This window comes from Phoenix dactylifera, chromosome 13 (genome assembly GCF_009389715.1).
Source record: "Phoenix dactylifera cultivar Barhee BC4 chromosome 13, palm_55x_up_171113_PBpolish2nd_filt_p, whole genome shotgun sequence".
Taxonomy (NCBI): domain Eukaryota; kingdom Viridiplantae; phylum Streptophyta; class Magnoliopsida; order Arecales; family Arecaceae; genus Phoenix; species Phoenix dactylifera.
The window spans coordinates 5,139,507-5,211,227 of NC_052404.1; the positions used below are offsets into that span (position 1 = coordinate 5,139,507).

Consider the following 71,721-nt stretch of genomic DNA (forward strand, 5'->3'; position numbering starts at 1 on the left):
GGGCCCAATTGAAGGGTATTTGGGACAGGTGGTTAGTGAGCCATACTGGGCCCATGGAGGGCTGCCACCTCCCGCCTGAGGGCTGAAATGACAGGGCCCCAGCTGGCCGTTATAGAGAAGGCCTTAACCATGCAAAACGGGAGCTCGCCACCTCTTCACCCTCGGTTAATGGAGGACTGAGCTGGCCTGAGGAGGGGGGCAGCTGGTGGTTCCCGGAGCAAGGGGAAGGAAAGGATGCCACCTCTCCAAGGGGTCAAATCTTAAGCCACACCATATAAGCCCTTAGCTTGCTAACCCACTGTTTACTATATCCTCTTAACTTCTAACCCTCTGAAATACTGCACTAGAGAAGCCGGATCTTGGAGCTGAAGGCTAAAGGAGCTCTGCAGCCCTAGGAGAGGAAGGAGGGACCTTGTGGAGGTGGTACTGCTCGGCTACAACCGGCCAAAGCAAGGTAAGAGCTACTGTGCTTAAGTAAACAGGGTTTAAACTAAGAAAAAAGGGGTGGAAACTCCTCTGTGGAGTGTTCTCCTCTTTGTCTCAATAGTAAAACAGAGGGGAGAAGACCGGCACAGAGGAGATAGGAACAGGGTCGCCGGACGTCACACGGGCCGGACCTACGGGCTACGGGCCGGCCTAAGAATGGCCCAGGCCTAGGCCCGATGTTCATCCGGGCCGAGCCCAATTGGACTCGGCCTGCGGGTGAACAGGCCACCGTAGCCTCGGCTGCGGCTGCTCTAGGGCACAGGGGCGGCCAGGGGCCACCGGGTCTGGCCGAGCCGGCAACAGATGCGGCCATAGGGCCGCCAGCCCCAGCCGAGCCCCCACCTCTTCTCCGGTGAAGAGGTGGTGGTGCCTTTTTTTTTTAAAAAAAAAAGAAGAGGGGAAACGAAAGCAGAAGAAGAACAAAAAAAAAGAAGGGCTTACCGGACCCTTGAGGCTTCATCCTTGGACGGCGGCGTTACCTTGCCGTGGTCGGAGCAGGTGAGGACCCCCCAGAGGAGATCGGGCCTCGAACCCACCTCCCGGCTCTCCTCCTCTTCTCCAGCATCACTTCAGAGAAGAGGAAGGGCCGGCTTTCCGTCCGCTGCTGCCCCGAGGTGGAAGCTCCGCCTCGGCCGGTGGATCGAGGGAGTCTCACCCCTGCCTTGGTTGCCAACGAGAGGAAGGGGAGGAGCTGTAGGGCGGCGAGGAAAGAGGAAGAGGTCGGAGGAGGAGAAGGCCGAGGGTTTCGACCGAAACAGCTAGGGTTTCGACCGAAACAGCTAGGGTTTCGGTGGAGACGAAGGAGAGAACGAGAGAGAGGGAGAGCGGGAGACGAAGAGGCGAAGCCTCTGGAAGAACCGAGAAGATCCTTAAACGGGTCTGCCTAACGGGTCGGATCTGGGTACGAGTCCGAAACCCGTTATGCCCAAATAAAGGAAAATGGGTTTGGTAAACCCAATAAAAATGGAACCGAACCCAATTGGATAAAATGGGTTAAATTCAAGCCCAAATAGCGTCGGGTCTGAACCTAACTGAGCTTGAACGAACCCAATTAAGTAAATTGGGTTAAATCCGAACCCAATTAAGCTCAATTGAGTTGGGTCTGAACCCCGTTCATGCTATGTTAATCTCAGCAGGCCCAATTAATTTTAAATCAGGCCCAGTTCAAGTCCAATTAAATTGGCAGAAGGCCAAATTGGCTAGAAAAGGCTGGACTTAATCATAAATAAGTCCCAACCCTTTTATTAAAAGCCTAGTTAACCCATGTGGACCCAAATTGGCTTTAATTGAACCCAAAGGCTTCAAATTGGGTAAATTAAATTGGGCTAAGATCCCTAGATGGGATCCAAGCAAGTCCATAGTAAGATGAATTAAATTCTATAGAGAATAATGTGATTCTTATAATGTGGTTTTAGGGATTTATAATCTGTCATCTAGACTTGAGAAATTCGGATAACAAACTACTATAAGTAACCTGTCCTAATCTTATTACATTTATGGATCATATATGTAAGTAGCATGTTCTTAATCTTCTATGGATCATGTAAGTAAGTAACTTGCCCCAATCTTTTATGGATCATGTTATGTTATATGAATTAGCAATGTATAAGTTATTTGTATGCAAATAGCCTTCTTTAATCTTAATATAGATCATGTGAGCATCATGTTTATTAAGATTTTCTAAATATTGTTCATATACATACTTCATGTATAGCATACTATGAAAAGTAAGTAACATACCTAATCTCATAAATTTATGGCTATGCATGTATCATGTTTATGCTGATTTTTAAAGTATCATGCATGCAAGTTAATATAGCAAATTGAATCTAGCTAAGTGTACTACTTGCAAGAGGTACTATGGGCTCTTGATGTTACGGGCCGAATGCAACTGAGCCAAGATTGCTTTTATTATTCAACTCTCTTTGCTCTTTTTTTTACTCTTGATGGAGGCTGCAATTGCAATTTCTAATTATTGTAATGAAGAGCAGCATACTACATCAATAAAATAATAGCATTATTTGATTACATTGTTCTTCAGAAATTAAAATACGGTTTTCACAATCATGACGGGATTTAATTTTGAAAATTGTCACACCAACCACTAATAGTTGCTATTCAATTATGGACCAAGTATCATAGTGGGATATTACTTGTACATAGTTGAGATCCCTTTCGAAGCATGCATTGTGTCGCAAAGAGATGTACAATTCTTGATCTTTGCCACATCTTGATCACGGAGATGGATGGCTATCTGGCATGCAAGAGCAACCCACTGTGCATGCAAAGTGACGTGATCTCTTGCGCCATAATTGGCAGTCTTAAACACATACGAATATATACAGCAAAAAAAGTTGCAGTTACAAAAGACTAGCCTCCACTCTTAACTTTCCGAGCCCCATCTTAATTCTATTTCAAGTTCATCACAATGTGCCAGTGAATTTTGGCTCTAGTCCGGTCATGCGTACTGGAATTGTCGCATATCAGCTGCAATAAGAGAGATTATAGATATGTCGCATATCAGCTGTTATAAAAAGAAGTACGGATCAGATATAGCTACAGCTGGCCTAGCAGCGTAAGGCCTATCTCCAAAAGGTCTCTAGGTGACCTACATCCACATAGCATCAATCGGTCATTCACGCAAACGAAGAAGGAAATATCGCAGAAGAACAAGCAGATATCGGAGATGATACTCCATCCATCTTTCAAAAATCTTTCAAACTGTTTCGTGAGTGAATCTCGTTCAATTGGCAATTTATCGATTTTCGTTGCCTACCATGTTCGCTTGAGATAGACATTTCCGATAACTCATCTGCGAAAACTGAATTGAATGCCCGGGGAAGGAGCGAAGGGTTCTGGATGCCCATGCAGAGTTGAAAGAAGAAAATGCTGTTCTCTGAGTGCGGGGACGCCGTCAGCTACGATGATGAGTTCCTGGACAATTAATTTTAAGCTTCTGTCTCTCAAGCTGTTGGCTGATTGCACTGTGATGAAGTTCAAGGTGGATCAAGCTAATCTTCAAGCTTCGGCTACTTGAAGAGGCTAAGTGGAGCATGAGCATGAGCATGAGCTGCTACACCGAGGAGCACTGGTCTATAACTGATGCAAGAGAGATAGAAGGGATACTCTTTACTATGACTAGCCAAGGGACGATGACTGAGGTGTGACACAATCCTATTCATACTTCCTTGGAAGATCAAGGTGCCGAGCATGGTGGTGGCCTAGCGTGAAGGGAAAGAGTATTATGAGCTGGGCATGATCAAAAGTAAGATTTGTTGCATCAGTTGGTATCTTGCCGTACTGGTAATTGGTACCATACCGTATTGGTACCAAACTAATATGCTCTCTCTTACCATACCAATATTCGGGATGCATCGCTTTCTCATGCTGTACCGCATATCCTGAATATAATAGAATGGTGCTAGTATGGGATTCGGTACTGAGATATAAACTTTAATTAAAAGTGCTCGATGATGTTGCATGAAATTTTTTTTAAGAATATGAAATTTCTATTGTTTTATGAGGTTTCGCTTCAAAGGGAAAGCGAATAAATATGAAAATAAAGAAAAAAACTTCTTGTAGAGACAGGAACCTTTAGAAAATATCAATGGAGATTTCATTTTTAATATTATTTAAGTTTTATTCCTTCTTTTAATGCTTTTGGTTCGTGTCTAGGGAAGGTTGGCCTGCAATAAACACATCATGTATGCTAGATGCCTTTTTTGAGAAAATAGGGAAAAAATATTCAACTTTTTTTTGTTTATTGCTAAGAAAAAAATAAAAAAAGGGCACTTTTTTTTTCTAGTATTATTGCTTTAAGGTTGGTATCTGTTTCTCCTATCAATCTAGCATATACAGGTGTAAGTTTTGATATTCTGCATTGTTAATGAATGGTTATTGCATCCTCTTTAAAAACAGGTAGCTCATTATAAATTATTATTTTTAATTTACTTAAGCTGAGAAAGTGCTAGAGGTAAATATTATTTCTATAATTTCTAATGTTATTGTTTCCCCCAAAATTTTACATGGGTCAACTAGGTATAAAGATTTGTGGATAATGACGTATTAACCAATATTCAATTTGGCATGATATCTCAAGAGTTTACATTTGGCGATCAATCATTTATTTAAGAGGACACTTAAGGTAGCCTATTACTAAAATTAATTTCCTAAATAAGATTATCAAGGTGAATTGAAGTTATTTATAAGAATAATCACTCGAAAAGAGTAAAACCACTACCTAAAGGAGTATCCTCATGGAGATATAAACCACATATTACCTTTACTATATTTTGGGTAGAAAGCTTCAAGATATCAACATAACCCTCATTCTTTCTAGTTCTCATACAAGATAGGATGTCGTAACGACCACCATGCGGCGAAACTTATTATTGAAAATAACTTCTGCTAAAAAGGCAAAAAAGGCTTCATTTTTAGATCTCTTACTCTTTTTTAAAGAAATCTTTTACTCTTGACAACAATAATAGTACCATATTGATCATGGAACTCAGCTATAACAACAAGGTAACTTAAACTTAGGACATATTTTTTAAAGAGAAGACCTGACCTACTCTAGAATTTCTTTTTTTCTTTCTTGGTACTCTCAATCATTTGTATGGATTTCTAAATTGTTTTATGAAGGTATTGCTTTGTAAATTTAATCTGACCAATGTCATCATGACTTTTAGGGTGTAATGCTCTTGAAAGGGTGAGAAACAAAGCCTTGATTCAAAAATTGTATATTCTTTAGACGTTGCTATCTAGGCATATCGATTTGGTGAACAAATGAGTTAGTAATTGATAATAATAGGTTAGAGGACCAGGTGAATCATGCCTCATAGGTCGATAGTTGGCAAAACTATAGGCATGACTTTGAGGGTGCTCTATTAGCTTATCATCAATGACAAGCTTCACTTGGATGATGCCCAAACACAATTGCCCACAGAAATGTAAATTCTGACCCATTCCTACTTAAATGGTTTGAATAAGGAGTGGTTGCAAAAAAAGAAAAAAGAAAAAAAGTAGTTGAAATACACTACTCTTGGCATTAGCCATTGCCGAATATAAAAGATCAGTAGAGAAATCAGTATCGTGGCTGTTGGGGATGAGAGGTTGTATGATATTATATTTATAATTAAAGTATAACATATATTTGATGATTGACTTTTTTTTCCCTTAAGTATAATATACTTGATTAGTAGGGAAATCATCATACCAGGAATGATGAGATGATATCAAAACTGAGGATCCGCTGATGGATTTCAAAAGAAATTGTCGACCTAGTGAGCACTAGGAGGAAGGGGCTTCTTGGAAGCAACGATATGTCGGGGCCAGGCAGCCGACTGCGAGGGAGGTGAAGGCTGTGTGAGAGAGTCAAGGAGGAAGTCGGATGGGAGTATGCGGCGGAGTGGAGGTGAAGGAGGAGGAAGTTGGTGAAGGAGAAGGCCAATAGAGAGGCAGAGGAGAAGGAAACTGGTAGAGAGGCAAAGGAGGAGATTGGTGGTAGTGTCTGATAAATAGTCGGTCCGGCTAGAAATTTACAAAAATATGTGGTACTCGACGACGTTTATTAGCATCATCTTCTTATTGGCCTTCGATATTGCTTTAGGCGTCATAACATAATGACGCTTACCAAAATGCATTGAAAAAATTCTGTTACCGATGCTTTTAAGCATCGTTATATTTCGACGCTAATAAGCTGTGTCAGCAAATTTTGGCGTGGTGCACAAGTTAACAATGCTTATTTCTAGTGCCAAAAAATTTGCGTCGGAATTCACTCTTTTTTTGTAGGGTGTTGTATTCTTTCATTCTTTTTTAATGGATGGATCATCACCTTGTTTTTATGATTACTTTTATTTAGATAATGATTACCGTTATGATGATGATTATTGTTACTATGATTGACACGATACCATTATGGTTATGATGAAGTTTATGTTTACTATGCTAAATAATATTTTAATTGTCAATCTGATTATTACTTTGACATAGATAATGATAATTCTAATGTGAGCGAAGCATTATATAATTTTTGAAAGCTTGTGGATGAACTATTTCAATGCATCTCTACTCCAGCAAAATATTCAGATCATGCAAATCCTTATTGTTAAGGCATGAAAAAGAACTAATCATTACTCTCACTGACTATGGCACGCTCAACATTAACCAACATAAAAAATTTTCTATGGAAAAATATTTTAGCTTGCCCCATGGAATTGAATTGGCTTGAAAAAAGTTAATCAATCAGAATAAGTATGCTCATGAAATATAATTCAAGTTGGCTACAAAAGTATTGTAAATCCCAAATGACCAATCAATTAAAAAAGGTTAGTTCTATTGGTCCTCTTGGACAAAAAATAATTGATAACACATTAAAGTTGAAAATAATATTCAATATATGTGGGCATAATTTTAGTTTGTAGGTAGTTTATAAAGCATATTGTTTTCTATGTATATCACAAGGATACAATTAATTACTGCTGATACTCTTTTGCTAATTTTTTAATGAAAAATCTTGAGTTTATAGGAACATATGTTAGTATATGTTGAAGAGAGTAAATTATTGGGTAAAAAGAGTGACACTAGGGATTCAATTATGATGAAACACTAGAAATGGACTCAACTTGCTCATTTCGTAAGGTTCAAGAGAAAATTACTCTTCAAAATTCCTACCTTCAACAATTGTAGGATGACTTATTTAGAATTTGGGACATTAAGAAGAGGTATCCTATTTGAATGTAGCTTATAGGTAGATTGGAGAATGGACAAAGTATACTAGGATAATCAATTGGTATGGGATATAGTTGTCACTATGTTACTATCTAGGACACAATTTTAGAATCTTCATTGTTAACATGAAACTAGTAAAAAGTACAAAATATATGATGCTGCTTCCTCATTATTAACATGAAGCTAGTAAAAAGTACTGAACATGGGATGTTGCTTCTTGATTGGCTTTTAATTTTAACAATTTGACAATGAGCATATGGTTAAAAAGCTAAGGAACAAATCGTGTCGGTGTTTTGTTTCGTTGACCTCCCTCCTTTATTTTTTTTTATTATTTTTTACAATGGCTGCTCATATCAATCTAGTATGAGTAGAGCTAGTAGAATCAAAAGAAAAAAAGATGAAGAAGCAGTGTAGGGATAGCCTCTTGAGAAGACCAACAGGCTTCTTTTGAATGTTGGGCGGCAGAGACAACGACTCAGTTTGCTGCTCTATTCGTCTATCGATACACATGTACAATCTAAAAGGCATCACAGTTATTTATGTTTTTTATTCATGATAGCTGGCATTTTAATTCATGTCCTTGACGGATTTTGAAAATTAGTTATTTTACACTTTAAATTCTTTTTTACATCATAATTTTGGTACCACTACAAGAACTTAATAAATATTTCTGCAAAACTCTTGGAAGTCCGAAATGTTGTTTAACTTGGAAGATTTCTCATTAAAGACAATAGCAAGTAAATATTACAAATTTTGTCCTTAGCATACACACCATAAAGTAATGCCAGCTAAAAGCGAAAGCATATCATCCATTAAATTATATAAATAACATAAAACTTAGAACTACATAGAAATCACAGCCATTGAAGCTTCCATGGACAAGCAGCACATGTGCAAGCAGCCCCCCATACTAATCAGGTGTCTGAATGAAGGCTTCAGCCGCAAGTAATTCCCCTCACAAGCCATAACGGTCGTCCATAATCCCTCAGAACTCTGTGGACCAATCAAGGCTTCCTGTTCCCAAATTCGAAAAAAGATGTCGTTCCCGTGGGCCCACTCTGTTCTCCAAGCGGCCAAAGTACCGGCACGCGCTCCCCCGATTCCGTCCTTGCTGCTGCTACCGCCTCTGCCTTTTATCGGAACCAGATGCGCCGCTCTGGGCCATTCTCCCCCCTCGAAGCGCCCCCCGGTGACCGTACCCCCGCTGCGGATCTCGTCGTCTTCCATTTCCCTTAGAAGCAAAAGCGAGGCGTGAGCTTTGGAGAAGGAAGAAGGGAGAGAAGGGAATGGGGTGCGCGCAGTCGCGGGTGGACAACGAGGAGGCGGTGACGCGATGCCGGGAGCGGAAGCAGTGGATGAAGGAGGCGGTGACCGCCCGCAACGCCTTCGCTGCAGCCCACTCCGCCTATGCTGTCTCCCTCAAGAACACCGGTGCCGCCCTTAGCGAGTTCGGCCAGGGAGAAGTCGCTGCCATCCATACCTCCACCGCCGCCGCCGGTACTGTCGGCCACCACTCTGCCGCTGCCTCTACCTCCGCCGCTGCCTCCGTCCAGCCCCCTGTGGACACCCTCCCTCCCCCTCCCCCTCCGTTACCGGATTTCTCCCCCTCCCCTCTCCAGCGCTCCATCAGCATGCCTGACATCCCCCCCTCCGAGAAGTTCCCTTCCAAGTTCCCCCCGGAGGCTTCCATCCGCGAGGAGGAGGAGGAGGAGGATGATGACGCCGGTGGCGATGGCGGAGACCTCGAGGACCACCGTCGCCACCGCCGCCCCGCCGCCGCGAGCCCCTCCCCCTCCCCCTCCCCCGCCCCGCCGCCGCCTCCTCATACGCCTCCACCGCCGCCAATGCCGGCGGAGTCCACCTGGGACTACTTCTTTGCCATGGACGAGAACATGCCCGGCCCGTCCCTGGGCCACCCTGAGGAGATCGGGCCGGAAAGAGCGGAGGCCCCGGAGGAAGGCTTAAAAAGATCAGCCCCATCACCCCCGCCCCCCGCCATCGATCACGAGGTGGCCGGTGCTGATGATGACTCTCCGATGACGCCTGAGAAGGTGGTCTTGGAACCCCCATTGCCGCCAAAGCTGGGTAAGAAGCAGAAGCCAGGCGGCACGGTGCACCACCAGCATGCGGCCTCGGCGCCTCCCGTAGATGCCAAGAGGGGAAAAATGGTGGCGTTCGCTGCCCCCAGCATCAATCTACTCCAGGTCCTGACTGACATTGATGACCATTTCCTCAAGGCATCGGAGAGTGCTCACGAGGTGTCGAAGATGCTTGAGGCCACTCGCTTGCATTATCACTCTAATTTCGCTGATAACAGAGGTACGTGTATCTTTTGTTAAATGCTGCTGCTTTCTGAGCTCATTGTATTTTACGTAGCCCATGAACCTTGAAGTTCCATGCCCTGAATCATTTTACTCTTAAAAATAACTTTAAGTAGGATTTTGCTTTACCTCAATCATTTTACTCTCTTCAAAAATTTCAGCCCTCTGTCTAAGCTTGTCTTCCATTAGCTAATGTTATCCAGTGCCATAATAAAAATCATTACTTCGAAAAGCCTACAGTCAGTATAATATTGGGTGCAATTTTTTTTGGGGAAGAGGGGATAAGAAATCAAAATGTAACGACAGTAAGCTTCTGCTGAGTGCCTTGGATTTGTCATTGTATTATAACGGGGTGATGAACAAATTCCCATAAAAGGAAAAGAAAAGTTTAAGAAAAGCTGTATTACACATATGAGAGATTTTCATCTGGTTTCCAAAGATTTGGAGGAGGGAGGGACACAGGAAGAAATTTTTTGAAAGTGGGATGCTCATAGAAGCCAGCAAAAGGAAGGTCTGGGATCAAAATTTTGATGGGACATTGATAAGTGTAGAAAAGTCTTGTTCATCAATGTGTTTTTTTAAGTTTGGAACTTGAGAGGCCCAGGCAATTTCCTAGAGTGGATAATGCTAAAAACAACTTAATGTGTTTAGTATGAGAATACTGAGTACAGTCCAAGCCAAGGAGTTATGGTTATGAGTTCTGTTGAAGTGTATTAATGCTTTTCAGATAACTGATGTTTATTGGAGATTAGTTTATTGGGTTAAGGGTCTAATGGAATTATTTAGATAGATTTTCACAATGGTTTATGGGCATACTACTAGAGTTTGAAAAGATTAGCTTACTTAACGAACCATCAAATTTCAATGACCCTTCTATTTTCTTGGTCTTGAATTTTGAATGTCCTAGAATAGGAGTGATTGGTTAATGAAGGCCACATACAACTAAAAATTGATGCTAAATGATTAAAATTTTGTGACCAGTAGCTGATCTTCTACTAAATATAATGCAAAAGAATTAGAGTGCAGCCACATGCCTCTGGATTTTAAATACTTCTGTGGTAATGTTCAACAATTAATACGAGCTGTCTTTCAGCTTATAGAGTAGACATGGGCATCGACAAGGCAGGGTCGGGTTTAGGTTGGGCATGACTTAGTATCAAGTTTTAAATGTTGGCTGGTTCTGGCCTGATCCATCCTTGGGCTAAGTTTCACTTTGCTGAGCTTGATGCATTTGTAAAGTTTTAAGCACAGGAGTGGCTTGGTCAAATCTAAAAAAACCCAAACTTGATGCAAATCATTTATAGCTAAGGCGCGCACACACACACACACACACACAGAGAGAGAGAGAGAGAGAGAGAGAGAGAGAGAGAGAGAGAGAGAGAGAGTGCAGGCAGCGGTGGCAAAGGTTCTTGCTTGGGTGGTGAGGGATTTGGATATGGTGGGGGCAAGGAAGGTGTTGATAGTGGTGGATTCTAGAAAGAGAGTGAGAAGGAGAGGGATAGAGGGGGCAGGGGAGAGGTTGTAAGAGTTGGAGACATACTCTGGCAATGGTGCTTTGGTGTAACCAGATGTGTTGTGCTCTGATGTTTAAATGCTCCATTATGTAGCAATGAAGCAGGGGTCTAGAGATAGGGGAGGAAAAGGCTTCAGGGGTGGAGAGGAGGAGGATAGGGGGAGATGCCTAGCAATGCTTTGGTGCAGTATAAGAGGAAGGTGATTAAGAGATGATTTCAAGTAGGAAAAGATGGGGGCAGGGAAGAGGTGGAATCAAGCATGTTAGATTTCGTGATTTCATTTAGTTATGTATAATAAAGTATGTAGATAAATTTTTATTGAGTGATAGTTTTGGTCAGGCTAGGTCGAGCCTAGCTAGACTTTTTGTCAGCTTGAACCTACCCCAAAAATTATTTGGGCTTTAGATTCTTTGCTGGGTCTATCCTGTTGGCCAGGAATTCTCTATCCAAGCCTAACCAAAATTAAATCGAGCATGCCGACCACATTTGCACAAGTCTGTAATAGAGTTCCAAATCCTAATGCACCTTTTAGTGGAAAAGCATCTCCAGTAAGATAGGACCTGCATGCTTCAGAGATCACAATCATCCATGCTCCTTCAAGGCCTTTGCTTAAGAGCTTTTATTATTTTATTACTATTGGAGTTACAATTCTTTCTCTTGGGGTGAAGTGCATTATTGGTCCATATGCATTTGTTTGTGATAAGCTTTTCTAATGCCAAGGGGCCCACTTTCTGGAGATAAAGCATGCGCAGTACATATTCTAAATACTAATTTCCATATACTGGAATTTAAACTGAACAACTAACTCATTTCCATGTTCCACGTATCCCTTTTATTTATTTAAACATGTTGTTCTTGCAACTTGCTCTCAAATAAATATTGTCTATATTGTGTTAATTGCTATTTGTGTTTTAATAATAGTTACATGCATCCTTGTTCATAGGACACATTGACCATTCAGCAATAGTCCTGCGAGTCATCACATGGAACAAGTCATTCAAAGGCATACCTCATGGCAATGATGGAAGAGACGATTTTGATAATGATGAATGGGAAACTCATGCCATTGTGTTGGATAAGATGTTAGCATGGGAGAAAAAACTATATGATGAAGTGAAGGTACATCATAGATTTTCATTTAGCTTCATTTATGATCTAATCTCTAACTACCTTTTTGTCATCACTCATTTTTTTTAGTTTAAATTGGCTTGCTGTGTACAGAGGGAAAAACTATATAACCAAAGTTTTAAATACTAATACCGAAACCTGTTTCTTTTTTCCATTGGAACTGCACAGCATTGGTACGAATAGTACACATTGGAATTGAAAACATCAAAAATATGAAAATTGTTGGTATCGACTGGTACGATCAGTGCAATACCGCAGTATGTATTTATATAGATCTAGATGATTGGTACAGCTAGTACATTCCAGTATAGAGGGTCTTGGCACCCCGACACCACCTGTGCCAAGTTTGCTTTGAAATGGTACGATATCAGTACTACCATCCAATTTTGACGGTTTTTGAAACCATGTATATAACTGTTTTGTTCCATCATTTATAAAAAATAAGTAGGCTATAAAGTTTTTAATAAGGCTGCTACTTTATTGGGTTTGGTCCTAACTAGTGTAACTTTCCAAACTGGTTGAAGACTGCCTAGGCCTGGACCAAGCCTTAATTGAATTGCATAACATGGGTTAGGTGTGACTTGGGACATGTTTACAAGGCTTGGATCAACCCCGGCCTATGCTCACCTAATAGAAGGTTCCCTTTTTGGGTTGGGGGGATTGGATAGAGAAAAAGGGACTATGAGGAGGATGGAAATCGGATAATAGGTTCCGATGGTTGGGATTTGTTTATTTGGCAACAGGTGTGGAGTCCATATTTTTAACAGGAGTAGGGGCCGTAAGTGTTGTTGCAAGATGTAGCTTTGTAATGGTTGATAGAGAATCCCTATCTAGGAAGCATAGATACTTCAAATTGCATGCCATGATTATATTTGATATGTATTGGATATGGACACTTGTCAGATACTTCTATGATACATGCCAAATACTTATGTAAGCATTCTCTTGTTCAAATTCTGCAAAGGTTTCATATAATTCTTAGACATGCTTGAGATACTTCTTCTATACCTCCAGAGATTAGGAAGAGCTTTACTTTCTCTATTTTTTGTTTGGGATAAATGTTGACCTTTCAATGAACATTTAATTTCAGAGCTTATGATGTTAGTCCTATTGAAAGCAGTATGGATTATAGTCTATTTATTTTGAATGACGGCTAAATTGAGTGTGTGGAAGTTAATGCTATTCTGTAAAGCATGGACTATGTATTTTGATAAACCATGATGCTTTATAGATGGTTTTTCACAATATATAAAAAAATATTTATTTGTTGATCATATCCTACTTTTTCAAGATTTGCCATATTAACATATTTATATCCCATTCTTATATCCATGCTTCATGGGGACTTAGAGCTCCTTGCCTCCCTGTTTTTCATATCTCTCGACTTTTAGATGCTTTCCAACTGCCTATACACTCCAACACAACACCCAACTAAAGGCTCAAAAAGAAAAAAAAATGAAAGATGGACAGAAGGCAAGCAGAGCAACATACACTTAAGAATAATGAAGCAATGAGAAAATCAGGGCGGACAGGACAGGAGGTAAGAGGAGAGTTGACTGAATAAAGATGAATGTTGCTGGAGAATTAATAGTCTGTTAACTTGCGTACAAATAGTAAGCTCAACGGAATCTTGGGACTGTGCAAAGATGAAGAATCAGAAACAGTAATGGGGGTGAGCAAGCGCTACTTCAGGGAGCTGGTGGATGGTCAATTAGTTTTTGTAACAGTGGATCATGAACATGGAGCTTTTGAGGATATAAAAAATATGTTGTTGTTGACTATTCATGTGTTTTAATGCTCCTGAATCAATAACCCATGTTGTAGACCCTTGACTAGTAAATCAATAGGTACTCGAGGGGGCCAGAGTGACAAAAGGAGATGGTGAAGAGAAGCTTTTACCAAGTTGTCTTCTAAACAATGGATGGAGTTTTCTATCAATGTCTCTTGACTGGAAGATAATGTCCTTTGATGATTCATAATTTTTAGGTCTGGAAATACTGGACATCTGCTGTTGAACTGCATATCAACAAGGCTTGCTGCTTGATTAACCATGCCAGGTTACATTGCAGGTCCCTGCAAATTTCCATCATGTGATTCAATGTCATTCTAGTTTTAGCATTGAGACCAAGTATCCTATGATTTTCCATCTAGAATTATTACTTTACATTACTTTTTCTTTAATTTTCATGTGAATTTGCTTGCTAAATTGCTTGCAATCTGCTTTTTCAAACTACATTAAGTTTGACTCACTTTAACAACAAACAATTACCTTGCAAAATTCTGTTTCACTTCTTTTGCTCCAGTCTTCACTTTTCCTTTCATCAATTTCTTGTCAAAAATGTTAGTTTCAAACCATCATTTGTCGATTAGTTTATGTTGATGAAGCCTCATATTGCCATCAAGGAGAGATTGTTGACAGCAATCATGGTATAAATTGTACATGCATATATTTTTATTTATATGATGGATTTAGCCCACTTGTATCTACCAACAGCCAAATATATAAGATACTTATTTCTATATGGCAACTGCTCTTGTAGGATTCGTTGTAGCATCCTCTCCTAGTTGAGGTTATCTTGGCCAAATATTTAAGGCTGGTTTTTGGAGGTTTCATTGATGTTGGTATGAAGTCACAGAATCAGTTATAAACATTCCTGCTTTGATGAATTATATCTTCACCCATAAAGCTTACAGCAGTTGCATGAAATGCTTGATGATCAATAGGGATATGCCACATTTGCATGCATTTTGCATGCACGTGTGATTTAGACAAATTGCCAAAGCGGCCGAGAAATGATGGGATTGACAGAAACTAGGCTGGGCTCGACAACAGATGGCCAAATAGAATTATAATTCAGTTTTTATGTCGGACATTACAAAAATACCACTAATAAGAAAGGATGTCCTTTAGGGTTATTGAAACCTTGTAATTCAACTCCACCATCATCTTAACCTACGTGCAATTTGAGTTGCAATTAAGATGAGCTGCATCTGGATGAGTTCGCTTGTTTTGGATGGTGAATAGGAGGAGAGAATTGTCGAGGAAGTAGGGTGGCAAGGTTAGGTTGATTCATAATACAACAAGATTGGGATGGGGACATTGGAATTTAGATGTACTAGGTAGATGACGACGTGGAGTTGGGGAAATCAGATTGGTGAGGTCTGGGTGGAGATATCAAAAAACAAAGGAGACAATGATGCGGGGTCATGGGGAAGTTGGCAAGGATTAGGACCTAGAAAGGTGAGGTGGGCGACAGTGACAGCGGAGGTCAGGCTGGGCAAAGAAGGCCAGATGGGTGAGGGTGATGTGGTGGAAGTTTGGATGGGGCGAGGAGCTGGCAAGGTATGGAAGGGGCGGTGATGAGGTGGAAGTTGCCTGGGGTAAGGAAGGCGAGGTGGGAGAGGGTGTTGTGGTGGAATGTCGAGTGAGGCCGGGTGAGAAGTTGGTGAGTTGGGCAATTGTGATGGGGCGGAGGTCGGGAAAGTCAAAGAAAGCAAGGTTTGAGAGGGTTTGATGGTGGAGATTGGACATGGTGGGGTGGTGAGGTGGGCAAGGGTGGTAGAGCTGAGATTGGGCAGGCTGGGGAAGGTGATGTGGGAGGGTGAGGGCAATGGCGATGCCAATGTAGGGGGATCGAGCAGCGGAGCATGCGATTAGGGCTGCAACTTGGGAGAAGAAAGGTGTAGGGTAGAGATATATGCCTGCTCAAGAGGTTACAACTTGTCCTATGTTTGATCAGGCTGCAAGTTGAGCTGCACTTTTTTTGGCCCGAGCTACAATTGGACGCCTGGACCACATCTTACTTGCAGCATACAGTTGAGCATGCAGTTCTAAAATATTTGAACTGGACTTTGCATGCTGCTCAACCTGCAGGTGGGTTGCAAGGGTCCAAACAGCCCCTTAGTTTTGAATCAGTTTAGTTTTTTTATTAGAGTTGGAGCACGCCTGTTATTTTGGTATTATTCAGCGACTTGAGGGGTGTAGGTTGTGTCCGAATTTGACTAGGACAAGAAAGTCCTCTAGTCTAATTGAATAGGACAAAAGATGCCATAGAGTCTTTTCCTTATATAATCAGGAATGGGTCTTGGGTGTAGGTTATACAAAGGTCCCAATACTGTACGCTAAACAAAATTTATCTTTATCAATAAAATATTTGTATTCTTTTGTTTTGTCTTGTCAGTCAAGAGACAAAAAGATCTCTTGGTCCATGAGCTTTGAGGAAATCAGGTTATCTCTTTGCATTTCTTTTCAAGAGAAGAGGATGCTGATTGTCCTCTATTCTTCCCCTGTATTGCTGTGTAAGTTTGTGTGCACGTGCATTTGTACTTTCACCAATATTGTTAGAAATCCTAGACTGAGGTATAACTGTCCATTGGTGCTTACATGGCCTATTTCATGTTTATTATTCTAGTATATGAAAAATTAGTTCATCAAATAGGATAATGCTCCTTGATTTCATTTACATTTTCTGTAATGTGTGGCAAGATTTTTAAATTATTAAAAAACTTTCCACAGCTTCAAAATACACTGCCTTGTAGGTGTTTGTGTGTAACTAAATACCCTTATAAATGATTGTAATTCTTGTTCATATAATTCTTTTTCATTTGTCAAATGGCTTATTTGAGCCTTAACTTACCTCGCACTGCACCTATAACATAGTTTGGAGCCATATTTCAACAAGCTCATATTAATGTAAGTGTACGCGTAATATAGAGAGTCACATGCTTTATGCCTTAATTTATATTTTTGATGCATTCACATCAGGCTTTGATGATGTCAGTAACTAATGGAAGTTACCAAATGGATCTTTTAGCTATCATTGTATACTGAGTGTGGACATGGGTTAGCCTGATATGTTGTTGTACACATCAATCTTGTTACAGATATTAGAACATGATGATATTGAACTAAACCTAGCTATTTTTTCATATAAATTTCCTTACAAACATTTGTATGAAAATCAAGTCCTAGAAAAGACACAGCTAAATCATTAGCCTTGCTTGTTTTCACATGTCTTTATTTTTTATTTTAGTTTTTTAAATATTGAAGAAAACTACATGAGGTATAGGCCTTATTAACATCTTGCCCTAGTGGGAGTCTCAGCATCTTGCCCTAATGGGAGTCTCAGCATCAGTTGTGCCCCACCTTTTTAAATATTTCCCCCTATTTGACAATTAAGGAGAAATGATGGTATTGTTAAGAATTTGTTCTAGTGAGTTATGAGTTTTACTTTCAATGTCTATTTTTTGAATGGTAAGTGATTTCCTCTTGGCACTTTATATAAGTGTTCAGTTCCTTTAACATTCCAGGTATTTGGTTCTTTATAAGATGCAACTCTACTAGACAATCATGGTGTCATCTTTCAATTTTGACATTTGAATTTATGGAAGGTTTCTTGCCTAACATCACCTCAATAAGGCTCAGGTGATTTCGTAAGTTATGAATGTGGTAACTAACATAGTTAAACAAAATGTCCATGCACGCATTGGTATGTAACTATTCACAGATAAGTGACATACAATTGTGTTGTTATTTCTGATTGGTTAAAGGTTGCTACAAAGAATGGTTTATGTCATGTTGACATGTCAGCAATATCATGACCCAAGGTAACATTACCGTTGGCAAATGGGATTTTACAGGCCTGACTAGTGTTGCTTCCTATTATTCAAAGTATGGTGCTTTTTAAAAAGGTGGATTGTCTCATAGACTTGCCATTTCGCCAGAGTGTAATATTAAATTTGTGAACAAGTACAGAAACATTGTAATGCTATATAACAATTGCTGCTGGGTATGACCTTGGTCTTATGATTGATACATGTAAATTAATAGTGGATCTCTATTTGAGCATGCCCTTGTAGTATATTCATTTGCATTTGTAGATGATCCACCTTTTGTGATGTATGTATGTATGTATGTATGAAACAGACTAGTTTGAGCGTGACATGATCCAAGGCCAACTTAAAAAGGAAATTTTGTTTGGTTTTGACACAAACCGACTGAAACTAATTGAAATGAGCTTTTGTTGCTGTTTGGGCTGGCAGATTAGTTTTAGCGTGAAATGATCCAAAGCCAACTAAAAAAGAAAATTTTGTTAGTTTCGACAGAAACTGACTGAAACTAATTGAAATGAGCTTTTGTTGCTGTTTGGGGGTTGATAGGGGACTTTTTCTTGTTCTACAGAATCTTGGAGACAACATGGGACCGTTAGTGACACCTCATATCCCCCCTTGTTTCCTTTTGAAAGCTGGGCCTGTTCCCACTCCAAAAGCAAGTCACTCAAGAGTTGACACCCCTTCTCTTGTGATGCCTCTCCCTGCGATGATCTAAAGGGGAAGTCAGCCAAAATACCACTGAATTTGACATGAATTGATGCTTAAAAAAAATCAAGATTTGAAGCGTTAAAGATATTTACTCTCTTTATCTTTTAGCAAACTTGCTAAATAAGTAAATTTGCTTAAAGCAAGCATGATCTGTGGGATCTTTCTTGCTTTCAATTTTTAATTAGTGTACACAAGAAATGTGATTTTAGCTGGATTGTTGCATTCCTGTAGTATGTTTGATGCACATGGTGTCAATAAGGTTTCACACCTAACTACATAATTATGATCTTGATTATCTCAAAATAAAAAAATTGCCACAATTTCTTCTATTTTTTGACTTAATATTCTTGTTTTTGGAGTTTCGTCGACTTTGGTGATTGAAATTCTGAAATTTGGGTTGAAAATTGCTGAAACAAACCTTTATCTAGGAGGACATAAATCATTCTTTGATAGTGCAAATATGTTTGTTAATTGGGTGGCAAGAAATTCTTATTTATGTCACTTGGCTTAGTTGGAAAGGGGTGGCCTAGTGCACGAGGTTCCCACTACTGCAAGATCTAGGGAGGGTCAGATGTTAACCATGCATGCAGATAGGTTGTTTTCATGTTTTGAATCTGTGACACCCAAGTCACAATGGAGAAAGTGTACCATTGTGCCAAGGTTGACCCTTTTTTTGTTAGTTGTAAAGCCAATCATAGATGCTACAGACTTGTTTCTACTAGCCTTCAGAATGTATATCTTTTATCTTATAATTGTTCCAACCATGTTAATGTGGAGTGCCATCTTCTTGGTCCCTATTTTTAACTATTATTACAACTTTCATCAAAATCTGAATCTAATGGTAAATTAATTCCTGAAAGGCAGGCAGGCGAGCTTATGAAAATTGAGTATCAGAGGAAGGTTGCTTTGCTTAATAGGCAAAAGAAACGTGGTGCTGGTACCGAAGCACTAGAAAGAACTAAAGCAGCTGTAAGCCATTTGCATACGAGATATATTGTTGACATGCAGTCAATGGATTCAACAGTCTCAGAAGTTGAACGTCTGCGAGATGAACAGCTGTACCCAAAATTAGTGGAACTTGCTGATGGGTAAGTCATGTTGAAGTTTAGGTCCAGAATTTGCTTATTTTTGCATTTTTTAAGCAGTTTTTTTTTTCAAAATTATGTTTTTAGTTTCTTTATTTAAGTGATTTTTTTAGCCTTTTAGTTAAACCTTTTGTCCTCATTTTGCTTTGTATAGTATAGTTAATCTTCTACATTTGTTTTCTCCAATTGCATCTCACGATCTCCTAAAGTCTATCCCTTTTTCAATAGCCACTTCTTCCCTAAATTGCTTCCATCTTGAACCTTACGGTTCAAATCCCAAATTAGTTCCTTTGACCTCTGATTTTTTTAATCATCATATCTAGTTTCGAGGAAGCCAACCAATAATCCATTTCCATCTTAAATGCGCTCCAGATCTGTGGAAATATATCTTTCTGTCAAACTAGTATTACATCTTTCTCACTTGGTTCAATGCTTAGCGCTTAAATCTTTCCTCTATGAATGATACTCCTGTATTTCATTTATCTCTAACTGCGTAATACATCTCATCTTATTTCTCGCTGTTTACTCCACCATGTGTTAGCACAATTTTATATCCATGTGCTTTTGCTTGCACTATAATCATTCTAGTTCGTTTGAATTCCATGATCTTGTGAGAAGCTTGAAAATTCAGCACAGTTTAATCGTGTCAACCCATGTCAAGTGAGCTGTTTGAAGTTGCAGCAAACAACCAACAAGCATGCATGGATAGGGAACATCGAACACCAACCTGCTAGTGGATCTGCTTAAATCTTCAACAAGATGAGTTGATTGACATAGAATGATGACCTCATCTGAACCCCACTTAACCTAGCACATTGTTCCTACTATAAGGAACTCATTTTCCAGTAAGACTTACATATGTCAAACTTGACAATTAACACATTTGATCAATCTTTGTTATACCAACAGTATGTATCCTGTCTCTATGCTGCCACAAGCCAGCATGGTACACTTTCCAGTTTCCATGTGTTACCTTAACAAGGCATAGACTTGCATGAAAAAATACACCTGCCAAAAGATCTACAATTGGCACAGATGGAAATAGTGTTGCTGATCTCTAGCCAACCGCAACTATAGCTGCCCCTGTTACTCTAAGATTTGCAATTCCAACCTCTCTGTTCCTTGCACATTTTATTTCATGAAAACAGATGCATATGACTGGACCTTTATCTTCTTTCTGAATGCCGTATATTCAAAGCAACTTGCAATCCAACTGCATAAATAATTGGCCCATCATATTATTTAGTTTGTAGGCATTCGCTTTAGATAAGATGCTTTTATTTACCTTGCAAGTGAGTATAATATCATACACTTATTATCTTTCTTTAACCAGGATGGCCAAAATGTGGGAAGCCATGTATGTGCATCATGACAACCAGCTGAAGATTGTACTAAACCTAAAAATCCTTGACATCACAAATGTTCCCAAAGAAACAAGTGAACATCATTATAAACGCACACTTCAGCTGTTCGAAATTGTGAAAGAGTGGCATTCACAGTTCGATAAACTTGTGAGTCATCAGAAAGATTACATCCGAGCTCTTAATAATTGGCTGAAATTAAACATTATCCCCATTGAAAGCAGCTTGAAGGAGAGAGTGTCATCTCCACCAAGGCCACGTCAACCCCCTATCCAGGCCCTCCTGCTTGCATGGCATGACCATCTTGAGAAGATTCCAGATGAGCTGGCTAAGAGCGCTATTCTTAGCTTTTCAGCGGTCATCAACACAATTGTGATACTTCAACAGGAGGAGTTGAAACAGAAAGAGAAATGCGATGAGACCCGTAAGGAATATCTGAAGAAGGCACGGGCATTTGAGGATTGGTACAGCAAGTATTCACAGAGGAGGGCAACAGCATTATCTGAGGAGGCTGTGCAAGAGGATAGTGAGGCAGCTTCTCAAAAGGACCCTGTTGCAGAAAGGAAGTTTGCAGTAGAGTCTGTAAAGAGTCGGCTGGATGAGGAGGAGGACAACCACAGGAAGTTGTGCAAACAGGTGAGGGAGAAATCATTCGGAAGTCTCAAGACACATCTGCCAGAGCTCTTCCGGGCTATGTCTGACTTTGCTTATGCTTCTTCTGACATGTATATGAAGTTGAAGTCGATCTCTCAAGGGCAGAATCCAGTCACTAACTAGCTCAAAGAACTCGCATGTATAGGTCTAATATGCACCTTGGTCTTTCCTTTTAGTTTTTGGTTTATTTGTTCTGTTGTTAAGTTTTCAAGTGTTGTACTTAGGCAAGAGGAAGTTCTGGCTTTTAAAATATCTTTTCTAATGTTAGATATTTATTTTCATATTTATTAAATTATGCAGGAATATGGCATCAAATCACCACTTTTCCTCTCAGCAATTTGCATGAGAAACCCACAGAAAACTGTGGTATCTGTTTAATGAGGAAGCGTTAGCCTTAGCATTTGTTTCTAGTCATTGATTGTAACAGATGGAAACTGAATGCATTTTTCTTTTACGATTGTACTTGGAAGAATGATGATAGACTGATATTGGCAGGTTTTCTGAATGCCAGTTTAGGTCCCTATTCTTTCAAAGACCAACATCAGTGCAAAGTTGTGGGGGATGGGAAATTTTATAGTTTGCAGGGAAAGTAAAATTGCCACAATCTGTACTCATGCCAGTAATTATTTTTTGGAGATCTGGATGTCCGAAGGGTGTAATGAATATGATGGAGCAACTGAAAAATCAAGGACATTCGTTTGGCAAGCTGAATGAAACTTGCAGTCAGACGAACGAAGTTGCCATGGAACTGCAGTAGGGTCAGACCTGTGTTCATCATGATTAGCTTCGGGCTTGACACCCAGGCATAATCCACTCAAGTGATCTAAGTCAGTTATGGCCTCCTTTTGGGGTCAAATCCAGGCAAGATATTTTGGATAAAGGTTTCCGCCTTAAGGTTTTTGAACATTCATTTGGTATACATGTATGAATCATGGGACTAAATTAAGAGCAAGGATAATTTGATCGATACGCATGATCCTGTAACTAAATAATTTCTGGAAATGTTAAAATCAGGTTTGGTTTGCAATAAAGCAATTATGGAGCCAGTTACTGTTTCTTGCTGAAGATATGATAGTACTAAGTGGCTAATAACAACCATATGGTATCAGGATGTTTCAGTTTACCAAGCTGGTAAAGTTCAGAGCTGCTATAAGTTTAATTCCCTTGCTCATTGCCTATTGACCTCTTCCATCAAAAGAACAAGAAATAAGGCAACCATGCAGTGGTCCAACAAAATAGAACATGTGGGTTTTTCTGGGTAGAAATTATTTAGTGGGAGCAAGAGGAGTGAAGGGAAGATATAGAAGGAAGAAATGAAAAAAAGTAGCATCTGTAAGAATTATTGACCTTTGGTAAGCTGGGCACGGTTGATTATAACTGATTACAACTAACAAAATTACAAAGCATAAGATGAAAAGATTAGAAGTAATAACAATAGAATTTATAGATATTACTAATAGGTGCTGAGTTGAGATAGCTTATCCCAACTAGTTGTAACCAACAAAACTAGAATATTTAGATCCTTACAGTGAAATGAAGGGCTCTCAGAGCAACTGACATACATCCAAACATGCATTGTATAAAAATCAAGTCTAAAATTTACAAAATAACCTTTTTGTTATCTTAAAAATGATAAATAACTAAAAGACATAAATAGAAAAGTTATATGGTTGTTATAGAGTTAAGGTGTGTAATCAGTGTCTTAGAACTGGAACTATTTTTCTAGATATAGATAATATAGCAATTCACGATCCCAAATACCACGAGCCTTTCACCAATGGTGTTTCTCTATATGTATATATCAAGAAATGAAGGATGAACCATTTACAGAAACAATAAAAAAGACTTGTGAGACCAATAGCTTTCAAATGCATCACTTAGAAAAAAAGCATTCAAATGCAACAAAATTGACATAAAAAAATAGAGTCTGAAAGTCCTTATGATACATGAATGCTCTTGTAAATTCTGATATTGTGATTATTAGTTTCTAGTTTGTTCCCTTTACATTGGGCTCGTTTGGTTCGCAGGAAAACGAGGGGGGAAAGTGTGGTCAACGGGAAAGTAATGAAATGCCTCTTGTTTGGTTGGAGTTTTCAAAGGAGAGAGATGGGAAAGTTGTATTCCCATGGGAATATGATTCCCACATTTCATGGGAAAGTCTTTCCCATGAGAAACATGGGAAAGTTACTTTCCCATGAGGTGGGAATCACTCCTTTTTTATTTTTTCCCAAAAAGACCCTTCAGCATTAAAGAAGCATTAAAGAGGCATTAAAGACCTAATTTTTATTAAGGGCATAATAGGAATTATACATAACTTTCCTAGGAAAGTGGATGGTCAACCAAACATAAGCACTTTGGAAATTAGTCACTTTCCCATGGTTAACCAAACATGTCAAAAGTACTTTCCTAGGTATCCTCTTCCTAGGAATCTGATTCCCAGGAATCATATTCCTAGGAGGGAAAATACTTCCCGCGAACCAAACGAGCCCACAGAGAAAGTGAGTATTAAGATATTTGCTTATAGATGTCTTAATGAATATCTCAACAGGAAAGCTGACCATGAGATACGTTGGTCGGAAAGAGATTTCTCTCACTAGATGCGATGGATAAGTTTTAAAACTTCTATTAAAGAATCAAGCACAAAAACCATATCATAATGCACTAAATAAACATTCAACATATTCATAAAACTCTTAATCATAACACTAATGTTTTTAATTATATGCATTAAAATTCATACATCTATATATTTGTGGAGGTTCCAGCCAACAAAATCAAGCAACTAATCTAACGGATCTAGCAGATGTATAGAGGAGTCTTAGGTTCCTTTGCCAACTTATCTAAACCATGCTAATTTATTGGTAATTAATAAGTTAGTTTACCAATTGCATTTAAAATATGAATAGCTGTTATTAGATAGGTGTTAAAGTAGGTTGGTCAAACAAAGATGAGAAAAGTTATAATAGCAATGCAATGAAACTAGATATGATTTAAATAAAAAATTAAAAATAACTATATATTGATTATTGTGACATAAAATAGTAATTATTTGTAACCTTTTACCTTTGATTCCATTAGGGCATCCTTAAGAGCGAATATTTCACAAGTCAATTATCCCATTTTGAAATCCCAAACTATGTAGTTAATAAATTATGATCACAAAAAAATAATATGTACATTAATTTTCAAACTATCTTCTTTGACATGATAATTTCATAGTTATTTATGAAGAGTATATTGCTTTATATTGCATATATTTTGTTTATATTATTATTCTAGTAGGTGTATACAATTATTTCATCCTTATTTATCCTCATAATGATCCCAAGCTGGAAGTTGGGGAGAAGCAAACTCCACAAAGATACAACCAGAAGGTCCAGAACAGATGATACAGCATTATGATGGCTATTACAATTGCTTCTAAGACATTTTCTTATAAAAAAACAGTTTATTTTTTTATAATATAATAACTGCATAAAATAATAAAGTTCAAATTCAATTATCTGCGTCCATGGGTTAAAATATAATTTTTATATTTTCTTGGTAAATCATTTAAAAAAATACTTTTATTTATGATTATTATTTTCTATTTTTTTTTGACCAAACAACTAATCAAGTTTTAATTCTCAACTTTACATGTTTTATAGTATAAAAAATTATATAAATCTAGATAGGGGTATACATAACCAGACAAAGGACCATATCTAGATTCGAGCGTGCATACCGGTGTGACTTCTATTTGGATATATATATAATTTTTTATTGCCTACATTGTATGCACTATATGGTCATGCACGCAGCCAATAACAACTTATATTTTTTGTTGGTCCCAGTTATCGGACATGTATTTCGGCGCATCATTATGGAAATCAGTGATTATGATTGGCTGTATATATGGCTACGCTGATTCATGGGGTGTAGGCAATGATTTCTCTATGAGGGGATGAGGTGGCATTTTGACCTTCTTGGATTGCAGGACTTGCCAATGTTTTCGCTAGATGCCAAAAACGAACGATGGATGGCGTGGCCGCGATCTAAAGACCGGTGAGGATCCGGGAGACATACTGTTCTCGGAAGATAAAACACGGTCTGTCGTTCGGGCGCAGACTCCGGCGACTATTTGTTCACCTCCGATTTCCCCCCGTCTAAATAACATGGATCGATCGCTTTAAGAACCGGCGACGGCGAGGGTTTAAAATATCACCAGATCCGGCGAGAGAGAGGACAGATGGGGACTTTCCAATCCAAAGCCTCTCCGGCAAATACTTCCATCCATGAATTCACGGTCAAAGTAGGGATGTTGCTCTGGGTTTCCTTCCATAATCTTTCTTCCCGTTCCTTGATGTTTTTATGAGATTCTTGTCGGCCAAGAATTTGTGAATAATTTGTTGTGGTTTGGGTGTAGGATGGCAGCGGCAAGGACGTCGATTTGGGGATTTACAAGGGGAAGGTGCTTCTCGTCGTCAATGTTGCTTCCAAATGGTATTTCTTCTTCTTATTGTTTTCTTTGTCTTTTGCTGACTGGGCTTGTCTAGAACTGGATAATTTAGCCTTTTGGGCTTCAAGTTCTATATAATGATGCATAAAAATCTCTCTTTTTTCTTTTGTTTCGTAAATTCTGGAGCAGCGGGTTCACGGATAGCAATTACACCCAGTTGACAGAGCTCTACAACAAGTATAAAAACAAAGGTCAGTGAGTTCTTCCTCGCCGTCTCTGTGTGAATTCTATTCGGGGGGTAGTGCTCCTAAATTTTTTTGTTACTATTGGTAATCGTTTGATATGCATAGATCAAGATTTGCTCTTTGTGATATGCTTTATTCCTTCATGCCCATTATGGATATCGATGGATTTTTTTTTTTGATTTTTATTTTTTTATTCATTTTTGAGATGTTGGGATGTTTTTATGGTTTAATCAGCTTTTCATGGGATTTATAATAAGACATCTTTGTTAAATTTGGAGATTAGCAGATTGTGCATTAAGCTAGTATTGCAATAACTTAGTGGGTTTGGAATTCAACGTATACATATCAATTAATGCAATTTGCTGGTGCATCTTCTTCGTTTATAGACTACAAGGTGAACAGAAAGTAGATCTTTTTTTTTTTCCCTTGGTTCTGGAAGAGAACTATGAGATGGTAATTGGTGATAACTCAGGAAGACCTGATTGAGCTTAGATATTTGCCTCTTTAAAGTGTGAATAACAACTCAGGTTAGCTTGCTTGTTCTCGCACATCTAGATGACCTCGTGTCATTAATTTAACTGCTCTGATGGACCAAAGCTTTCAGTCATATAGCCATCCTTTCAAAGTTCCTTTGCTTCAAAGATGGTTAAGTATTTCCTGTAATATAATTACATTTTGTAACCGTTTAATCATCCATTTTTTCACACAATTAAAAGGATTTATTTAAAATTGTATGTTCCTTTTTTTGAGTAACATAGTTCCTATCACAAACTTAGTTAATATCAGGCCTTAATTCAGTAATCTCTTGCTTGACATGTAGACTATTCATATAAATTTTCTTGTTTCCTAATTTGACGATGATGCTCGACAAACAATTTCAAAACCACTTTTATTAATATAAAAAGGAAAACAAATATTTTGATCTTAGTTTCATATTTTCATTAAAAGTGGAATATTGTTAACAAAAATTGAACATCTATTATTTGATGAAATGTGAGAATAGGATCTGAAATAGATTTTGGATATATCATATCATGAAATCTGAAAATTGATGACTGCATTTACATACTTGTCAAAGTGATCTTGGGACTTGGGAGGTCTTAAGTTATAACATGGTTGCACAAGGAACTTTAATGGTGGAGTGCAGATGTATAAAAGATACTCATGAGAATGGTTTATGCAATAAGAAATGCAAAACTTAGACATTCAAATGAACTTTCTAGCTTATGCTATGCTGATCCTTTGGTTCAGACTTAAGTACCTGCACCCAACACTTGGGCATAATTATTAGCATGAAACTGGTCCATAAGTGCAAGTTTTCAGATATTAGATGGATCTGTTACTTGCATCCGCACCTGCAGACACACACAACATAGGTACTTAAGTCCATTAATATAATTTAATTGTATTAAATAATTATGATTCATGATCCAGATCTTACGATCTGGTCTAAGATAGCCCTAGGCAATCTAGATTGTATCTTTGGATCGGGATCCGTCAGGAAGATAAGATCTACATCTGTACTATGAATTATATGGTTCCTTGGATCACCAAATCCAACTTGATTATGCTATATAGACATTAAATCACGTGTAACTCCATTTTCTATAATATATTTAATTGTATTGCTTTTAAATTACATATTGCTAATAAATGGAGTAGTGAAATTAGCAAGCTTATTATTGTTGTTTATGGAATTCGAAATCAAGGGCAAGTTTTTGTACTTTTATAACTATATGTTAAGATCTCAACCAAGGTTCGTCTTCTCAGTACCGGACTCCGTACCGGTGCCACACTTGCACAGTGTCGGTACGGTACGATACGAATTTTTTTGGCATACAGAATGTCGGTATTCCACTTGTATTGGGTACCGATACCGAACCGATACGGTATAGTACGCCCCGTATCATGAAGAACTGTTAGTTTAGCTTTCACTTGGGCGGGTTTGTGTTTTGAAGTGACATCCATGGCTTTCTATTTGGGGTTCTGTTGAAATACTAACTTTACTGTATTTGTAAAGTCTATGATTATCTTTTGTAAGAAAGGTGAGTAGTTTTATGATAGTGGAGTTTTTGGTTGTTTTGAGGTCCTATTTTGAGTCAAATTGTGTAGATTAGAGGCGTAGCTTTATTATAAGAAAAATTGGGAGCTTCTTTATGATTAAGAAACATTGTTTTAGGGTTTTTGGGGTTTCTACAGAAATGGGTCCATGGAGAGTGATAAGTTGTATTTTCTTATTTTGAATGAATTGGATTCCTCATGGAGGTTTTTTTTCTCTTTTTGTCTCCTCTCTCCCTATACTTCTGATCCTTTTTTACTCCAACCCTTGTTTTCTTGTTTTCCTTTCTTTTTCACTCTGTTTCCATTATTGATTACATAAAAGGAATACTCAGATTCGACCAGTTGTCAAATTCATTTTAGCTCAGGTGAAGTAAGTTTGCGTTCCTAAGGCCAAGGGGCTGCATTAGATGCCTCCTTTATTGCAGAATAAATCAAATAACTCTAGATTTACATGTTTGGAAAAATAAATTCCTAAGGGTTTTATCATAATGATTCTCTTAATGTTTATCCATATTTAAATGCATGTATATGCAAACATGTTTTTTCATGTCCAACTTATGTCGAAGAAAATAATTAGATTTAATATTTATTTCATAGTGAAATAAAAAATTTAGACCTAATCTTTGGAAAAAGAAACTCATTTTGAGGGTGTGATTATAAGTATACTCTTTATCAAGGTTAGTTGAACCGGTACTGGGACTCGTGCTGGTCGGCTACGTGTTCAGTACCGGGTGAACCGGATGGTTCACCCCGGTTCAATAGACTATGATTCAATCCTTTTAAAAAGGAGGTAGTGGTGGTGATGGTGTGTGTGGGGGGGCTCAAACTAGTTCAAATTTGCACTGGTTCTGCTCTGAACTATTCGGTTTGGGGTTGTTCGGAGAGGATTTTGAAATTTAGGATAGAACCTATCCAGTTCTCCATTGGTTTGGTTCGGTTCGGCATGGGCTGAATCGGATGGTTCGGTCTGGTTTGGCATACTTTGCTCTTTATGGTTTCTATATTTAATTGGCATGCATTTGTGAACTTATTCGCAAGTCCATTTTAATGATGTCGAGCTTCATTAGATTCTCAGAGTTTATAGAATTCTTTGAAATAGAGAGTAACAGTTTTTGCATTATTACAAAGTATATTTTCATTCACAATTCTTCACATTTTTTTTTCGGACTGAAGTTCGAAACTGACTTATTTGATATTGGGAATTTTCAGATTTTGAAATTTTAGCATTTCCATGCAATCAATTTTTGCGACAAGAACCCGGGACAAACCAGGACATAAAAAATTTTGCATGTACAAGATACAAGGCTGAGTATCCAATTTTCCGAAAGGTAAATGCTCTCTAGCTGTAGGGTTACTGAAGAGAGTGACATCGTTTGGAGCTCTCTCACACATGCATACAGCAATTGCAAATGCACATGCATACAGCAAATGCAAATGCACATGCATGCACGCATTTACTAATAAACCTTTTTTTGTTTTCATATAATTAAACAATATGTAAGTGAAAACAGATGGATTATGTTGGTGCTGTTTATATGCTTGTCTGATTCTGCTAATGTAAATGTAACCATAAAAGATTGGTTATGTCTTCAAGTCTTTTACACAGGAATGATATACATGCAGTATCCAACTTTTTTTGTATACCATTATAGTGGCAGATGACACTAGTCTTAAAATTTTTGAGACATTACATTAACATTTATCTGTCATTTTTTTTGCTGTAGCTTAACAGTATTCAATTGTTTATTGAAACCAATTGTAGTTGGTTAAGTTGACTTTTAAGGTCTGTAAATGGCATATCGCCATGTTTGCCTTTATCACTTTTTGTCTATAATATCATATACAATCCAATAGTTGGAAGTTCACAGTACTCTCCTTTAAAATTGTGTTAATGGATAATGTTAATTTTGTTTGTTGTTTTTTTATTGCATATTAACTTTTAGCCTGTGAGATGGATGCCTCAAGGATCATATGTAATGGTTGTTTCAGTGATTGAAATTTTTGATAATACATTCTATTAGAGAGAAAAATGGTTTTGATGAAGGTCTGAGGCACGGTATACCGTCTCGGTACCAGTGCGACGCTATCACTGTGTCAGTATGGGGCCAGTTCGGCATACCGCCCCCCATACTGTGTACTGGTACTGAACTAGTACGGTTCAATATATGCCCCATATTGTTTGGTTTAGTACGGTACCATGGTCTGAGGTCTCTGATAATTGCATGTTTAGTCTAAAATTTTATGATATAATCTAGTATTGAGCATGTGCAATGGATATGTGGAGGATCAGAGGTGATGCTTGTTTCAATTATCCAAGTTTGTGATGATACATGCTGTTTGAGAAAAAAAAAAGTTGGCTCCTGATGTCTCATGGAGGCTCATGATCTTTTATCAAGGGTTTGATGCAACCTTATGTGGTGGACACAAGTGATAGATGAGGGCGTATGTTGGACAATGGATGAGAAATCAAATCATCATGCAATTTAGCCCTGGTGGTGATTTTTTTTTTTATTCCATATATCTCCTTGCACCACTGACAGATTTTTCATATTTTTAATTGATTCCATTCCATTGTCTCTCTCTAGTCACGTGATTAGACACACAGACACAGATACACGCAGAGAGAGAGAGAGAGAGATCAAAGAGTCCATTTGAAAAGAGATGACATGTTTATTTTTAAGTATTCCTATCATATTTATTAATGCACTCCCATCGTTTCTTCTTAGATATGCTTTAGAGAGCGACAGACCAAAAAGAATGTAAACTCACACAAGAGGGTGTGTAATCATCAATTGCCTTGTTCATGTCACATGGGATCATGTGAATGTGACTCACGGGTAGGGTGCTTACTCCCTGGCCAGGGATTTTGTATTATATTTGGTAGGAATGGACATTCGTTTTTTAAAAGGATTTTGCTAGGGGTTTTTTGATGTATTAACGTATTGATCATTATTTCCCTGTCAAAGATTAGTGTATTTAGTTGTACTGTGAGTCTGTGATCAATATGTTAAGATGTCTTTGGAACTAGCCTTCTGGAATATTGAACAATATTATGCTTGAAGGTGGATTATAAAGCCTTCAGGGCTTGGGTCCAATCATTGACGCCTCTATCCTAATGGCTTGCTCTAGGAAGGGGTCCGGAGTTCAAACACTGGTGATGGCACTTTTGTATTGCATTGCTCAAGAAAATAAGGTGGATTATTAGATGGAATGTGCTTAAGTTCATCAAATTATTTACTGTCACTTATCGGTAATTATAAGAACAACAAACAACAAGACTGCAATGGAGCATGTATTTTACTGTTCATCCATTCATTTTTAATATCATGATTAAGGTTAGGTTCATGAAGATCAAGGATAATTAGACTTTTGAAAAGATTTGGAAAGACTGAAAGTTGATTTTTACAAGTTGCTGAATGTTTTCTTCATTAGATAAATCAAATTTAGAGCATTACAACCAGGACAACTGAAGTGGGGTTCTTTGGGAAGGGCTAAAAGTTGTAGTCAGACTTGATGAATGGCTAAGGGCGTGGAAATACCTGAACGAGAATATGTTAATTATGTTAATGAGCTTAGTGATACTGAATATAATGAATGCAAAATGCTCTATGCAGAAATTTTGCAGTACCATCTACAAGTAATGGTGGTGGACAAGAGTTTGCAAAGCATAAGGGGATAAGTCCACAATGTTGGGAATCACTAGATAATTTCAAGCTAAAGGAATTTGATTCATAATTTAACTCTGTTCTTGGATACAACCTGATAATGCACTGGACATGAAGCTTGGATAGCAAATGGTGTTAGTTGGTTAAACACCAAGAGGCATCTACTAGTATCATCTACTTAATAGTTAATACCTTGCAACTTTATCTAATTTATAATAATCATACTTATATCTTGCAGTCTTACAAGCTTTCCCTATATATAGATCATACAAGAAAGAAGAAACAATATCCAGAGTCTAAAACTTATCCATGTTAGGATGTGTACATATGTCGTGTATTGATCAAGTTTACCATGTATACATTCACTTTACACTTTTCTTTGACTGTATTGTTGGTTTGGAGTTTTGAGCTTTCACTTTGGTGCAATGTTTATTTGGACTATTGCCTTAAGCAAACTGTTGATGTTTGTTCTTCCAGTTATAGGATAACAGCTCCTGCCATTGCCTGTAATAATCACTTATTATTGGTGTCTTCATTGAATGATCTAGCTGTTTGATTTGATCCTTGCATCACTTTCTAATGCTAATATTGTTCAGTATTCTCGCTAGAATATCACCATATTTCAGTAAATAGTTGCCAGCTAGCTATTGCATCACTTTGACCAGTCCACCGATATCACAGTGTGGCTCATTGAGGTGGTTTTAGATCCAGTGTCTAATTAGCAAAAAGGTGCTGAAATCTGATGGTTTGGGAGTTAGTTTCTGCTAATAGTAGATTGCGACACTATCTACTGTTTTAGGCATTTCTCCCTCTTGCTATTTTTCAGCCTTGACTTTGGTCAGAAAGACAAGTTGTGGTGTTCAATATACTACTCTTAAAATTGTCTAGCAGGCCACTGGAGCTCTGGCTGCCCCAATAAGCCTGTTCTGTGTCTGTCCTTTGTTCATACGTGCAAACCCTATTCTGCTGCCTTATTCGATTCTCCTGTATTGTCCCTTGGTATCCACTCCATATTTGATTTTCTGAAAAGATTTCCTTACTATAATCAGTAGTAAATGTATTTATACTTGTTCTAGTCCTTTTTATGATGAGTTGGCTTTTCTTGCACATAGTCTTACTCTGCCCCTCCCTTGCTGCCTTAATCTCTTCCCTTCTTGGTACGTAGTCTGATGTTGCATTTTGCTTTCATCAGCTGCTTTTATGTTTAGAATATCATTATTTCATCATTTTTTCGGTGTTTCCTGGATTTTTGTTGCCTGTCTGGTGGGTCATTGTTATGAACTCATGTACAATCCTGTTTTCTTTTACTTTTTGGCTTCTCTAATTGACATATCTGTAGATGCATCAATCCTAAAGAACAATGAGATTACCATGCTTCCTCTGTTTTCATCAAACTTGTGGATTCATGACATGCAGATTCACATTCATATTTCATTCTAGTATCCCTCAAGAGAATGACTGAAATTTTTATAAATGACAATTGGTTTAAAATGACTCTTATCTCTTAATTACTTATTCCGCCTATTCAACTATGACATGACCAATTCACAACAATTCAGGTCTCAGGAGTTAGTTTAGCCATTTACCAGTGTGTTAGCTTACTGAAGATTTTTACTCTGCCTACTAGGAGAGAACAGTAGTCACAATTTCTATTTGGGGATGATGGGCTAATGGCATCAATCATCACTATGGAGTCAGACATTTGTATTTTATCTTTCCAAGCAGCGCATTGTCTAGAACCAAATGTTTTTCATCCTTTCTAATGCATTTTTTGACTGGTGTTCAAGTTGATCTGAAATCAGATTCTTTATTGTTTCACTCTTCATCTATAAACCATCTTTTGCCAAGTTTATTACTAGTTCCTTGTTGTTGCTTAGAGGCCTGCTTACCATGGCAGTTATGCTAAACCTACTGCTGACTTCTTAAAGGTGCTATTACAGAGCCACAAAACATATAATTGGTGCTTGTTTTAAGCTAGCCAAGAAAAAGGCTGTCCATAACTCTGTACAATTACTTCCCCATATGGCCTCCTAAGTGGATCAATCTTCTAGCACATTTAGTGCTTTTATTACTTAATAACTCGACAGCTTCCAAATTTGTTGATCTTACAATCCATTCCTGGGCCTCTTTTATTTCACATGGAGTGCTGCCTATTCTCTTGCTACCTCCCACTTTTGCTGTGTGTTGACTAGATGTAGGCCCTCAAAGTACAGATTGGTCATTGGAGGATTTTGAGTATAGGGCTTTTGATGCCTCTATGTTGGTTCACTTTAGTTTCTTATACTCTCCCTTCAAGATTTTTACTTCTAATGGCAATCGCCTTTTTGCTAAGCAATTGGGAATTTTTCATTTGATATTTTTTTTCATTTTCATACTTGATTTTTTTGCTTATGTCTTTGCTTGCTTCATAGTTTTGAAATTTGGAGATCTTGTCCATTTCGGCGAGTGGCTGAGAAAGATGGACTGAGATCTCAGTTTATCATGGTTATGGAAACTTGGGCTAAAAAAGGAAAGACGAAGATATTTCTGGATCTTGATAGGTATGTTAGGACCGCTAAAATGAAATCTTGGCAAACATAGTAAATTTGAGACTAATTAGCATTTAACAACATTAGTTTCAATTTTAATAACAAAAGTTATTTAAAATAGTGGACTGATTAGGAAATCTAGGGTTGTTATTTTGATATGATAGTGGTTTATGTACTAAAGGGGTCATTGGTTGGTACAGTGGTAAAATACTTGGGCTGACAAGCATAATGGTGCGGGTTCAAGTTCTAGGGTAGCCATTGTGTAAAAAAAATGCCAAAGATTAGGACCAAGGTTCACTGGACTGGTATTGTGGGTTGTACCAGCCAACAAGTGATTTGGTATGGTACCGGTATGTACCGTACTGATTCGAGGCATACTGAACTGGGGAGAGGGAGAGGGAGGAGAGGGAGGAAGAGCGAGAAGGGAGGGAGGGAGGGAGAGGTATAGGGTTTATGGAGAGAGGGAGAGAGAGAAGGATAGGAGGGAGAGAGGACTTACAGAGAGGAGGGAGGGAGAAGAGAGAAAGACCAGGACTTACCTCATCTACAATAGTAGTCAGAAGCCTCGAATCCTAATCCTAACCATCGACTGGGGCCTGACATGTCAGTGAGGGCCTCCATGGCATTGATTGAGGGTGGCGGTGTCGTCTTCAATGTCGATTGAGGATGATAGCATCATCTTCAGCGTCAGGACGACAAATCGTCTTCAACGTGGTTTGAAGCATGGTCTCAAATTTCGTTGGAACGTACTGTAGGACACTAGGTTGGGGTACCATCTTGAGTGTCAGGACAAGGCTGTCCCACTATTGTCCCAACATTTCGATCGGCACATCTTCGGCCATTGCTTGTCCTAAGTGTCGGGATGTTGGAATGGCGATTCATCCCATTCCATGGGCAAATTGAGACATCCCCATCCCACGAAATTTAGAACTTTGGTTCGAAGGCGACAATGTCGGTTGGTGTCGAAGAGGGGAGAAGAGGGTGGGAGCAATCAAGAAGGATTGGAAGGTTTTTATAAGTTGAGCCGATTCGAATAGACAACCATTCTGATTTTGTGTTGGTTCGGTTTAGTATAGGCCGAATTGCCCAATTTGCCTAGTTATGGTCTCCGCAATCCAGTATCCTAAGCGGGGTGAGCTAAGGGCAGTCCTAACCAGGGTTCGCCGAACCGGCCCGTACTGGCCGGTTCGGGCCATATCGGATCGGTCCGGCCAGCTACCGGTACGGCGGAGCCGTGAAAACCGGTACGGGCTGGTTTTGTGCCGGAGACGAAGAAGACGAAGAGAAGGAGAGAGAGAGCGTCGGAAAGAGGAGGGAGGAGACCTGTGGCCGTCATCGGAAAGCCGCGGTGGCGCGGCGGAGGGCGGAGGGGCAGCGGAGACCGCGGTAGCGCGGCGGAGGGCGGAGGCCGAGGCCGAGGCCGCTGCTTTTTAATTTGGGAATTTTAAGGGAAGTCGTTGCCGACTTCACTTAAAAATCTCCAAATTTTTTAATTCGGAGATTTTTAAGTGAAGTCGGCGCCTGATTTGCTGACTTCACTTAAAATTCTCAAATTAAAAAGCCGCGGCCGCGTCCCCTGTTTCGAATTTTTTTTTGGAGATTTTTAAGTGAAGTCGGCAACGAATTTGCCGACTTCACTTAAAATCCCTAAATTAAAAAGCAGCAGCCTCGGCCTTCACTGCGCCCCAGCGGGCTCCGCCGCCCCTCTGCGGCTCTCCAACGGTAGCCATAGATCTCCTACCTCCCTCTCTTCCCCTGCGCTCTCTCTCATTCTCTTCTTCCTCGGCTCCGACGGGGAAGAGCTGGCCAGTTCGTACCGGCCGGTTCCAGTACGAACGGAACCATACCAGTCTGGTAGGTGACTGGTACGCCTACCGATACCGGTACGGCGAACCTTGGTCCTAACCATCGCTTGCCGAACTGATCTGAGTCAGGCAAGCACCGAGGTCCTGAAAGAGGCACACTGAGGACCCTCTCCTAGGATTGTCCTCAGTTCGCTCTCCCAGGACCCCGATGCCCGTCCAATTCAGGTCGGTTCGACAAACGATGGCTAGGACTGCTCTCAATTCACCCCTCTCAGTAGATTGTTGGAATCATAACTAGGTAAGATCCTTTTTTATTGGCTTATGTTTCATGATATATCAATTTATTTTAGCTGAGATAATATGGGACAAGACATCAAATATATTGTATGAGTGAGTTCCTGATATGGATACAAACCTTCTTAGCCAACTTCCGGGCAGAAAACTTTTTAAAGTTAACCGACATACTGATCATAAGTCCATTTTCTCATTCGGCTTTTGCCCATGATTGGTGTATCAAGAGGCTAATTGCGAGGAGACAGAGACAATGAGGCCCCACATAGGTCATGAACATCTTGTTGTGCCACCTTCTCCATCCACTTGTATTAGTTTAGTTTCTTTTTCTATACATAACACTTTGGGTCTATCTGGATCTAGTTTTATATTTAATTAATAGAAATGTCATGCACATCTTATGTTTGGACACACTGCATGATCTGTAAGCTTGCCAAACAACTGAACAAGTACAATTTCTTATGATAGACTTGATAGATTTAAATGCAAGTGATCTTTGGCTGCTGAAGGAGGCTAAAGCAAGTGTTTATGAGCAAATCAACCTTTCGAATAGTGACCTCAACAACATAGAATTTCATGATTATGGGGTTAATTTTGGCTGGTCCTAAGTCAGCTTGCTAATTAATCACCTGACAATGTAGTAGACTAGAAGATGAGCTATATTATCAGCAAGTAGACCAGCAAGCAAGATATGTAGAAGTATAAATCCATTGCAGTAATTCTAGACATTTTAGACTAACTGGAGATGAGGATTAATGACGCTGCTCAGAAAGGAAGATAGTCACATCTCATGGTAGTCATTTTATATGATGCGACATCATTGAAGACAAAACTTGCATAAAGATTGATGCACAAATCATGATTGTCTTGAAGTTGTGAGGAGTAACGAGCTGATATTAGCAGCTGTTCCTTGATGCAATATGATCAGTGGAAATTGTGGATAAGCTAGAAATTTGAGACTGAAGGATTTGTTCTGTGACTCGTGCAAGGCTGATGGAAGTAGAGTCGCCAATGTTTAATTCCATTGTAGTAACAGTACACGGAAAAGGTGGGAGTTTTCAGTTGTTTTAGACACAAAAGGTCACACTCAATTGTTTCAAACACAAAAAAGGTCACAAATGAAAAGTCCACATAAATGACCAGAGAAAGAGAATTTCAAAGAAATCTTTGTTGCATCTCAATGGAAAATAATCATTACTACGAAATCTAGAAGGTCTAAGGCTACATACTGTCTAAAACAAATAAAAAAACAGATAAAGGCTGCACAGTGGATCATGCTAGTTGTCAGGTCAGTTGTAGGAATAGACCAGTTATAGTTTTATGAGTCAAAATCTGAAATCTATAGGTCAAGTGGTAAAAAGAGAAGCAATTAAACAAGCCATGAAGGCTAACAAAGCGACTGACTTGGGAAATGAAATGGTTTGCAAAATTTTGGTAGCGCATGGAACAATAAAAAATTGATCAACCCGAGGAATTGAAAAGATGGATTAAATTCACAAAGGCGGCTAGTATAAATTTTTGATCCCGTAAAATAAGATTTCTGGTCCACTATAATTCTAAAGGTTGAGAAAAGATGTAAGGAAAACAAGTTAATGAAATATGGGGTGAGTCGAACTCCCATAGGGCCAATTTTATTATAATTTTATACCATATCTTGTAAGGGGATCTGAGACCAAAATATAAATGGGACGATGGAAAGCATGTCTTTGTTGCTCTAATTGGACTGGACGAGAGGGTAGCAAAGGTTGAATGAAGTTCCTACAACACTGGAAGGGATATATTCAGCTACTGAAAAGACCATCAGGAGCAGTTCAAAGGAACTCATGGCCAAAAGAAACAAAATTTTTCACCTGGAAAAGCTTAAGACCTCAAAATAAACAATGCAACTCAAGAAATAATTTCAGAGAGAATTCATTCAGCTACTGAAAAGACCAACAAGGAGCAGCTCAAAGGCTTCAAGGCCAAAAGAGCACAAATTTGCACCTAGAAAAGCTTAGAACCTCAAAGTAAACAATGCAACTAAGGAAAAGGATATTGGTGTTAGGTATTTTGCATTATGTTCAATTGATGATAGGAATGTTGCATTATGTTCAACGGATGGTAGGAATGTTGCTTTATGCTTGGCGGATCTTGACGGATGATAGGAATGTTGCATTATGTTTTGATGGTCATAAGCAGTTCCAATGCTGGAAACTGAAGCGAACTGGATTGGAAACAAACCTAATCGGTTGAATAAGTAATGCTTCAAATTATGTGAATATATTTTAATAGGCTATCTAGAATCCAAATGACAGATGATAATCAATTAAAATGATCGACTTTAACATCTATTTCTGGTATTGTAACGAAGAATAATCCAAAACTCGGGCAGAGAGAAAAGTAAGTGAAACAACTCTGTAAAAAGCTGGTCCTAGCCCCTGAAACCTGCTGGGATGATGCGTTATGTGGCAATCCTAATATGAAATCAAAGCAATGAACATTGTAATGTGAATGGACAAAGCACCTTAGTGAAAATACAGAGTGCAAGGAAAAATATAATCCTTTTTGGCAATGTGGTGCATCCAACTATCAGTATGTCATCGGTATCTGATGGGCTCTGTACCAACATGTTGCCTTGACAAGATGCTACAATAGTAAGCCAATACAGAAACAGAAGAATCCCTAGGAGGCTGCTGATTATATTAGAAGCTGAGGTTCCAATTGAGGCACCTTTTGGTGGCACAAATTATTGCCTTCAGTATATTATTGAAATCCACTAGTATGAATCTAAAACATGTTTACCCACGGATGCTGGGGCTTCATGTTGGCACTTTATGGTCTATTTGGGTAATATGATTTGAGCACAATATTAGATTGCATGTTTTTGCTGCTGCTGGGTAATCTAGGACCTGATCTGATCCAAATTTGACCAAATAAATATAACGATCGGATTACATGTGAACCAACTTATTTGCTTCTGTATTCATTTGTCCATTTGCACACATATAATGGCTGATATACCGCATGGCTGGCTTCTCCATTATGTTCTCTTACTAGTTATATGGTTTTTCTTTTCTTTGTTGCTTATGTCACTCGTACAGGTTCGAGTAAATGGTTCAGACACAGAGCCAGTTTATCAATTTCTTAAAGCAAGCAAAACTGGTATATTGGGTTCTCGAATAAAGTGGAATTTTACCAAGTTTCTAGTCGATAAGGAGGGCAAAGTGATTGGCCGATATGGGCCAACAACTGCCCCATTGTCCATTGAGGTTTGTTTTTGCCATCTTTCTCTCTCTCTCTCTCTCTCTCTCTCTCTCTCTCTCTCTCTCTCTCTCGGCAGACACAAACACACAAGATTCTGTTTTCTTTCCTGGTTCCATGTCATTTACGTATTTTGCTTAATTTTGTTCCCTCTTTGGGTTTGTAATCTACAGAAAGACATCCAGAAAGCATTAGGAGAGATTTAGCAGTCTTCTGTTCAGACTGGGGAGAGAATGGTCTTCTGTTCAGACTGGTGTACCATCCTTTGCATGAATATATGCCTACATTGCTGTTTTGTTCATATGACCATTTGATCATTATTTCGTGCTTTGACTTTTATTATTTGCAAATAGAGTCGCTTTTATGGGTTTGGTCATCTTACCGGCTTTGAAGTATCTTGTGCCTTTTGTCCTAGAGATGTACATGTTTGAGTTTGTGAACTGTCAAATGTCGTTGACCTGCATTTGGTTTTGGTATATTTTGAAAGCAGAAGCCAGTAAATGGATGTAAACTGAACCATATCCCAGCATCCATTGCATCTTATTACTGAATGGGAGTCCCCAAAAAGTAGGACACCGAAATATTTATCTCATTTCCTTTAAAATATTTTGTGTTTTCTTGACCCATGGGCTTCACCTCAAAAGTTACTGCTGCTTTCAAACTGCACCCAGGGTTCTTTCTGATTCATTCAGCATTCAAGCCACGTTTGATACTTTGGAGCAGGCTACGTTTGATCCGGGCTGGTGGAACCTGCCATATTTCTCAGCAAACATGCAAACATGAAGCATCTTTCCTGCTGTTTTATAAGATTTTGCCGATTTCACCAGCTGCGAGTTCCATTATATTCCGTTTGCTTGGAAATTGGTTCAAAATTACTAGTACACAACAGTTGGGAGTTCCATTGCAGAAAATGTCGAGGCAGTTGCACACAAAATGTGTTCCACCAAGTATTTGTAGGGTATCCACATTAACATCAATGGATATCTTTTCATTGATACTTCGGCTTTTTGCAGTGCCTGGGTGTTACCAAACAGTGATCAGAACGTAAGCTTAGCAGTTTGGGTTTAAATTTGCTGAAGATAACATTAAGGCCATAGTAAAATTTGTTCATAATATTGTCTGAGGCCCTAATTCAAGCTTTGGGTGCAGCGAGATATTGGGGTGCCAGCACGGTTATTTTGATGTTTTCTGGCAAGTACTTTCACCTTTTTCATTGATAGAAGATGGAATCATCAGGACCGTCTCTGGAGAGACCCCCATCAAATTTATTGGTGCTGATTCACACAAACCTTCTTTGCCAATGTCTAATCTGATGTAACTTTTTGTACATAGAAGAGATTGTAACTTTTTTTAGATAGTTATTACTACTAGAAATAATCACAAAAAACTAAAATTTTCTTGGAGTTAGATCTCAATTTTTACATAAACTTTGTTTCAATCTTGTTGTCCTTCTCCTCTTGAATTAGAAGGTACACTAATTCAAATTTTACTTGAAAAGAAATTTTTTATTTTGATCTATCTATTTTGAGGTTTAAACATCATCATAGATCAACCTCCGTTGCATGTAGAGAATCCCATGTAGAGAATCCCTTGAGGGTGCTTGCACTCTTGTGGTGCTCATCGAGAGCTTCATCATTTTGGCGTCTGGCACACTGAAAACAAATGTTGTATGAGAAATTACGATATTGAAAGTTTTTGTTCATAATCGAGTACTAGATATGATAGATCTTACTCCAAGACCACATCTAGACATAGCCAAACTAGTCCACAGCCCTCTTGGATCATCTATAATCCTAAATTATGCATTTGACCCTATCCAATCTATTTGGCAAGGTTGAATACTTAATGGACCAACCTAACATATCAAATCTTGCTGTTAGAATTCTTATCGGCTCATTTCTAAAATGATTAAAGAATTATTGTTAAAAGTGACTAGACACTTAGAAAACTCTTGGTTAATATCATGATTTAACTGAATTTAAATTTTTCTAGTCCAATAGATCGAAACCCTTATTACCCAAGTCAAGTCAAAGTTTTGACTCGCAGCCAACGCATTTAAAGTTCAAGTCAAAAAAATTGACCCATGCGTGACTTAATTGAAGAATCCTTGACCCAAACCTCGCACAAATATGATCAGGTTGGGTCCAATTTATGGGTTGGGTTATACCATCCCTATCTAGGACCGTTAAACGAATCGAGCAGCTTGAGATCGACTTGTGTTCAGCTGAAAAAAAGCTCAAATTAAGTTATATTTAGGCTAAACAAACCAAGCTTGAATGAGCAAAGCGAAACTTTAAATTAATTTCACTCTGAGCCAATAATTTATTGAGCTTAGCTTGGCTTGATAAATCATGAATATATTTGATTTTACATACAATATATTATATGAATATTGGATCATTTGATCAAGGCTTTATTTAGTATACTTTTATACTCTTTCTTGTTTTTGTTGCCTAGCTCTAATGACTCAAATCAACAGCATGCTTAATAAGCTCATCTTATTAACAATTATTTATTTACATCATTATTAAAATATGTAATGGTAGGGGAGTCATTACAAAAATTCAAGGAGTGTACATGTAAATAGTGATTTTCAAAAGTTAAATATGCAATAAGCCATATACATAATATATTCTTTTCTTTATTGTTTAGATGCTACTATTTGATGATTATAAGTGGATATCTATATTTTTATATCTTAGCGCTCAAAAAGAATTGGTATTTTATAATGACTCAGTAAGGATTCATAGTTTGGGGAAGCAACTATTGTGATTTTTGCTTGGAACAAGATATACTGCATCTCGACACTCAGGATAGGGATTTTCTCCATCTCGTCGCGGTCCTGTGTTGACACTGTTCGAACACATAGGATGGTGGAATGCCCTGCTGTCCTATTGGAACTTAAATCTTTGATGGTACTAAAGGGAGCGATGATAGGATCAAATATAATGGTGCAATTTGGATTGGGTTCAACTAAACCTAGCCGCCCAACCCGTATATTGGATACTATTGGATTGAGATATAAACTTTGGACTATGCTTCGGCTGAAAAATTTCACTTGACCTGAAGTATGGTTGGGTTAGGTTTCATTTTCAACCTAAGTAAAATCCGGCCTAATGTGATATATAAATAAATAGACAGTTCATATTTATTCTTCACTCATAGTTATATTTTCAATTGATTATGTACAAGTGTATCATTAAAATTGATGAATGTTTGATATGACCTCATTGCTCAATCAAGGTGTAGCTTCTGCATTCTAAATATGATAAACTGTCATTGCTATGAGCTAAGGAGAAGTATTTGTTTGTGGAAATTAAGTAACGATGATAGAATTGTGATTATCATGCATATAAAGTATGGTCATCTTTTCAAAGTAGACCACTTCAACAAGTTTCACTTTCATCTTTATCCTACGGTTTCAAGGTTATGTTTTAATTTGATCTTTATCCTTGAAACACTTTTAGTGTGGCTCAAATCCAAAGCAGCCCCCTAATTGCCTAACTTATTTTGTATCTTTCTGGATCAGATAAAGTTTGATCTCCTGAGCCAGATCGATAAAACTTCCGTTCGTATTTATCATTACCAATTTACGAGGCCACAGAACTTATCTTCGACTACTGAAAATGGCCCAAAAGCCACATTCCCAAATCAAAGTCAATTCACTCCATCTTGGCATATTTTTGAAGGTTCATCCAAATCACCCTGTGCCTCCCACACAGAGCAAGCCAGTTCTTGGTTCTCCAGGGACAATAACAATTAGGTTCGGCATTTTTTCCGAAAGCCCATGTCTTAGATAGATACACTGATAAAATTATACACGCAAGGTGATAGAAAGATAAGAACACAATTACACGTTCTTTAATCTAAGACGAAGCTTGTGAGGGCCCACGCCCCAGTTCCCTCAATTCCAGCAAACCGTGGCCTTACTTTTTGTTCGGGGGCTAACAGGAGTCCCCAGGTTGGTTCCGTTTTTTGACAGTTAAATAACAACCGGAAAAAATAACCGTTATATGCGTATCTCCCATTATTTGCGGATTAAGCTCTGCGCTGATCGCTGGGGGGAAAATCGTATAACATCTGTACGGAAAACCGTATAACAGCTGCACCCTGGGAAAATTAGCCGTTGTTAGCGTCCATTGTAGCTCTGTTTTGGGTTTCAAGAAAACTTAATACGCTGGGAGGAACAAAAGAAATCTTGAGCGTATTATAAACGCGTGGTTTTGAGGGTTTAAAATCTGGAAGCCGACTGAGATTGGGAGAAAAGCGCTCGAATCATAACGGTCTTCTTCTACTTCTTGTTCTCCTCCTTATTCTTCTCCTTCTATTTACAGAGACACTTCTCTGTTCGGGATTGGAGCAATCTTGGAGCGCAGATTAACAGAAAGACTGATATGGGAGAGAAGGAGAAGTTTCCCCGAGGGTATAGGTTTCTTCCCACCATGGAGGAACTCATCGAGTACCTCAAAGAAAAGGACTCCGGCAAACCCCTTCCCACCAACATCATCAAGGAAGTCGAGCTCTACAACCACCAGCCAGCAGTCCTCCATAGTAACTCCTATTCTCTCTTCTCTTATTAGCCAAGATATACATCTTGCTCGCTTTCAATTCTTTCTTTGTTTTTTCCTTTCAAACGATGAAAGAAGGATCTTGATTCTTGATTCTTGATTCTTGATTCTTGATTCTTGATTCTTGATTCTTTGCAGAGCGTTTTCCAAATACGAGGATAAAGAGTAGATACTTCTTCACCAAGTTGGATAAGAGGTCCAAGAACAAAAAGCATAGAGATCGCAGGGTCAAGAATGGAGGCCACTGGATTTGCAGCGCCGGAGACAAGCCAGTTCTTACGGATGGTGGACAATACACTGGTGGGGTATATAAAACCTTGACCTACTATGAGGGCAACGGCAGGTCTAAGAAGACTGGTTGGATCATGAAAGAGTATCGTCTTTCCGAGGAATCCAAGCAGCATCGGCCAACTGCAAACCAGGTAGGATTGATCTCATGCCTTTCTTTCGTACTACCTGACACCACTCCATCTTATTCATACGCCATTCTTGTGCGTATTAATTCTTTTGTAGGGAAGTGATTGGGTGCTGTGCGAGATCCATCATAAAGGGAATACAGCTGAGGATGATGAGGCCAGTGATGATTCCAGTGAAGAAGACAATGAAGCAGAACAGGAGGAGCCTGGCAATGCTGCTGGTCTGCTACCAGACTTCACACACCTCCAACATGACACGGTCACGGATATCCCTGGTTTTTCCCGAGTTGCAGCCCTTTTGTCCAGCGGTGGCACTGGAGTGGATCGATCTCTCCTACTATTTGGTGATTCACATATTGTCCCTGGCACTGGCATTGAAGACAGTCCTCCAGAGCAACCACCTGCTCCTTTTTCTTGTGACTGGATCACAAAGAACCCTGAAGAGCTTGAAAGTTTTTGTAATTTGATTGAACAAGATTTCCCCAACTTGGAGGAGGATACAGCTTGGCTTCCCCTGCCAATTCAAGCTGCTCCACCCAGTAATGCTCAACTAGGTGAGCAAGGTGTCAACTGGTTCTGCTAAGAGGAGTGATGAAACTAGTGGGAAGTAAACAGTTAGCAGGTTGTCTAAGATAGGGTCCAAGGATTAAATTTTTGGCATTATGTAAGTTTATTTTGTACACAACAAAGGAAAGTGTAGGAATGAAACTCAGCCTGGGATACACTAATGTTGTAATATACCCAGTATGGTAAATTAAATTGAATGTATTGCAATTTATCAGCAAGTTAGCTGTTTGTCTTTCTATCCTGTTCCTTGCTACTCAACTAGTCTGTATTGTGATTTGTAGAACTATAGTTCTAATGCTCTTTTCACTTGCAGTTTGGGTTTTTTCAATATCTGTTCCATGTGCATCTTTGCATCAATCATCCTTCTGCAAACAAGGGCAATGTGCCATAATTTGTATGGCTGAAAGTAGTGACAAGTTTACCATATCCCTGCACCGTAATGCCTTAGCCTTCCTTATGGATATTTGACTGCAAAGTTAGAGAAAGGATCCACAATTTTGACTATAGCCTCCACGAGCTGGAACATGCAAACGTCGAAGATTGATAGGTTTCCATGATTAGGAAATAATCATTACGAAAAACTAATCTTCTGAAAATTTTCATGCACGGTTCCAATTCCATGCAGCAATCAAGAGTCGCTGGCATCTAATATATCTGTGCCATCTGGCTTTGGATGCCCAGGGAAGCAATGACACTAAAACAAGTAGATATTGAAGATTGACTAGTTTCCATGATTAGAAAATAATTATTTTGAAAAAGAAATCTTATGAAAAATGTTTCATGTGGTGTCCCGATCCCTTCTTACTTTGGATATGCTGAGGGCAGTAGATTTGGAGTCCGAATGAGACTTTACATAGAAAGAAATGATGTTATAAACTCAGAGAGAGATCATAACAGAAATGAAAGAAAACAAGGATATGAAAGTTGATGGATAGGGCAACGGAACTCTGTCTTGCTCACTAGCGATCCTCACTTTAATGATTAAAGCAATAAATACATGATAGATGCATAGGTTCCTCCTTATGATACACTAATTCCTTATTATGGAGAAATACAGCTGTTAGAGGACAATAAATCTGTTTGACTTTGCCCCTTCCGCTTGGCAAAAAGAAAGAAATTGAACCAAAGAAAGTTATCATAAGTTGTTTGCATCAAGGTTCGCCACCTTTGTTCCGGACCCCATATAGGTACCATCCTATTATAGATTGGTACGCCCGGTACATGAGATAGCTCTTTATACCGAAACTCGATACTCCTCCCATACCATGTATCAGTATGGTAAGATACGGTAGATACGCATCGGTATCGATCGGTACAGCAAACCAAGGTTTGCACTCTTATCATTTTCAGAGCTAATGATGACCTTAAGTAATTTTGTGCTGATTTGAAATTTGGATTGCTCCAACTCCACCAAATGATGCTCTCCATCTTGATGTTCTTGGGATATTTACAGAGATGATTCTACTTGTTGCAGCATCCATAGCATCAGAACACACCAAAGGGCTAATCATTTGTAGCCAAGGTATGTCATACCGTACCGTACTATACCGGTTCAGTATCGGTACGCGATACGGGAGGCTTACCGACACTCGGTACACCGAACCGACACCCATACCAGTTGTACCTACACAGTAACATAGTGGTAACGGTACGGGGTTCAGTACGGAGATGACATATCTCGGATGTAGCCATTTTACTCTTGCATGTATAGGTAGAAAATTAAATTTCATAAACCTCATGATGTCTATGGAAGAATTAATGTCTATCATAGAATCAACCCTGGCATCCCCAAGGCACACATAACCCATTTCATTTGACAACATAGAAATTAGGTTCCAATTGACAAGAGATTGATAGAACTAGGCCAGCCTGCATCTTCTAAATCCCAAAGTACTCAATCCTCTTGAATTAGTGCAATCTATGAGTAGGGTGTTTGCTCTTGATATTAGCTGTAAGTAGCATAATCTATATTATCTTCCCCAAGCAACCTCTTGAACTCTTGATATCTTCTCTCCAAGATTCAGATGATCCTTTAGAGAAAGTGGCTAATTTGGAAAAAAATGGAGATTTCATTAACTAGCTTAGGATAATTGAATGTACATGCTTTTCAGGTATAAAGAGCAAGAAATAAATAACTACCTAGTCAAGAAAAGGAAAAATCGGTTACCTGGCATCATTCAAATCGTAAACAATTTTTGAATGCTTTCTCAGCTTTGGGAGGAGCTCAAGAACTATTTTATCATGGCAATCAACTTGAAAAGTTGTATTTCCCATACCACCCCAAATTATCCTTTCTAATGCATTTTTTGAGTGGTGTTCAAGTTGATCTGAAATCAGATTCTTTATTGTTTGACTCTTCATCTATAGACCATCTTTTTCCAAGTTTATTACTAGTTCCTTGTTGTTGGTAAGAGGCCTGCTTACCATGGCAGTTATGCTAAACCCACTGCTGACTTCTTAAAGGTGCTATTACAGAGCCACAAAACACATAATTGGTGCTTGTTTTAAGCTAGCCAAGAAAAAGGCTGTCCATAACCCTATACAATTACTTCCCCATTTGGCCTCGTAAGTGGATCAGTCTTCTAGCACATTTAGTGCTTCTATTACTTAATAACTCGACAGGTTCCAAATTTGTTGATCTTACAATCCATTCCTGGGCCAATTTTATTTCACATGGAGTGTTGCCTATTCTCCTGCTACCTCCCACTTTTGCTGTGTGTTGACCGGATGTAGGTCCTGAAAGTACGGATTGGTCATTGGTGGATTTGAGTATAGGGCTTTTGATGCCTCTATGTTGGTTCACTTTAGTTTCTTATACTCTCCCTTCAATATTTTTACATCTAATGGCAATTGCATTTTTGCTAAGCAATCGGGAATTTTCCATTTGATATTGCTATTCATTTTCATACTCGATTTTTCTGCTTATGTCTTTGCTTGCTTCATAGTTTTGAAATTTGGAGATCTTCGCCATCTCAGCGTGTGGCTGAGAAAGATGGATCGAGATATCAGCTTATCACGGTTATGAAAACTTAGGCCAAAAAAGGAAAGGCAAAGATATTTCTGGATCTTAATAGGTATGTTAGGACCGCAAAAATGAAATCTTGGGCAAATATAGTAAATTTGAGACTAATTAAAATTTAACAACACTAGTTTTAACTTTCATAACAAAAGTTATTTAAAATGGTGGACTGATTAGGAAATCTAAGGTTGTTATTTTGAAATGATAATGGTTTATGCTCTAAAGGGGTCATTGGTTGGTATAATGGTAAAATACTTAGGCCGACAAGCATAATGATGTAGGTTCAAGTACTGGGGCAGCCATTGTATAAAAAAAAAGCCACAAATTAGGACCAAGGTTCACTGGATTGGTATTGTGGGTTGTACCCAAAGAATGCTGAACTGGCCCGTACCAGCCGGTTCAGCCCGTACCGAACCGGTACCGGCTCTGACTGGTCTGGTTTGGCGTTAAAAAGTAGTACTGGCCCGTACCGGTCTGTATCGGGCCTTACCGGCCCGAGCTGGCCCATACCAGCCGTACTGGTTCCAATTTTTTTTTGGGCTTTTGGATGCATGTACGCCTACCGGTACCGGTTCGACGATCCTTGGTTGTACTAGCTGGCAAGTGATTTGGTATGGTACCGGTATGTACCGTATTGATTCGAGACGTACCGAACTGGGAAGAGGGAGAGGGCGGAGAGGGAGGAAGAATGAGAGGGAGGGAGGGAGGGAGAGGTATAGGGTTTGTGGAGAGGGGGAGAGAGAGAAGGATAGGGAGGGAGAGAGATGGCTTACAGAAAGGAGGGAGGGAAGAGAGAGAAAGACCAGGACTTATCATATCTACAACAGTAGTCAGAAGCCCCGAAGTCCCAAATTAGGACCAGGGTTCACTGGACTGGTATTGTGGGTTACCTAAGGAATGCTGAACCGGCCCATACCGGCCAGGTCAGCCCGTACCGAACCGGTCTGATTTGGCGTTAAAAAGCAGTACTGGCTCGTACCGATCGCTATCGGGCCTTACCGGTCCGAACTAGCCCATACCGGCCGTAGTTCCAAATTTCTTTTAGGACTTTGGATGCATGAACCAGGCCGAACTAGAGGTATCAGTGCCAACCGGTACACCTACCGGTACCGATTCAGCTATCTTTGGTTGTACCAGCCGGCAAGTGATTTGGTATGGTACCGGTATGTACCGTACTGATTTGAGGCGTACCGAATTGGAGAGAGGAAGAGGGAGAGGGAGTAGAGGGAGGAAGAACGAGAAGGAGGGAGGGAGGGAGAGGTATAGGGTTTATGGAGAGGGGGAGAGAGAGAAGGATAGGAAGGGAGAGAGACGGCTTACAGAGAGGAGGGAGGGAAAAGAGAGAAAGACTAGGACTTACCTCATCTACAACGATAGTCAGAAGCCTCGAATCCTAATCCTAGCCATAGACCGAGGTCTGACATGTCAGTGAGGGCCTCCATGTCGTCGATTGAGGGTGGCAGTGTCGTCTTCAATGTCGATTGAGGATGATAGCATCATCTTCAGCGTCAGGATGACAAATCGTCTTCGGCGTTGTTTGAAGCATGGTCTCAAATCCCATTGGAATGTACTGTAGGACACTAGGATAGGGTACCATCTTGAGTGTCGGGACAAGACTGTCCCACTATTGTCCCAACATTTCGATCGGCATATCCTCAGCCATTGCTTGCCCTAAGTGTCGGAATTTTGGAATGGCGATGCATCCTATTTCATGGGCAAATTGGGACATCCCCATCCCATGGAATTTAGAACTTTGGTTTGAAGGCGATAGTGTCGGTTGGTGTCGAAGAGGGGAGAAGAGGGTGGGTGCAATGGAGAAGGATTGGAGGGTTTTTATAAGTTGAGCCGACCTGAATGGACAACCATTCTGATTTTGTGTCGGTTCGGTTTAGTACAGGCCGAATTGCCTAATTTGCCCAGTTATGGTCTCGGCAATCCAGTATCCTAAGAGGGGTGAACTGAGGGCAGTCCTAACCATCGTTTGTCGAACCGACCTGAACTGGGTGAGCACCGAGGTCTTGAATGACCTTTCCTAGGATTGTCCTCAGTTCGCCTCTCCCAGGACCCCATGCCCGCCCGATTCAGGTCAGTTCGGAAAACGATGGCTAGGACTGCCCTCAGTTCACCCCTCTCACGATACCGGATTGCCGGAACCATAACTGGGTGAGATCCTTTTTTATTGGCTTATGTTTCATGATATATCAATTTATTTTAGCTGAGATAATATGGGCCAAGACATCAAATATATTGTATGAGTGAGTTCCTGATATGGATACAAACCCTCTTAGCCAACTTTTGGGCAGAAAACTTTTTAAAGTTAACTAACATACTGATCATGAGTCCATTTTCTCATTTTGGCTTTTGCCCATGGTTGGTGTATCAAGAGACTAATTGTGATGAGACAGAGACAATGAGGCCCCACATAGGTCATGAACATCTTGCTGAAATTGTTTCAGCTGATGTGCCACCTTCTCCATCCACTTGTATTAGTTTAGTTTCTTTTTCTATACAATACACTTTGGGTCTATCTGGATCTAGTTCTATATTTAATTAATAGAAATGTCATGCACATCTTATGTTTGGACACTCTGCATGATCTGTAAGCTTGCCAAACAACTGAACAAGTACAATTTCTTGTGATAGACTTGATAGATTTAAATGCAAGTGATCTTTGGCTGCTGAAGGAGGCTAAAGCAAGTGTTTATGAGCAAATCAACCTTTAGATTAGTGACCTATACAACATAGAATTTCATGATTATGGGGTTAATTTTGGCTGGTCCTAAGTCAGCTTGCTAATTAATCACCTGACAATGTAGTGGACTAGAAGACGAGCTATATTATCAGCAAGTAGACCAGCAAGCAAGATATGTAGAAGTATACATCCATTGCAGTTATTCCAGACATTTAGACTAACTGGAGATGAGGATTAATGATGCTGCTTGGAAAGGAAGATAGTCACATCTCATGGTAATCATTTTAGACGATGCGACATCATTGAAGACAAAACTTGCATAAAGATTGATGCACAAATCATGATTATCTTGAAGTTGTGAGGAGTAACGAGCTGATATTAGCAGCTCTTCCTTGATGCAATATGATCAGTGGAAATTGTGGATAAGTTAGAAATTTGAGACTGAAGGATTTGTTGGGTGACTCGTGCAAGGCTGATGGAAGTAGAGTCACCAATGTTAATTCCATTGTAGTAACAGTACGCAGAAAAGTGGGAGTTGTCAGTTGTTTTAGACACAAAAGGTCACACTCAATTGTTTTAGACACAAAAAAGATCACAAATGAAAAGTCCACGTAAATGACTAGGGAAAGAGAATTTCAAAGAAATCTTTGTTGCATCTCAATGGGAAAATCATTTACTACGTAAATGACTAGGGAAAATAATCTTTGTTGATCAATGGGCTACATAATGTCTAAAATAAAGAAAAAAAACAGATAGAGGCTGCACAGTGGATCATGCTAGTTGTCAGGTCAGTTGTAGGAATAGACCAGTTAAAGTTTTATGAGTCAAAATCTGAAATCTATAGGTCAAGTGGTAAAAAGAGAAGCAATTAAACGAGCCACGAAGGCTAACAAAGCGACTGACTTGGGAAATGAAATAGTTTGCAAAATTTTGGTAGCGCAAGGAACAATAAAAAAATTTGATCAACCCGAGGAATTGAAAAGATGGATTAAATTCACTAGTTGGGATCACAAAGGCGGTTAGTGTAAATTTTTGATCCCATAAAATAAGATTTCTGGTCCACCATAATTCTAAAGGTTGAGAAAGTAAGGAAAACAAGTTAATGAAATATTGTTTACTCACCCACAGAGCCAATTTTATTATAATTTTATATGATATCTTGTAAGGGGATCTGAAACCAAATATAAATGGGACGATGGAAAGCATGTCTTTGTTTCTCTAATTGGACTAGACGAGAGGGTAGCAAAGGTTGAATGAAGTTCCTACAACACTGGAGAGGACATATTCAGCTACTGTAAAGACCATCAGGAGCAGTTCAAAGGATTCATCAAAATTTTCACCTGGATAAGCTTAAGACCTCAAAATAAACAATGCAACTCAAGAAGAATTTCAGAGAGAATTCATTCAGCTACTGAAAAGACCAACAAGGAGCAGTTCAAAGGCTCCAATGCCAAAAGAGCACAAATTTGTACCTACAAAAGCTTAAAACCTCAAAGTAAACAATGCAACTAAGGAAAAGGATATTGGTGATAGGTATTTTGCATTATGTTCAATTGATGATAGGAATGTTGCATTATGGTCAATGGATGGTAGGAATGTTGCTTTATGCTTGACGGATGACAGGAATGTTGCATTATGTTTTGATGGTCATAAGCTCTTCTCATACTGGAAACTGAAGCAAACTGGATAGGAAACAAACCTAATCGGTTGAATAAGTAATGCTTCAAATTATGTGAATATTTTCTAATAGGCTATCTAGAATCCAAATGGACAGATGATAACCAATTAAAAATGATCGACTTTAACATTTATTTCTGGTTTTGTAACGAAGAATAATCCAAAACTTGGGCAGAGAGAAAAGTAAGTGAAACAACTCTGTAAAAAAGCTGGTCCTAGCCCCTGAAACCTGCTGGGATGATGCGTTATGTGCCAATCTAAAATGAAATCAAAAGCAATGAACATTGTAATGTGAATGGACAAAGCACCTTGGTGAAAAATACAGAGTGCAAGGAAAAATATAATCCTTTTTGGCAATGTGGTGCGTCCAACTGTCAGTATATCATCGGTATCTGATGGGCTCTGTACCAACATGTTGCCTTGACAAGTTGCTACAATAGTAAGCCAATACAGAAACAGAAGAATCCCTAGGAGGCTGCTGATTATATTAGGAGCTGAGGTTCCAATCGAGGCACCTTTTGGTGGCACAAAATCATTGCCTTCAGCATATTATTGAAATCCACTAGTATGAATCTAAAACATGTTTACCCACGGATGCTGGAGCTTCATGTTGGCACTTTATGGCCTATTTGGGTATAATGTGTTTTGAGCACAATATTAGATTTCATGTTTTTGCTGCTGCTGGATAATCTAGGACCTGATCTGATCCAAATTTGACCAAAATAAATATAACGATCGGATTACATGTGAACCAACTTATTTGCTTCTGTATTCATATGTCCATTTGCGCATATATGATGGCTGATATACTGCATGGCTGGCTTCTCCATTATGTTCTCTTACTAGTTACACGGTTTTTCTTTTCTTTGTTGCTTATGTCCTTGTACAGGTTCGAGTAAATGGTTCAGACACAGAGCCAGTTTATCAGTTTCTTAAGGCAAGCAAAACTGGTATACTGGCGTTCTCGAATAAAGTGGAATTTTACCAAGTTTCTAGTTGAATATATGCATACATTGCTGTTTTGTTCATATGAACATTTGATCATTATTTCGTGCTTTGACTTTTTATTATTTGCAAATAGAGTTGCTTTTAGGGTTTGTCATCTTACGGCTTTAAAGTATCTTGTGCTTTTTGTCCTAGAGATGTATATGTTTGAGTTTGTGAACTGTCAAATGTCATTGACCTGCATTTGGTTTTGGTATATTTTGAAAGCAGAAGCCAGTAAATGGATGTAAACTGAACGACATCCCAGCATCCATTGCATCTTATTACTGAATGGGAGTCCCCAGCAAGTAGGACACCGAAATATTTATCTCATTTCCCTTCAAAATATTTTGGTGTTTTCTTGACCCGTGCGCTTCACCTCAAAAGTTTACTGCTGCTTTTCAAACTGCACGCTGGTTCTCTCTGATTCATTCAGCATTCATGCCTGAAGCACTAAACGGTTTGTACTCTTCTTGTTGGTATACTTTGGAGCAGTCTACGTTTGATCCGGGCTGGTGGAGCCTCCCATATTTCTCAACAAACATTGCAAACATGAAGCATCTTTCCTGATGTTTTATAAGATTTTGCCGATTTCACCAGCTGCGAGTTCCATTATATTCCGTTTGGCTGAAATTGCGTTTCAAAAATTACCTGTTCACAACAGTTGGTAGTTCCATTAAGCTGATGCAGAAAATGGCCAGGGAAAAAAACCACTCTAGTCCCTCTGATTTTAACTATTTAACCGGTCGACTTGCATGTCAGCATAATCAAACAAAATTCACATTGAGACATTTACTTCCAAGCTTGTTTCTTTTGTCTCCTCTGGTGAGAACCAAACATAGGTGGTGCCAAGAGCATCGCCCTCTTTTTGCTGGTATTGTTATCAGCAAGAAATCAGATAAAGTTTTGATCTCCTGAGCCAGATCGATAAAACTTCCGTTCGTATTGTATCATTACCAATTTTACGAGGCCACAGAACTTATCTTCGACTACTGAAAATGGCCAAAAGCCACATTTCCCAAATCAAAGTCAATTCACTCCATCCTTGGCATATTATTGAAGGTTCATCCAAAATCACCCTGTGCCTCCCACACAGAGCAAGCCAGTTCTTGGTTCTCCAGGGACAATAACAATTAGGTTCGGCATTTTTCCGAAAGCCCATGTCTTAGATAGAACACTGATAAAATTATACACGCAAGGTGATAGAAAGATAAGAACACAATTACACGTTCTTTAATCTAAGACGAGCTTGTGAAGGGCCCCACGCCCCAGTTCCCTCAATTCCAGCAAACCGTGGCCTTACTTTTTGTTCGGGGCTAACAGGAGTCCCCAGGTTGGTTCCCGTTTTTTGACAGTTAAATAACAACCGGAAAAAATAACCGTTATATGCGTATCTTCCCATTATTTGCGGATTAAGCTCTGCGCTGATCGCTGGGGGGAAAATCGTATAACATCTCGTACGGAAAACCGTATAACAGCTGCACCCTGGGAAAAATTAGCCGTTGGTTAGCGTCCATTGTAGCTCTGTTTTGGGTTTCAAGAAAACTATAATACGCTGGGAGGAACAAAAGAATCTTGAGCGTATTATAAACGCGGTGGTTTTGAGGGTTTAAAATCTGGGAGCCGACTGAGATGGGAGAAAAGCGCTCGAATCATAACGGTCTTCTTCTACTTCTTGTCTCCTCACTTATTCTTCTCCTTCTATTTACAGAGACACTTCTCTGTTCGAGATTGGAGCAATCTTGGAGCGCAGATTAACAGAAAGACTGATATGGGAGAGAAGGAGAAGTTTCCCCGAGTATAGGTTTCTTCCCACCATGGAGGAACTCATCGAGTACCTCAAAGAAAAGGACTCCGGCAAACCCCTTCCCACCAACATCATCAAGGAAGTCGAGCTCTACAACCACAGCCAGCAGTCCTCCATAGTAACTCCTATTCTCTCTTCTCTTATTAGCCAAGAATATACATCTTGCTCGCTTTCAATTCTTTCTTTGTTTTTTCCTTTCAAAACGATTGAAAGAAGATCTTGATTCTTGATTCTTGATTCTTGATTCTTGATTCTTTGCAGAGCGTTTTTCCAAATACGAGGATAAAGAGTAGATACTTCCTTCACCAAGTTGGATAAGAGGTCCAAGAACAAAAAGCATAGAGATCGCAGGGTCAAGAATGGAGGCCACTGGATTTGCAGCGCCGGAAGGACAAGCCAGTTCTTACGGATGAGTGGACAATACACTGGTGGGGTATATAAAACCTTGACCTACTATGAGGGCAACGGCAGGTCTAAGAAGACTGGTTGGATCATGAAAGGTATCGTCTTTTCCGAGGAATCCAAGCAGCATCAGCCAACTGCAAACCAGGTAGGATTGAATCTCATGCCTTTCTTTCGTACTACCTGACACCACTCCATCTTATTCATACGCCATTCTTTTGCGTATTAATTCTTTTGTAGGGAAGTGATTGGGTGCTGTGCGAGATCCATCATAAAGGGAATACAGCCTGAGGATGATGAGGCCAGTGATGATTCCAGTGAAGAAGACAATGAAGCAGAACAGGAGGAGCCTGGCAATGCTGCTGGTCTGCTACCAGACTTCACACACCTCCAACATGGACACGGTCACGGAATATCCCTGGTTTTTCCGAGTTGCAGCCCTTTTGTCCAGCGGGTGGCACTGGAAGTGGATCGATCTCTCCTACCATTTGGTGATTCACATATTGTCCCTGGCACTGGCATTGAAGACAGTCCTCCAGAGCAACCACCTGCTCCTTTTTCTTGTGACTGGATCACAAAGAACCCTGAAGAGCTTGAAAGTTTTTGTAATTTGATTCAACAAGATTTCCCCAACTTGGAGGAGGATACAGCTTGGCTTCCCCCTGCCAATTCAAGCTGCTCCACCCCACTAATGCTCAACTTGGTGAGCAAGGTGTAAACTGGTTCTGCTAAGAGGAGTGATGAAACTAGTGGGAAGTAAACAGTTAGCAGGTTATCTAAGATAGGGTCCAAGGATTAAATTTTTGGCATTATGTAAGTTTATTTTGTACACAACAAAGGAAAGTGTAGGAATGAAACTCAGCCTGGGATACACTAATGTTGTATATACCCAGTATGGTAAATTAAATTGAATGTATTGCAATTTATCAGCAAGTTAGCTGTTTGTCTTTCTATCCTGTTCCTTGCTTACTCAACTAGTCTGTATTGTGATTTGTAGAACTATAGTTCTAATGCTCTTTTCACATGCAGTTTGGGTTTTTCAATATCTGTTCCATGTGCATCTTTGCATCAATCATCCTTCTGCAAACAAGGGCAATGTGCCATAATTTGTATGGCTGAAAGTAGTGACAAGTTTACCATATCCCTGCACCGTAATGCCTTAGCCTTCCTTATGGATATTTGACTGCAAAGTTAGAGGAAAGGATCCACAATTTTGACTATAGCCTCCACGAGCTGGAACATGCAAACGTCGCAGATTGATAGGTTTCCAATGATTAGGAAATAATCATTACGAAAAACTAATCTTTTGAAAAATTTTCATGCACGGTTCCAATTCCATGCAGCAATCAAGAGTCGCTGGCATCTAATATATCTGTGCCATCTGGCTTTGGATGCCCAGGAAGCAATGACACTAAAACAAGTAGATATTGAAGATTGACTAGTTTTCCATGATTAGAAAATAATTATTTTGAAAAAGAAATCTTATGAAAAATGTTTCATGTGGCTGTCCCGATCCCTTCTTACTTTGGATATGCTGAGGGCAGTAAGATTTGGAGGTCCGAATGAGACTTTACGTAGAAAGAAATGATGTTATAAACTCAGAGAGAGATCATAACAGAAATGAAAGAAAACAAAGGATATGAAAGTTGATGGATAGGGCAATGGGAACTCATGTCTTGCTCACTAGCGATTCTCACTTTAATGATTAAAGCAATAAACACATGATAGATGCATAGGTTCCTCCTTATGATACACTAATTCCTTATTCTGGAGAATACAGCTGTTAGAGGACAATAAATCTGTTTGACTTTGCCCCTTTCGCTTGGCAAAAAGAAAGAAAATGTGAACCAAAGAAAGTTATCATATAGTTGTTGTGCATCAAGGTTCGCCAACCTTTGTTCCGGTCCCCATATAGGTACCATCCTATTATAGAATCGGTACGCCCCGGTACATGAGATAGCTCTTTATACCGACACTCGATACTCCTCCCATACCATGTATCAGTATGGTAAGATACGGTCGATACGCATCGGTATCGATCGGTACAGCAAATCAAGGTTTGCACTCTTATCATTTTCAGAGCTAATGATGACCTTAAGTAATTTGTGCTGATTTGAAATTTGGATTGCTCCAACTCCACCAACTGATGCTCTCCATCTTGATGTTCTTGGGATATTTACAGAGATGATTTCTACTTGTATGCAGCATCCATAGCATCAGAACACACCAAAGGGCTAATCATTTGTAGCCAAGGTATGTCATACCGTACCGTACTATATCAGTTCAGTATCGGTACGCGATACGGGAGGCTTACCGACACTCGGTACACACCGAACCGACCCCCATACCAGGTGTACCTATACAGTAACAAAGTGGTAACGGTACGGGGTTCAGTACGGGGATGACATATCTCGGATGTAGCCATTTTACTCTTGCATGTATAGTGTAGGAAATTAAATTTTCATAAACCTCATGATGTCTATGGAAGAATTAAATGTCTATCACAGAATCAACCCTCGGCATCCCCAAAGGCACACATAACCCATTTCATTTGACAACAATAGAAATTAGGTTCCAATTGACAAGAGATTGATAGAACTAGGCCAGCCTGCATCTTCTAAATCTCAAAGTACTCAATCCTCTTGAATTAGTGCAATCTATGAGTAGGGTGTTTCCTCTTGATATTAGCTGTAAGTAGCATAATCTATATTATCTTCCCCAGCAACCTCTTGAACTCTTGATATCTTCTCTCCAGATTCAGATGATCCTTTAGAGAAAGTGGCTAATTTGGAAAAAAAATGGAGATTTCATTAAACTAGCTTAGGATAGATTGGAAATGTACATGCTTTTCAGGTATAAAGAACAAGAAATAAATAACTACCTAGTCAAGAAAAAGGAAAAATAGGTTACCCTGGCATCAATTCAAATCGTAAACAATTTTTGAATGCTTTTTCAGCTTTGGAAGGAGCTCAAGAACTATTTTATCATGGCAATCAACTTGAAAAGCTGTATTTGCCATACCACCCCCAAATTATTCTTTCTACTGCATTTTTGAGTGGTGTTCAAGTTGATCTGAAATCAGATTCTTTATTTTTTGACTCTTCATCTATAGACCATCTTTTGCAAGTTTATTACTAGTTTCTTTGTTGTTGGTAAGAGGCCTGCTTACCCATGGCAGTTATGCTAAACCCACTGCTGACTTCTTAAAAGTGCTATTCAGAGCCACAACACATAATTGGTGTTGTTTTAAGCTAGCCAAGAAAAAGGTTGTCCATAACCCTATACAATTACTTCCCCATTTGGCCTCTTAAGTGGATCAGTCTTCTAGCACATCTAGTGCTTCTATTACTTAATAACTCGACAGCTTCCAAATTTGTTGATCTTACAATCCATTCCTGGGCCAATTTTATTTCACATGGAGTGTTGCCTATTCTTCCTGCTACCTCCCACTTTTGCTGTGTGTTGACCGGATGTAGGTCCTGAAAGTACAGATTGGTCATTGGTGGATTTGAGTATAGGGCTTTTGATGCCTCTATGGTTGGTTCACTTTAGTTTCTTATACTCTCCCTTCAATATTTTTACATCTAATGGCAATTGCATTTTTGCTAAGCAATCGGGAATTTTCCCATTTGATATTGCTATTTCATTTTCATACTCGATTTTTCTGGCTTATGTCTTTGCTTGCTTTCATAGTTTGAAATTTGGAGATCTTCGCCATCTCAGCGTGTGGCTGAGAAAGATGGATCGAGATATCAGGCTTATCACGGTTATGGAAACTTAGGCCAAAAAAGGAAAGGCAAAGATATTTCTGGATCTTTAATAGGTATGTTAGGACCGCTAAAAATGAAATCTTGGCAAATATAGTAAATTTGAGACTAATTAGCATTTAAACAACACTATGTTTTAACTTTAACAACAAAAAGTTATTTAAAATGGTGGACTGATTAGGAAATCTAAGGTTGTTATTTTGAAATGATAATGGTTTATGCTTCTAAAGGGGTCATTGGTTTGGTTATAATGGTAAAATATTTAGGCCGACAAGCATAATGATGCAGGTTAAAGTTCTGGGGCAGCCATTGTATAAAAAAAAAGCCACAAATTAGGACCAAGATTCACTGGACTGGTATTGTGGGTTGTACCCAAAGAATGCTGAACTGGCCCGTACCAGCCGGTTCAGCCCATACCGAACCGGTACGGCCTCTGACTGGGTCTGGTTTGGCGTTAAAAAGCAGTACTGGTCCGTACTGGTCGGTATCGGGCCTTACCGGCCCGAGCTGGCCCATACCGGCCCGTACTGGTTCCAAATTTTTTTTTGAGCTTTTGGATGCATGTACGCCTACCGGTACCGGTTCGACGATCCTTGGTTGTACTAGCTGGCAAGTGATTTGGTATGGTACCGGTATGTACCGTATTGATTCGGGGCGTGCCGAACTGGGGAGAGGAGAGGGCGGAGAGGGAGGAAGAACGAGAGGGAGGAGGGGAGGGAGGGAGGGAGAGGGTTTGTGGAGAGGGGGAGAGAGAGAAGGATAGGGAGGGAGAGAGATGGCTTACAGAAAGGAGAGAGGGAAGAGAGAGAAAGATCAGGATTTACCATATCTACAACGGTAGTCAGAAGCCCCGAAGACACAAATTAGGACCAGGGTTCACTGGACAGGTATTGTGGGTTACCTAAGGAATGCTGAACCGGCCTATACCGACTAGGTCAGCCCGTACCGAACCGGTCTGATTTGGCGTTAAAAAGCAGTACTGGCCCGTACCGGTCACTATCGGGCCTTACCGGCCCGAACTAGCCATACCGGCCCGAACTAGCCCATACCAGCCGTAGTTCCAAATTTTTTTTTAGGGCTTTGGATGCATGAACCAAGCCGAACTAGAGCTATCAGTGCCAACCAGTACACCTACCGGTACCGATTCAGCTATCTTTGGTTGTACCAGCCGGCAAGTGATTTGGTATGGTACCGGTATGTACCGTACTGATTTGAGGCGTACCGAATTGGAGAGAGGGAGAGGGAGGAGAGGGAGGAAGAACGAGAAAGGAGGGAGGGAGGGAGAGGTATAGGGTTTATGGAGAGGGGGAGAGAGAGAAGGATAGGAAGGGAGAGAGACGGCTTACAGAGAGGAGGGAGGGAAAAGAGAGAAAGACCAGGACTTACCTCATCTACAACGGTAGTCAGAAGCCTCGAATCCTAATCCTAGCCATAGACCGGGGTCTGACATGTCAGTGAGGGCCTCCATGTCGTCGATTGAGGGTGGCAGTGTCATCTTCAATGTCGATTGAGGATGATAGCATCATCTGCAGCGTCAGGATGACAAATCGTCTTCGGCGTTGTTTGAAGCATGGTCTCAAATCCCATTGGAATGTACTGTAGGACACTAGGATAGGGTACCATTTTGAGTGTCGGGACAAGACTGTCCCACTATTGTCCCAACATTTCGATCGGCATATCCTTGGCCATTGCTTGTCCTAAGTGTCGGAATTTTGGAATGGCGATGCATCCTATTCCATGGGCAAATTGGGACATCCCCATCCCATGGAATTTAGAACTTTGGTTTGAAGGTGATAGTGTCGGTTGGTGTCGAAGAGGGGAGAAGAGGGTGGGTGCAATTGAGAAGGATTGGAAGGTTTTTATAAGTTTGAGCCGACCTGAATGGACAACCATTCTGATTTTGTGTCGGTTTGGTTTAGTACAGGCCGAATTGCCCAATTTGCCCCAGTTATGGTCTCGGCAATCCAGTATCCTAAGAGGGGTGAACTGAGGGCAGTCCTAACCATCGTCTGTCGAACCAACCTGAACCGGGTGAGCACCGAGGTCTTGAATGACCTCTCCTAGGATTGTCCTCAGTTCGCCTCTCCCAGGACCCCATGCCCGCCCGATTCAGGTCAGTTCGGAAAACGATGGCCAGGAACTGCCTTCAGTTCACCCCTCTTAGGATACCAGATTGCCGGAACCATAACTGGGTGAGATCCTTTTTTTATTGGCTTATGTTTCATGATATATCAATTTATTTTAGCTGAGATAATATGGGCCAAGACATCAAATATATTGTATGAGTGAGTTCCTGATATGGATACAAACCCTCTTAGCCAACTTTTGGGTAGAAAACTTTTTAAAGTTAACTAACATACTGATCATGAGTCCATTTTCTCATTCGGCTTTTGCCCATGGTTGGTGTATCAAGAAACTAATTGTGATGAGACAGAGACAATGAGGCCCCACATAGGTCATGAACATCTTGCTGAAATTGTTTCAGCTGATGTGCCACCTTCTCCATCCACTTGTATTAGTTTAGTTTCTTTTTCTATACAATACACTTTGGGTCTATCTGGATCTAGTTCTATATTTAATTAATAGAAATGTCATGCACATCTTATGTTTGGACACTCTGCATGATCTGTAAGCTTGCCAAACAACTGAACAAGTACAATTTCTTGTGATAGACTTGATAGATTTAAATGCAAGTGATCTTTGGCTGCTGAAGGAGGCTAAAGCAAGTGTTTATGAGCAAATCAACCTTTAGATTAGTGACCTCTACAACATAGAATTTCATGATTATGGGATTAATTTTGGCTGGTCCTAAGTCAGCTTGCTAATTAATCACCTGACAATGTAGTGGACTAGAAGACGAGCTATATTATCAGCAAGTAGACCGGCAAGCAAGATATGTAGAAGTATACATCCATTGCAGTAATTCCAGACATTTTAGACTAACTGGAGATGAGGATTAATGATGCTGCTTGGAAAGGAAGATAGTCACATCTCATGGTAATCATTTTAGATGATGCGACATCATTGAAGACAAAACTTGCATAAAGATTGATGCACAAATCATGATTATCTTGAAGTTGTGAGGAGCAACGAGCTGATATTAGCAGCTCTTCCTTGATGCAATATGATCAGTGGAAATTGTGGATAAGTTAGAAATTTGAGACTGAAGGATTTGTTGGGTGACTCATGCAAGGCTGATGGAAGTAGAGTCACCAATGTTTAATTCCATTGTAGTAACAGTACGCAGAAAAGTGGGAGTTGTCAGTTGTTTTAGACACAAAAGGTCACACTCAATTGTTTTAGACACAAAAAAGATCACAAATGAAAAGTCCCACGTAAAATGACTAGGGAAAGAGAATTTCAAAGAAATCTTTGTTGCATCTCAATGGGAAAATCATTTACTACGTAAATGACTAGGGAAAATAATCTTGTTGATCAATGGGCTACATAATGTCTAAAATAAAGAAAAAAAACAGATAGAGGCTGCACAGTGGATCATGCTAGTTGTCAGGTCAGTTGTAGGAAGGGACCAGTTAAAGTTTTATGAGTCAAAATCTGAAATCTATAGGTCAAGTGGTAAAAAGAGAAGCAATTAAACGAGCCACGAAGGCTAACAAAGCGACTGACTTGGGAAATGAAATAGTTTTGCAAAATTTTGGTAGCGCAAGGAACAATAAAAAAAATTTGATCAACCCGAGGAATTGAAAAGATGGATTAAATTCACTAGTTGGGGATCACAAAGGCGGTTAGTGTAAATTTTTGATCCCATAAAATAAGATTTCTGGTCCACCATAAATTCTAAAGGTTGAGAAAGTAAGGAAAACAAGTTAATGAAATATTGTTTTACTCACCCACAGAGCCAATTTTATTATAATTTTATATGATATCTTGTAAGGGGATCTGAAACCAAAATATAAATGGGACGATGGAAAGCATGTCTTTGTTTCTCTAATTGGACTAGACGAGAGGGTAGCAAAGGTTGAATGAAGTTCCTACAACACTGGAGAGGACATATTCAGCTACTGTAAAGACCATCAGGAGCAGTTCAAAGGATTCATCAAAATTTTTCACCTGGATAAGCTTAAGACCTCAAAATAAACAATGCAACTCAAGAAAGAATTTCAGAGAGAATTCATTCAGCTACTGAAAAGACCAACAAGGAGCAGTTCAAAGGCTCCAATGCCAAAGAGCACAAATTTGTACCTACAAAAGCTTAAAACCTCAAAGTAAACAATGCAACTAAGGAAAAGGATATTGGTGATAGGTATTTTGCATTATGTTCAATTGATGATAGGAATGTTGCATTATGGTCAATGGATGGTAGGAATGTTGCTTTATGCTTGACGGATGACAGGAATGTTGCATTATGTTTTGATGGTCCATAAGCTCTTCTCATACTGGAAACTGAAGCAAACTGGATAGGAAACAAACCTAATCGGTTGAATAAGTAATGCTTCAAATTATGTGAATATTTTCTAATAGGCTATCTAGAATCCAAATGACAGATGATAACCAATTAAAATGATCGACTTTAACATTTATTTCTGGTTTTGTAACGAAGAATAATCCAAAACTTGGGCAGAGAGAAAAGTAAGTGAAACAACTCTGTAAAAAGCTGGTCCTAGCCCCTGAAACCTGCTGGGATGATGCGTTATGTGCCAATCCTAAAATGAAATCAAAAGCAATGAACATTGTAATGTGAATGGACAAAGCACCTTGGTGAAAATACAGAGTGCAAGGAAAAATATAATCCTTTTTGGCAATGTGGTGCGTCCAACTGTCAGTATATCATCGGTATCTGATGGGCTCTGTACCAACATGTTGCCTTGACAAGTTGCTACAATAGTAAGCCAATACAGAAACAGAAGAATCCCTAGGAGGCTGCTGATTATATTAGGAGCTGAGGTTCCAATCGAGGCACCTTTTGGTGGCACAAATCATTGCCTTCAGCATATTATTGAAATCCACTAGTATGAATCTAAAACATGTTTACCCACGGATGCTGGAGCTTCATGTTGGCACTTTATGGCCTATTTGGGTATAATGTGTTTTGAGCACAATATTAGATTTCATGTTTTTGCTGCTGCTGGATAATCTAGGACCTGATCTGATCCAAATTTGACCAAATAAATATAACGATCGGATTACATGTGAACCAACTTATTTGCTTCTGTATTCATATGTCCATTTGCGCATATATGATGGCTGATATACTGCATGGCTGGCTTCTCCATTATGTTCTCTTACTAGTTACACGGTTTTTCTTTTCTTTGTTGCTTATGTCCCTTGTACAGGTTCGAGTAAATGGTTCAGACACAGAGCCAGTTTATCAGTTTCTTAAAGCAAGCAAAACTGGTATACTGGGTTCTCGAATAAAGTGGAATTTTACCAAGTTTCTAGTTGAATATATGCATACATTGCTGTTTTGTTCATATGAACATTTGATCATTATTTCGTGCTTTGACTTTTATTATTTGCAAATAGAGTTGCTTTTAAGGGTTTGGTCATCTTACCGGCTTTAAAGTATCTTGTGCTTTTTGTCCTAGAGATGTATATGTTTGAGTTTGTGAACTGTCAAATGTCATTGACCTGCATTTGGTTTTGGTATATTTTGAAAGCAGAAGCCAGTAAATGGATGTAAACTGAACGACATCCCAGCATCCATTGCATCTTATTACTGAATGGGAGTCCCCAGCAAGTAGGACACCGAAATATTTATCTCATTTCCCTTCAAATATTTTGTGTTTTCTTGACCCGTGCGCTTCACCTCAAAAGTTACTGCTGCTTTCAAACTGCACGCTGGGTTCTCTCTGATTCATTCAGCATTCATGCCTGAAGCACTAAACGGTTTGTACTCTTCTTGTTGGTATACTTTGGAGCAGTCTACGTTTGATCCGGGCTGGTGGAGCCTCCCATATTTCTCAACAAACATGCAAACATGAAGCATCTTTCCTGATGTTTTATAAGATTTTGCCGATTTCACCAGCTGCGAGTTCCATTATATTCCGTTTGGCTGGAAATTGGTTCAAAATTACCTGTTCACAACAGTTGGTAGTTCCATTAAGCTGATGCAGAAAATGGCCAGGAAAAAAACACTCTAGTCCCTCTGATTTTAACTATTTTAACCGGTCGACTTGCATGTCAGCATAATCAAACAAAATTCACATTGAGACATTTACTTCCAAGCTTGTTTCTTTTGTCTCCTCTGGTGAGAACCAAACATAGGTGGTGCCAAGAGCATCGCCCTCTTTTTGCTGGTATTGTTATCAGCAAGAAATCAGATAAAGTTTGATCTCCTGAGCCAGATCGATAAAACTTCCGTTCGTATTTATCATTACCAATTTACGAGGCCACAGAACTTATCTTCGACTACTGAAAATGGCCCAAAAGCCACATTCCCAAATCAAAGTCAATTCACTCCATCTTGGCATATTTTTGAAGGTTCATCCAAATCACCCTGTGCCTCCCACACAGAGCAAGCCAGTTCTTGGTTCTCCAGGGACAATAACAATTAGGTTCGGCATTTTTTCCGAAAGCCCATGTCTTAGATAGATACACTGATAAAATTATACACGCAAGGTGATAGAAAGATAAGAACACAATTACACGTTCTTTAATCTAAGACGAAGCTTGTGAGGGCCCACGCCCCAGTTCCCTCAATTCCAGCAAACCGTGGCCTTACTTTTTGTTCGGGGGCTAACAGGAGTCCCCAGGTTGGTTCCGTTTTTTGACAGTTAAATAACAACCGGAAAAAATAACCGTTATATGCGTATCTCCCATTATTTGCGGATTAAGCTCTGCGCTGATCGCTGGGGGGAAAATCGTATAACATCTGTACGGAAAACCGTATAACAGCTGCACCCTGGGAAAATTAGCCGTTGTTAGCGTCCATTGTAGCTCTGTTTTGGGTTTCAAGAAAACTTAATACGCTGGGAGGAACAAAAGAAATCTTGAGCGTATTATAAACGCGTGGTTTTGAGGGTTTAAAATCTGGAAGCCGACTGAGATTGGGAGAAAAGCGCTCGAATCATAACGGTCTTCTTCTACTTCTTGTTCTCCTCCTTATTCTTCTCCTTCTATTTACAGAGACACTTCTCTGTTCGGGATTGGAGCAATCTTGGAGCGCAGATTAACAGAAAGACTGATATGGGAGAGAAGGAGAAGTTTCCCCGAGGGTATAGGTTTCTTCCCACCATGGAGGAACTCATCGAGTACCTCAAAGAAAAGGACTCCGGCAAACCCCTTCCCACCAACATCATCAAGGAAGTCGAGCTCTACAACCACCAGCCAGCAGTCCTCCATAGTAACTCCTATTCTCTCTTCTCTTATTAGCCAAGATATACATCTTGCTCGCTTTCAATTCTTTCTTTGTTTTTTTCCTTTCAAACGATGAAAGAAGGATCTTGATTCTTGATTCTTGATTCTTGATTCTTGATTCTTGATTCTTGATTCTTTGCAGAGCGTTTTCCAAATACGAGGATAAAGAGTAGATACTTCTTCACCAAGTTGGATAAGAGGTCCAAGAACAAAAAGCATAGAGATCGCAGGGTCAAGAATGGAGGCCACTGGATTTGCAGCGCCGGAGACAAGCCAGTTCTTACGGATGGTGGACAATACACTGGTGGGGTATATAAAACCTTGACCTACTATGAGGGCAACGGCAGGTCTAAGAAGACTGGTTGGATCATGAAAGAGTATCGTCTTTCCGAGGAATCCAAGCAGCATCAGCCAACTGCAAACCAAGTAGGATTGATCTCATGCCTTTCTTTCGTACTACCTGACACCACTCCATCTTATTCATACGCCATTCTTTTGCGTATTAATTCTTTTGTAGGGAAGTGATTGGGTGCTGTGCGAGATCCATCATAAAGGGAATACAGCTGAGGATGATGAGGCCAGTGATGATTCCAGTGAAGAAGACAATGAAGCAGAACAGGAGGAGCCTGGCAATGCTGCTGGTCTGCTACCAGACTTCACACACCTCCAACATGACACGGTCACGGATATCCCTGGTTTTTCCCGAGTTGCAGCCCTTTTGTCCAGCGGTGGCACTGGAGTGGATCGATCTCTCCTACCATTTGGTGATTCACATATTGTCCCTGGCACTGGCATTGAAGACAGTCCTCCAGAGCAACCACCTGCTCCTTTTTCTTGTGACTGGATCACAAAGAACCCTGAAGAGCTTGAAAGTTTTTGTAATTTGATTCAACAAGATTTCCCCCAACTTGGAGGAGGATACAGCTTGGCTTCCCCTGCCAATTCAAGCTGCTCCACCCAGTAATGCTCAACTTGGTGAGCAAGGTGTAAACTGGTTCTGCTAAGAGGAGTGATGAAACTAGTGGGAAGTAAACAGTTAGCAGGTTATCTAAGATAGGGTCCAAGGATTAAATTTTTGGCATTATGTAAGTTTATTTTGTACACAACAAAGGAAAGTGTAGGAATGAAACTCAGCCTGGGATACACTAATGTTGTAATATACCCAGTATGGTAAATTAAATTGAATGTATTGCAATTTATCAGCAAGTTAGCTGTTTGTCTTTCTATCCTGTTCCTTGCTACTCAACTAGTCTGTATTGTGATTTGTAGAACTATAGTTCTAATGCTCTTTTCACATGCAGTTTGGGTTTTTTCAATATCTGTTCCATGTGCATCTTTGCATCAATCATCCTTCTGCAAACAAGGGCAATGTGCCATAATTTGTATGGCTGAAAGTAGTGACAAGTTTACCATATCCCTGCACCGTAATGCCTTAGCCTTCCTTATGGATATTTGACTGCAAAGTTAGAGAAAGGATCCACAATTTTGACTATAGCCTCCACGAGCTGGAACATGCAAACGTCGCAGATTGATAGGTTTCCATGATTAGGAAATAATCATTACGAAAAACTAATCTTCTGAAAATTTTCATGCACGGTTCCAATTCCATGCAGCAATCAAGAGTCGCTGGCATCTAATATATCTGTGCCATCTGGCTTTGGATGCCCAGGGAAGCAATGACACTAAAACAAGTAGATATTGAAGATTGACTAGTTTCCATGATTAGAAAATAATTATTTTGAAAAAGAAATCTTATGAAAAATGTTTCATGTGGTGTCCCGATCCCTTCTTACTTTGGATATGCTGAGGGCAGTAGATTTGGAGTCCGAATGAGACTTTACGTAGAAAGAAATGATGTTATAAACTCAGAGAGAGATCATAACAGAAATGAAAGAAAATAAGGATATGAAAGTTGATGGATAGGGCAATGGAACTCTGTCTTGCTCACTAGCGATTCTCACTTTAATGATTAAAGCAATAAACACATGATAGATGCATAGGTTCCTCCTTATGATACACTAATTCCTTATTCTGGAGAAATACAACTGTTAGAGGACAATAAATCTGTTTGACTTTGCCCCTTTCGCTTGGCAAAAAGAAAGAAATTGAACCAAAGAAAGTTATCATAAGTTGTTTGCATCAAGGTTCGCCACCTTTGTTCCGGTCCCCATATAGGTACCATCCTATTATAGATCGGTACGCCCGGTACATGAGATAGCTCTTTATACCGACACTCGATACTCCTCCCATACCATGTATCAGTATGGTAAGATACGGTCGATACGCATCGGTATCGATCGGTACAGCAAATCAAGGTTTGCACTCTTATCATTTTCAGAGCTAATGATGACCTTAAGTAATTTTGTGCTGATTTGAAATTTGGATTGCTCCAACTCCACCAACTGATGCTCTCTATCTTGATGTTCTTGGGATATTTACAGAGATGATTCTACTTGTTGCAGCATCCATAGCATCAGAACACACCAAAGGGCTAATCATTTGTAGCCAAGGTATGTCATACCGTACCGTACTATATCAGTTCAGTATCGGTACGCGATACGGGAGGCTTACCGACACTCGGTACACCGAACCGACCCCCATACCAGGTGTACCTATACAGTAACAAAGTGGTAACGGTACGGGGTTCAGTACGGGGATGACATATCTCGGATGTAGCCATTTTACTCTTGCATGTATAGGTAGGAAATTAAATTTCATAAACCTCATGATGTCTATGGAAGAATTAATGTCTATCATAGAATCAACCCTGGCATCCCCAAGGCACACATAACCCATTTCATTTGACAACATAGAAATTAGGTTCCAATTGACAAGAGATTGATAGAACTAGGCCAGCCTGCATCTTCTAAATCTCAAAGTACTCAATCCTCTTGAATTAGTGCAATCTATGAGTAGGGTGTTTCCTCTTGATATTAGCTGTAAGTAGCATAATCTATATTATCTTCCCCAAGCAACCTCTTGAACTCTTGATATCTTCTCTCCAAGATTCAGATGATCCTTTAGAGAAAGTGGCTAATTTGGAAAAAAAATGGAGATTTCATTAACTAGCTTAGGATAATTGAATGTACATGCTTTTCAGGTATAAAGAAGAAGAAATAAATAACTACCTAGTCAAGAAAAGGAAAAATAGGTTACCTGGCATCATTCAAATCGTAAACAATTTTTGAATGCTTTTTCAGCTTTGGAAGGAGCTCAAGAACTATTTTATCATGGCAATCAACTTGAAAAGCTGTATTTGCCATACCACCCCAAATTATTCTTTCTACTGCATTTTTTGAGTGGTGTTCAAGTTGATCTGAAATCAGATTCTTTATTTTTTGACTCTTCATCTATAGACCATCTTTTGCCAAGTTTATTACTAGTTCTTTGTTGTTGGTAAGAGGCCTGCTTACCATGGCAGTTATGCTAAACCCACTGCTGACTTCTTAAAAGTGCTATTACAGAGCCACAAAACACATAATTGGTGCTTGTTTTAAGCTAGCCAAGAAAAAGGTTGTCCATAACCCTATACAATTACTTCCCCATTTGGCCTCTTAAGTGGATCAGTCTTCTAGCACATCTAGTGCTTCTATTACTTAATAACTCGACAGCTTCCAAATTTGTTGATCTTACAATCCATTCCTGGGCCAATTTTATTTCACATGGAGTGTTGCCTATTCTCCTGCTACCTCCCACTTTTGCTGTGTGTTGACCGGATGTAGGTCCTGAAAGTACAGATTGGTCATTGGTGGATTTGAGTATAGGGCTTTTGATGCCTCTATGTTGGTTCACTTTAGTTTCTTATACTCTCCCTTCAATATTTTTACATCTAATGGCAATTGCATTTTTGCTAAGCAATCGGGAATTTTCCATTTGATATTGCTATTCATTTTCATACTCGATTTTTCTGCTTATGTCTTTGCTTGCTTCATAGTTTTGAAATTTGGAGATCTTCGCCATCTCAGCGTGTGGCTGAGAAAGATGGATCGAGATATCAGCTTATCACGGTTATGGAAACTTAGGCCAAAAAAGGAAAGGCAAAGATATTTCTGGATCTTAATAGGTATGTTAGGACCGCTAAAAATGAAATCTTGGCAAATATAGTAAATTTGAGACTAATTAGCATTTAACAACACTAGTTTTAACTTTAACAACAAAAGTTATTTAAAATGGTGGACTGATTAGGAAATCTAAGGTTGTTATTTTGAAATGATAATGGTTTATGCTCTAAAGGGGTCATTGGTTGGTATAATGGTAAAATATTTAGGCCGACAAGCATAATGATGCAGGTTAAAGTTCTGGGGCAGCCATTGTATAAAAAAAAAGCCACAAATTAGGACCAAGATTCACTGGACTGGTATTGTGGGTTGTACCCAAAGAATGCTGAACTGGCCCGTACCAGCCGGTTCAGCCCATACCGAACCGGTACCGGCTCTGACTGGTCTGGTTTGGCGTTAAAAAGCAGTACTGGTCCGTACTGGTCGGTATCGGGCCTTACCGGCCCGAGCTGGCCCATACCGGCCGTACTGGTTCCAAATTTTTTTTGAGCTTTTGGATGCATGTACGCCTACCGGTACCGGTTCGACGATCCTTGGTTGTACTAGCTGGCAAGTGATTTGGTATGGTACCGGTA

The 71,721-nt window shown here is 39.5% G+C and overlaps 5 protein-coding genes across 5 annotated transcripts; all 5 read left to right on the top strand.

Annotated features, from left to right (window-relative positions):
- The first annotated feature begins 8,335 nt into the window (after positions 1-8,335).
- Positions 8,336-21,917, top strand: LOC103714416 (protein ROLLING AND ERECT LEAF 2-like). Its single transcript, XM_008801652.4, has 4 exons — positions 8,336-9,534; positions 11,994-12,169; positions 19,364-19,587; positions 20,918-21,917. The coding sequence occupies exons 1-4, from the start codon at positions 8,502-8,504 to the stop codon at positions 21,720-21,722; spliced, it is 2,238 nt and encodes a 745-aa protein (XP_008799874.2). The 5' UTR covers positions 8,336-8,501; the 3' UTR covers positions 21,723-21,917.
- A 3,655-nt stretch (positions 21,918-25,572) lies between these two features.
- Positions 25,573-40,869, top strand: LOC120112870 (probable glutathione peroxidase 5). Its single transcript, XM_039132844.1, has 7 exons — positions 25,573-25,890; positions 26,005-26,081; positions 26,227-26,288; positions 29,553-29,671; positions 39,713-39,880; positions 40,046-40,439; positions 40,544-40,869. The coding sequence occupies exons 1-6, from the start codon at positions 25,828-25,830 to the stop codon at positions 40,076-40,078; spliced, it is 522 nt and encodes a 173-aa protein (XP_038988772.1). The 5' UTR covers positions 25,573-25,827; the 3' UTR covers positions 40,079-40,439; positions 40,544-40,869.
- LOC120112869 lies at positions 40,471-41,279 on the top strand. Its single transcript, XM_039132843.1, has 2 exons — positions 40,471-40,916; positions 41,022-41,279. The coding sequence occupies exons 1-2, from the start codon at positions 40,498-40,500 to the stop codon at positions 41,188-41,190; spliced, it is 588 nt and encodes a 195-aa protein (XP_038988771.1). The 5' UTR covers positions 40,471-40,497; the 3' UTR covers positions 41,191-41,279.
- Positions 41,280-43,306: 2,027 nt separating this feature from the next.
- On the top strand, positions 43,307-45,686 carry LOC120112868 (NAC domain-containing protein 83-like). The gene is made up of 3 exons (XM_039132842.1): positions 43,307-44,423; positions 44,579-44,862; positions 44,954-45,686. Exons 1-3 carry the CDS (start codon positions 44,267-44,269, stop codon positions 45,437-45,439), a joined length of 927 nt encoding a protein of 308 aa, XP_038988770.1. The 5' UTR covers positions 43,307-44,266; the 3' UTR covers positions 45,440-45,686.
- A 20,185-nt stretch (positions 45,687-65,871) lies between these two features.
- LOC120112936 (NAC domain-containing protein 83-like) lies at positions 65,872-68,052 on the top strand. Its single transcript, XM_039133152.1, has 3 exons — positions 65,872-67,074; positions 67,231-67,514; positions 67,606-68,052. The coding sequence occupies exons 1-3, from the start codon at positions 66,918-66,920 to the stop codon at positions 68,050-68,052; spliced, it is 888 nt and encodes a 295-aa protein (XP_038989080.1). The 5' UTR covers positions 65,872-66,917.
- The last annotated feature ends 3,669 nt before the right edge of the window (positions 68,053-71,721 follow it).

Coding starts and splice junctions, on each gene's coding strand:
- LOC120112868 (XM_039132842.1), top strand. CDS start 44,267: ATGGGAGAGAAGGAGAAGTTTCCCCGAGGGTATAGGTTTCTTCCCACC. Junction 44,424..44,578: donor CCAGCCAGCAGTCCTCCATA/GTAACTCCTATT, acceptor GATTCTTTGCAG/AGCGTTTTCCAAATACGAGG. Junction 44,863..44,953: donor ATCGGCCAACTGCAAACCAG/GTAGGATTGATC, acceptor ATTCTTTTGTAG/GGAAGTGATTGGGTGCTGTG.
- LOC103714416 (XM_008801652.4), top strand. CDS start 8,502: ATGGGGTGCGCGCAGTCGCGGGTGGACAACGAGGAGGCGGTGACGCGA. Junction 12,170..19,363: donor AACTATATGATGAAGTGAAG/GTACATCATAGA, acceptor CCTGAAAGGCAG/GCAGGCGAGCTTATGAAAAT. Junction 19,588..20,917: donor TTAGTGGAACTTGCTGATGG/GTAAGTCATGTT, acceptor TTCTTTAACCAG/GATGGCCAAAATGTGGGAAG.
- LOC120112936 (XM_039133152.1), top strand. CDS start 66,918: ATGGGAGAGAAGGAGAAGTTTCCCCGAGGGTATAGGTTTCTTCCCACC. Junction 67,075..67,230: donor CCAGCCAGCAGTCCTCCATA/GTAACTCCTATT, acceptor GATTCTTTGCAG/AGCGTTTTCCAAATACGAGG. Junction 67,515..67,605: donor ATCAGCCAACTGCAAACCAA/GTAGGATTGATC, acceptor ATTCTTTTGTAG/GGAAGTGATTGGGTGCTGTG.
- LOC120112870 (XM_039132844.1), top strand. CDS start 25,828: ATGGGGACTTTCCAATCCAAAGCCTCTCCGGCAAATACTTCCATCCAT. Junction 25,891..26,004: donor TCCATGAATTCACGGTCAAA/GTAGGGATGTTG, acceptor GTTTGGGTGTAG/GATGGCAGCGGCAAGGACGT. Junction 39,881..40,045: donor CTGCCCCATTGTCCATTGAG/GTTTGTTTTTGC, acceptor TGTAATCTACAG/AAAGACATCCAGAAAGCATT.
- LOC120112869 (XM_039132843.1), top strand. CDS start 40,498: ATGGGCTTCACCTCAAAAGTTACTGCTGCTTTCAAACTGCACCCAGGG. Junction 40,917..41,021: donor TACCAAACAGTGATCAGAAC/GTAAGCTTAGCA, acceptor CTTTGGGTGCAG/CGAGATATTGGGGTGCCAGC.